This window comes from Rhinoderma darwinii, chromosome 1 (genome assembly GCF_050947455.1).
Source record: "Rhinoderma darwinii isolate aRhiDar2 chromosome 1, aRhiDar2.hap1, whole genome shotgun sequence".
Classification (NCBI taxonomy): Eukaryota; Metazoa; Chordata; class Amphibia; order Anura; family Rhinodermatidae; genus Rhinoderma; species Rhinoderma darwinii.
Window position 1 is genome coordinate 561120745 of NC_134687.1, and position 72089 is coordinate 561192833.

General features: G+C 42.2%; 1 protein-coding gene across 1 annotated transcript; it reads right to left on the reverse strand.

Moving 5' to 3' along the window:
• Positions 1 to 260: 260 nt before the first annotated feature.
• WDR41 (WD repeat domain 41) lies at positions 261 to 50703 on the reverse strand. Its single transcript, XM_075838660.1, has 13 exons — positions 50515 to 50703; positions 37163 to 37278; positions 19805 to 19853; positions 16345 to 16476; positions 15931 to 15993; positions 13935 to 14046; positions 11649 to 11711; positions 10736 to 10846; positions 5803 to 5987; positions 3955 to 4076; positions 3120 to 3208; positions 2313 to 2446; positions 261 to 1254 (listed from the first exon to the last, which is right to left on the reverse strand). The coding sequence occupies exons 1-13, from the start codon at positions 50560 to 50562 to the stop codon at positions 1093 to 1095; spliced, it is 1386 nt and encodes a 461-aa protein (XP_075694775.1). The 5' UTR covers positions 50563 to 50703; the 3' UTR covers positions 261 to 1092.
• Positions 50704 to 72089: the final 21386 nt, after the last annotated feature.

Consider the following 72089-nt stretch of genomic DNA (forward strand, 5'->3'; position numbering starts at 1 on the left):
AACATAAGGATCTAGCAGGATCCCTATGCGCTGAGTAAATGAATGGAGAGGAGTGCATGACGCTGATTGGTCAGCGTCATACACTCCCCTGTACAACGCCCACTTGGTCTAAAGTAAAAACACGCCCAGTTGGGCATTAAGCAATGCATTAGCATAAATCTAAAATCTCTAATAAAGTGGTAAAAATAGATCGTTTTATTAAATAAAAAGCACTGCAGTCACCTATATTATAGCGCCGATCTCCTTATGTAGGAGATAGGGCACTTATAATGTGGGGACAGAGACTCTTTAAGCAAATATCTGTTCTACAACCCAGGTACAGCTGAAGAAGTCCTTCTTTGTAAGGAAATGACTGGTGTGTAGGGTAGCTGGTGTTAACTGTAGTCACATCTAATTGCCCTTTCACGTTATTACGGTCTTACAGGAAGCCTACACCATCAGACGACTTTATTATATTTTCCCCTTTAGATTTTCTGTGTTTCTCAACTACAAAACATCTACATAAGCCCCTGTTTACACTAGTGGTTTTCTCTATGTAATTCTGTCCATGTTTATAGAAAAATATACGGAAATGCTTGGATCAATTAGCCTTTGTTCCGTCAATTTAGTTGTTTTTAGTTGGCAGATAGTATAACCTGCTGTGATATACTACCTAGTTACAAGAATAATATAATAGGGACTTCCACTAGGGTCTATTGTGCCTTCCGTCTCCATCCATTAGAAGTTTTTACTCTACTGTGGACAGAGCCTTAGTACATGTTATATTGTGTCATTTATGCTGACTTAATGCCGGGTCTTCATGGTCTTGCCTTGAGCGCCATTTTGCCCTTTTTCTACATCGACCACCAATGTTGAAGCTATAATGGCATCATACAACCAAAATCAAAAGTTTAAGAGAAAAGGTAAAAAATAAAACGCTTTTAGCTAAATAAAAAGATTAAGAAAGCTGCACCCATCCTTCATTGGCACGATCGTCTGTTGATCTTTAGGATTTTTTTTTTTTTTTTTAAATAAATTAATTTGAAAAATAAAAACAAGTTTTGCTCTTTGTTCCCCACAATGTAACCCCCCACTTCCACCTAGATACATGGTTCAGTGTAGAGAGAACCTTGCTTGTAAGTCTCCATTTTCTTCTAGTTTTTGAAAGAGCATCAGGCTGCGCAGTCTGGACTCTCGCTTTCCTTCCTTCCAAAGGATGATTAGGTGATCGGCCGAACACGTCACCAGGCCGTGATCTTGAAAATGCAGAAACATCTGGATAAAAGAGTACAAGAAGGCGGAAACAATAAGAAAGATGAACAGCGGAAACAGTAGTAAATCTAGGCCGGAAAACATGAGAGCGGGAAGAAATACACAAAATCTAGTGGAAAAAATAACGGAACCCATGAACAGAAAACCAACGCTGATGTGAACACGGCCTTAAGCAAACGTCTCCTGATCACAGCACAGAGCCAGATGGCTAAGCCCATTATTGTGGAAAGAAAATACAAGAAAAAAAATACAGTATTCATGATTGTCATTATAACATAGTGAATGATTTTCAAAAATGTCTTCATTACAATGTGAGAACATGAGCTGTATACACTGATAGCAGAAATCGCCTGAACATTGACATTAGGCGGATCACCGTGTGTTCAGTTCTGATGGAAAAATTTGATCATCAGCACTTGGGCTCATTTCAACGGATTTATTTCTAACCCCACAAAGCTTTATTAGGTAGAGTTGACAATCAGAGGGATAAGCCCATAAAATGGTAAGATAATGCGGCAAAAGTCATTTTTCCATGGTTTAGAACAAAAAAAGAGAGAATGTTGGTTTTCACCTCTCTAGGGGTCAATGATGGGCAGATGACTCACCAATATGAGCCCACGTTTGATGCTAGATGTAGGTGTCATGTTTATTTTGTAAGTGACAACTATGAGGGTGGAATGTTGGTTCTAGTTCACACAACCTTTTTGTGCAGCACTTGTAAAACTGTAGCCTCCAGACAGCGTCACCTATAAGTCACATTTTTTCCTTCTGGATTTTAATGATGAAAATAGATCATCATCAGTATGTGAGATGTGCGGAGAGGTGCATGTGGTCGCTATTCATATACATACAGCGCACACTGTGAAAGTCTACGATGGTACCTGCGGATATGAACAAGAAACAGTATCTAATTGGTGCTCTTACTTAAATGGGTCTGCCTGGTGACCGATTTCCTTTAACTACAATTAATAAAAATGAGGACATTATATCTTGGATTTTTTTCTGAAAGTCTAACATTCCATATGGCGACATTTCCCCGAATTGGCAACATCGGCCTTCACCTGTACAGAAGAAGAATGCCCGATGAGATCCCCAAGCGGCTCCAGCGAAGCTATAATTCCAGTATCTACAGGTCTCTTCACTGTATGATTAGATTGTTTACCCGATTTCCCAAATCCCCACATACTGAAGAAGCCTAATGTGAGGAAAACATTAAAAGACAAGTTCAATTGTTACTTATCAAACTCTGGGTCTATGGGAGATATGTATTTCAGTAATCAACTATTTCAGACTTTTAAGAGAAATTCTGGCCAGATATTTCAACACATCGGATAATCTAATTTGGCAACTATATGAAAGCTGTGCACGGATTAACTGCTCTACAGATTTAGCCAATTAATACACAGCTACAATCACTGCATTCATACGATTTTCAGATTCTCAATAGGAACATTCATTGTTTACTTCCAGCAAATATAGATCAGTCCTGGTCATGTGATGGACACACAGGTGCACGGCTCGTTACAGTACAGTTATCAGAGCTCTGTCTTATAAAGAGACTAGCACCTGTGTGACCATCACATGACCAGGATCACATGACCAGGACAAATATTTATCCAAAAGGAAGCAAATAAAATGTGGTTCAGATTGAATAACAACAAGCAGAGATCTTGAAAACTGTGGAATTGATAAAGTATATGGGAAAATTTTATAACTTTTCATTATGCAAAGAATAAAGTTTAGTTACTAAAACCCGAATACTCCTTTATTACATTTAACCAAATTCTTTCTCTACCGGATAACTATAGCTTGCCCTGTGGTTAGATGCAGACGATAGTGAAGCGATCCATATGCTGTGCATAATTTACCTGCGGGAACAGACTCAGCCTGAAATTGTGGTTTAGACCTTAATTCCCAAATGCGAACGCTGCCATCTTCTGAGCAAGACACCAACTGTCTGCAAGACATAAAACGTCCACAACATTAAGGTAATTGATAAATTGAATGTTCGTGAATACAAAGCCCAACATTCTCTTTAAATCGCTCGTCATTCATCATGCTATGTAAGTCACATTTACAAAGACGCTTAGAAAAGTTAAACCCAGGACTTAAAGTTAATTTTGTCTATTAGAAAGACTGCCACCTTTCTAAATGTTCTATATGAGAAAACTCCATTCGGCAAATTCTCACAAACGGAATATCTTATATTCACAATTCTGGGCAAGACAAATGGTCTAGAGCTTCTTTCCAGTTCTTGATGAAGTCGACCATGCCTCCTGAGCATCCCATATTCAATGAGGTAGTCCCAGAGATGCAGTGCTTCTGTCTCAGCATAATAGATCTATCACAGACTGGATCAGTCAGGAAAACTGATAGATACAAGTCAAGAAGAAACAAGCGCGGAGGAGCGAATTTGTAACTACCTACTTGTGGCAGAAGTGTGGAAACGGTAAATGTTCCGCTGACTGGGGGAAGGGAGGCGTTGTAGTTCACACTGTGGCATGCGATGTGTGCCAAGGAGGCATTTACTGGTGAATTTCCGGCATTACCATGGTTTGGGCGTTGAGGTCCAGAAGGTAAGGTTTGAGAAGCCCTGGCCTAAAGTTCACGTTGTTCAATCAAAGGTAACACTATCGTATCACACAATAGATGTATAACCCATTACCACACTGTGAAAACAAAGTCACAAACTAGAATTGCTACCTGTTTGGAAGAGTCGCCATGTGTTGAATATCAGAGTCATGGGCATTCTTCAGATAAGCAATGACTCGCTTTGTCTGCAGGTTGTACACGTAAATACTTCTACACACGGCCACAAAGACACACTGGGAAAAAAAAAGAATAATGAGGAGGAAAATACCTCCATTCGTGGCAGAATATAAAATACAGATAATCCCAATGAGCTATTTTTATAACTATCTTTTTTATAACAGCAATGAATGTTCAGCGATGTATAGAAATGTTGCTTACTGGGAAGGTCAGACATGACATATCAGAAGATCACTTTCTAGAAAAACCATTAGTTACTAGAAGTATTCCTCAATAACCCCTTGGTGCGCCATGACTAACTCCCGCACCCTGAAGTTCATTTTTATCACAGTGTATGCACAGGCACTGCCACTGTGCCCACTCAATCATTGTGGGAGGGCCCCTCATGCCCGCCGGTAAAGCCTTATATGTGTCAATCAAAAATGTCCACATATTTAACCACATCACAGTGAATACATAGATAGAAGACAAAGGAAGCCCTGAAGAACCCCCATTACTTATTTTCCTTGTTTTTCCAAAAATGTAAGAACTGGCAGACTTAAGCAAGATGTTAAAGGGGTTTTCAAAAGATTAAATGTTATCACCTATCCTGTGGTTAGGGGTTAACTGACGCTCCATTTATTCGGAGGAATGGGACCCCCGTTCTCGTGATCGGTGGGGGTCCCAGAAGTCAGACCTCAACCGATTATCATGTTATCACATATCCTGTGGTTAGGGGTTAACATTTCACCCCTTTAAAGAGCACTGCTTTTCCTGTAAACTATAAGGCTATGTTCAAACAGATTCCGTACTGAAAATCCACAGCAAACAGCAAAGCAATGCAAGAGAGCGGGGTTATCAATGCAAGGGAGCGGGGTTATCAATGCAAGGGAGCGGGGTTATCAATGCAAGAGAGCGGGGTTATCAATTCAAGAGAGCGGGGTTATCAATGCAAGAGAGCGGGGTTATCAATGCAAGAGAGCGGGGTTATCAATGCAAGAGAGCGGGGTTATCAATGCAAGAGAGCGGGGTTATCAATGTAAGAGAGCGGGGTTATCAATGCAAGAGAGCGGGGTTATCAATGCAAGAGAGCGGGGTCATCAATGCAAGAGAGCGGGGTCATCAATGCAAGAGAGCGGGGTCATCAATGCAAGAGAGCGGGGTTATCAATGCAAGAGAGCGGGGTTATCAATGCAAGAGAGCGGGGTTATCAATGCAAGAGTGCGGGGTTATCAATGCAAGAGTGCGGGGTTATCAATGCAAGAGTGCGGGGTTATCAATGCAAGAGAGCGGGGTTATCAATGCAAGAGAGCGGGGTTATCAATGCAAGAGAGCGGGGTTATCAATGCAAGAGAGCGGGGTTATCAATGCAAGAGAGCGGGGTTATCAATGCAAGAGAGCGGGGTTATCAATGCAAGAGAGCGGGGTTATCAATGCAAGAGAGCGGGGTTATCAATGCAAGAGAGCGGGGTTATCAATGCAAGAGAGTGGGGTTATCAATGCAAGAGAGCGGGGTTATCAATGCAAGAGAGCGGGGTTATCAATGCGAGAGAGTGGGGTTATCAACGCAAGAGAGCGGGGTTATCAAATCTGCAGCATGCTCTATTCTGCTGCAGCGACGTGGCCGATTTAGGTGCTGTTTTTACCCTTGGCATTAAAAAGGGTGAAATTTGCAATCTAATCCGTGTCAAATTCCACATGGGTATGATGCAGTTTTTTGTGCTGCAAACCGCTCCATGTGAACATAGCCTAAAAGGAAGAGTGTACAATACAGTGTAGAAACATTGTCTGTAGGTTACTCACCTCCCGATCTGATGCAATGCACTGGATTGAGATCTCATCTTGCAGTGGTAGTAATTTATTCTCTGGAGAAACATCTTGTGGTGAAGCAGCGTGAGAAAGATTCTTTTCAAAAGCTTGAAGTGACCAGTCTAATGCGTCCCACACGATTAATTCCCCGGCATGGGAGCCGCTAACAAACGTTAACTCTAAAATGTGCGGGAAACACATCCATTATATTCATCAGAATGTTCAGAAGAAGGGGCAACAAACCATCCATAATTATATATACAGGAGCATCACACAAAGGACGAGCAGCAATCCCTACTAATCTTGGCTTCTTTTTTAAAGCTTAGAAACACTAAAAAATACAAAAATTCAGCATCCTGCTAAGAGTCTTTACAGACCAAAATATTCTTACTACGGTCACAATTGACACAATTGTCAATTTCTATTCAGCTCATTCAAAACAGTTAAAGCTTATTAGTGCAGATATTAAAATGTACTGAATTTAATATAGTTTATTAAGTGTTATCTGCCATTGACTGCCTTGAGACACCTCAATAGTGCTGATCTTGACACATGAGATCGTGCACTTCATAGCAATTATAGGAGATGGACAATAACTTCAACAGCTCTCCCATTCTGCTCCATGTCGGCTGTCTACAATCTTCTTTTTGCTATAGTCAATGGGAAAGTGGCTTATCTTGTTTCAGGCAGTATGTTAAGGCCCTTGTACACTGACCAATTTTGGGGCACACGAGCGTTCACAGAACGCTTGTTCCCGATCATTGCTCTGTGTAAACAGGGCAGCGATCACCCGATGAATGAGCAAACACTCGTTCATCGGCTGATTGTTTAGTTTATGCAGCATTAAAAAAAGATTATCATTGTCGGCAGCAGATCAGAGCTTAATTGTGAGATCTGAGGTCTTTTTTTTTATCTTCAATTAGAGAGTTTGGTGACCAATCTCTCTAACCCTCAGTATTTGGAAATTGTGGATTTTAGATTCCTTGAGTTTGTCCGTGCTGATATGGCGGTCAAAGGTCGTCTTTCTGGATTATACAGAATTTGAATGGGAATAATCATATGTGTCAATGGGGTTCCTGGGTAGATCCAAATGCAACTGTGAATTACCACTGGTATTTCAATAGACTGGGGTCAGTTTTCTAGAATATAAAAGTTTGTGCTTATAATTGTTCTAACAGAACCACTCAATGGTTAATATTAAACAGACTACACTATTGACCTAGCAGATTGGCACTAATGGGTCTTAGATCTACCTCGGAATGCCCAAAGTGCTTTTCTAGAATTGCAAATCTTAACACTTGTATTGGAGGTGCCCAAAGCGGTGGCGCTACTGGGTAAAGATCATGAATGAGATTAACCGTATATATGGGTAAAAAAATCTCTATGGACTTCAAATTGTTTATTCTTGGTGATACAAGCGGTATCAAGGTTTGTGGCAATGACAAAATAGCGGCTCTTAAATTGGTAATTCTAACTGGGGTGGTGTTAATCCAATATTGTATGTCTGCAAATCCCTCCCATGCTTTGTTGGGAGAATCGGGGATCTGGCAATATGGGATTTGAAAGGAATATTTAGCTTTGAGGAACCAACTAGTTAAATGTTATCAGATATGGGATAAATAGAGGTGGGCATGGGCGTCTCAATGCCGAGAGAAGTTATAAACTGCCCAAGTTAAACTGATTGATTGAGGTTTATTTTGCCTTTTATTTTCTCCTCTCCCAGTCTACTGGAGGATAGGAATTGCTTTGCTTATACTTTGCTGGAATTTTTAAAGATGTAGGTTATATGTTTTTATAAAAATTATTAATTTATTATATGTAAAAAAAAAGTAAACAGGGAGACGTGCTGTTGATATGATAGAAATGTATGACGACACGCGATCGTAGTAACCGGCCGGCCATGCCCGTAATTATGGGTCGTAATTACGGGCACGGTCGTGTGCATGAAGCCTTAGCCCTATCGTTCCAGTATTTAGCCCGCCGCATGTCCAGTATTGAAGCTTATTCCCTATTCAAGCAAGAAAAAAAAAAAAAAAGTATTTTTTACCTTGAGCGTAGCCTGTTCTGCCGACATCTAGTGGTGAAAGTGAAAACTACCATATTCTTTTAATTTACTTTTACACGAATAGACACCACAAAACAAATTTAAATACCGCATAAAAATTGTTTTCACAAAAAATATTTGAAAAATTTAACATTTATTTGATAAAGATGTCCCGTTAATTGCATCTAATCTAGGTCTCCTTGTGATATAAAGTATACATTTAACTGAAGCGGATACTTTGAGACTTTGGAAATGCCAGGCAAAACTTTACTATTAGTCACTAATCACAATAATATCCTGTCACGGTTACTCTATATTACCTGAAAGATTTTACAATGTAAATGCTCTCGTACGTTAATGGTTCTTGCATAAAATTGATGTTTTATTAGCGCATAAATGTTTGCATAATATATTAATGTACTGTACTTGAACAGATAAATATTATTCCACGCCGGCTCTAGCTGATGAAGTCATTATTGCACAAATAGATTTTGGTTGACTATAAGTCAGTTCACACAGAGTTTTTTTGAGGCCTCCCTAAAACGGGTAAATATCCCATATCTTTGCTGAATGTGGATCTTAAAATATACTCTATGAGCCTGTCGAAAAGACTGAATCAGCACCGTCCATCTTTGATTCATCCTGACCAAGTGGGCTTTGTCTCGGTATACATCACGCACAAACCCACCATATCCCGCTTATGATACTTTCTCTAGTTGCCGAAAAGGCGTTTGGCAGAAATGCTTGGCTCTTCCTCTTCTCCACTTTACAGCAAACAGGCATTGGCCCTTCCTTCACAGTAAAAATGGCAGCACTTTACCACATTCTTACTGATAAATTAAAGATCATCTGGGGAATCACCATTGAAGATCAAGAATATAAATGCTCATCTTTTACCAATGACCTCCTGGTGTAGATCACAAATCCACATCTCTCGCTTCCCTCCTTGATGTCGGAGCTATCTCAGTTTGGATGGAGGTCCAATTTTAAAATGAATTTTTAGTAAGCCCTTAACGTTTCCCTCCTTCTGTACTCATTCCCATTTGTATGGCCACACACACGCATCACTTATCGAAGCATCAACATATTATGTGATCTCTCCCAGCTCTTCTCCCCTTAATCTTCCGCTTCATAAGACAGACTCCTTGCTCAGAATAATCAATATCATCAAAATGACTGTGCTCCCCGGGTTGTAGTACACCGTCCCCATCTGTATCTCATCTTACTGCGGACTCCGGATCCAGCGCCGCTTCAGCACATGCATTTGGTCCTCCGGTTGCCCTAGAATGCATATAGTTCCTTTTTCAAATCACTGATAACCCCTCTTTCCCAAAAGGGGTGCTTCCAATCCTCCCTCTTAGGGGACCTAAAGCCAAGCACTCTGCCATTCATCATGTCATCACGGTCATGGCCATGCACCCACATTTAAACCTTCTTTCAGTCCGACTCCCTACTGCTCGTGACCAATTTACATGCACCCACCTTCAACAGTTTTATTGGCCAATCAAATGCTCCACCAATCTCCACCACACCCTAATGATTTTTGAGCACATGTGCCCTTTGTCGACATGTCCCTCACACATGATCTCTAGGATTTATGGTCGACTCCTATCAAACTGTTCCAAACAATTCCCTTCTCTCCAAGGGGCCTAGGAATCTATTTTGGGAAAACATTTTTCAGAGGCCCAATGGGCAAAATGTTTTGGTCTATCGCACAAAGCGGCTATTCCCACTAAAGCCCGAAAGTCTAGTTATAAAGTTTTAAACAAGATGGTCCCGAGTCCCAGCACTTCTTCCTAGATAGTTTCCTGACGTCCGTGACGTATTTTGACACCGTGGCACCATGACGCACATGTAGTGCAGCTGCCCTACCCTTCGCAACTTTAGGTCTTTGGTCCTTAAAAATATTTTTTAACAGACTGGTACTTATATTCCGAACACCACAGAGGCCCCTCTTATTTAAATTCCCTATGGCCCAATTCACATACGCAACACTCTGTCACTCACCACCTTCTACAGGCTACTAAAACGATCATCCCTCGCCGCTGAAAATCAACGGGCCTCCCGACTCTGAAGGAACGGCATGGACAGGTTGCTCTAAAACATTGCTTGAGGCCTCTAAATGATGCATCAACGTATGGTCTCCATGGATCTGTTTCCAGTCATCTTCCACATACCCACTTTACCAAGTTCATTATTACCCTGCTTGCCAGGTCACTTCCTTGGCTCACCCCGTGCTTCTCAGCTCGTTCTGGATATCCCAGGGAACGTCATTACCAATCTCCTAGCTAGAGCCGGTCCGGTCCCTCCATGGTACCCTTCCTCCTGTCCCTCTTTTTTTTCACCCCCCCCCCCACTTCTTTTTTTCCTTTCTCTCTAAATAGTTTTATTCCCACAAGTGGATCCTTTCTCGGCTTCATCACTACGAAACGGATTTGGAGGTCGTCCCTAGACATTTATCAATAGCTTCTGGAAAACTCTCAAGACTATAGATAACAGACTTTATAAAAAATTGCACTACAAAAAAAGTTGCCATTTGGATCTACCGGGGAGGAGACTCTGATAGTCAATTTTGCTTCTCCATTGTACATGATATGATTTATCTTCTTTAAATGGTTAAAATGAATAAATCTTTAAATACAAATTAAAAAAAAAACTACCAGAAAGGATATAAAATACATTTTAGTGTACATGATAAATGTTTTCTCAGCCGCTTACTTAGCTTAATAGTAACAGTTATGCCTGTATATTTCTGGGCAACTAAAGCTGAAGTTTACAAGTCAAATAAATCTAAATCTTTAGAAACGCATACAGCAAATATACCAGTTTCTTCAATTAGAAAGTCCAAAGCAGTTACCCTTCAATAGGACACAACATTCTTACCATTCACATTTGCAAGTGTCCGAATAATATCCTGGTGCGTAGAAAGGCATCGAACTTCAGAAATGTTCCACTTGTCAGACCCTGCAACTCCAGCGCCAAGATTAAAGATACCTTCAAGAGCAAAACAAGTATTAAAGAAGATACACCCAAAAAATGACAAATAATGGATTAACGGGGTGGTCTTATGAGGACAATCCCTGTCCACATATCTCTGCTCGGGACCCCCCATTACGAGTCGGTACAGGGAGCCGCTATAACGTGAATGGCCACTATGTCATACTATATTACTGGCTATATGAAGCTTTCCAGGCAAAATCAGAAATTTGCTGGTGGGGGGTGTCAGGAGCCGAACCTGCAGCAATCACCGTCTCCCAAATAAAAGGGGTTGCCTGTGATGAGACAACCCCTTTAAAGGAATAAGAAACATCAATTAAAACTGACGTACATTTAAAAACATAATACATAGTATTATGAAAGTTTACTCTGACACCTATGCATCAACCAAAACCTCACCATTGACAAATAGACTTACTCCTCCGTTGCCGCACTCTGATTTCCTGTCTAGTGAGGATTTTAAATGAGTGAATCAATCCAAAAAGGTTCTAAAAATGCTGTAACACAGCACAATGGCTCAGTGGTTAGCATGGTTGCAGCGCTGGGGTCCTGGGTTCAAATCCAACCAAAGATAACATCTGCATGGAGTTTGTATGTTCTCCCTGTGTTTGCGTGGGTTTCCTCCCACACCCCAAAAACATACCAATAGGGAACTTAGATTGTGTGCCCCAATGGGGACAGTAAGTGTGGACCTCTGTACAGCGCTGCGTAATATGTTGGCGCTATATAAGTAACTGAAATAAATAATAAATAAGTAAAACTCTTACAAGTTACTTAGTACTAAGAAGTAGGGACTCACGCAAATCTCTCCCGATTGCAGCAGCCACACAGTTCTTAGGCAGTTCAAGCAATGTTGTGATGCCTTAAAAAATAAACAGATCCATCTAAGAATTCTATTACAATATAAGAAAACAATGCAATACGTTTTCCAGCGGGTATTTCAGCCAACAACAGTATACCGGATTTTTCGGACTAGAAGACGCAGTTTTTAGCAAGAATAAATCTTGCTAAAAAGTCCCTGCGTCTTATAGTCCGCAGTCAAGGGACCCGGCGCCATGACCGCTTCATTACTTAACCACCCCTTCCGGACCCATGATGTGCCGGCACATCATGGAGCTGGAGGGGGTTGATGTATGGAGTGGGCTCACGCACTGAGCCCGCTCCATACACTGCAGCTGTCAGCTTCTGACACGCTGCTATAACGGCCAGGAACAGCAATTTCACTGTTCCTGGCAGTTTAAAGGGGTTGTGCCATAAAACACGTTTCCCCTATCCACAGGATGGGGATACATGTGTGATCGATAAGGAGAACGGGGACCGAAAGTTACCAAGAGCGCTGCATGAGAAGCTGTGACTTCCGCGCTCTGTGTCCGGCAGCTTCATAGAGATCAATGGGATTCTTCTGCGCATGCGTGAGCAGCTCTCTATTAATCTCTATGGAGCTGCGGAACAGATAAGCCGGACACAGAACCCGGAAGTCCAGGCTTCCCATGTAGCACTCTGGGTGACTTTCGCTCCCCTGTTCTCCTTACTGTGGGTCCCACATGTAGCCCCTATCCTGTGGATAGAGGATACATGTGTTCTATGGCAAACCCCTTTAACTAGTTAAATGCCGTGGTCAATAGCGACCGTGGCATTTATAGGAGTTTTTCTATGAAGGACATTTATGACATATCCACAGGATATGTGATAAATGTCAGGTAGATGCGGGTCCCACCTCTAGGACCCACACCTATCTCTAGAACGGGGCCCCCTAAACACCGTTCTAGCTTTCTGTGCTCTCCCGGCCTCTTGATTACATGTGGAGTTGCTGAAACAGCGTAACTCGCGGAGCTACGCTGTTTCCGTAACTCCCATAGAACTGAACAGTAGTTACGGAAAAAGCAGTTCTCGCATGCTACGCTGCTTCCGTAACTGCCATTCACTTCTATGGGAGTTAGGTAAACAGCGTAGCTCAGCGAGTTACGCTGTTTCAGTAACTCCACATGTAACCAAGTGGCCGCTGGTTCAAGTCCCCTAGGGGAACTAATAAAATGTGTAAAAAAAATAAAAAAAATATGTTAGATACATTTTTAGGAGTGTAAAAAAAAATACCGTTTCCCATTTTTCCCTAAGCACAATGTAAAAAAAAAATAATAATTTCGTCCCGCAACAAAATAGGCCCTCACACCGCTCAATCGATAAAAAAATATAAAAAAGTTTTGGCTCTCAGAATGTGGTGAAAGAGAATAAATTATTTTTTAACAAATAATTTTTTTCCTATGTTCTGTTGTCTAAAACCTGGGTGCGTCTTATGGTCAGGTGCGCCGTATAGTCCGAAAAATACGGTAAAGAAAAATTAAAAAAAACACCAACAAAAATACAGAGATTCATATATCAGGTCACTGTAAGATTAGGAAAATATATGATGCAGTAAAGCGGTTTGATAAAACAATCGCCATCATTTTAACCCTGCATTTACAGAGAAAATCAATGTATTCACTAATAAGTTGCTATTTATTTCCACACACATTAGAACTGTGTCTATTCTTATTGCACAAATCTTTGTTCATGTGGCGTCATTTGGAGGCTGAAAAAAAAAACAAGACATAATACACACCAAAAACAACGGCGTGTTTACCCATTGAAGTGAATAGAAAGCTATAGGCAGACATTTTTTAGTGCATATTTTGGCGCCTAAAACGCACCAAAACACATGTAAAAATAATGCAGTGTAAACAGGGCCTTAAGCCACATTTACACATGGGATAATTTGATGCGGAAAATCGACATCAAAATAACGGATGGAATCAGGTAAAATCCACACTTAATATGGAGTGTTTTTTTTACTGCGTATTAAAATGCGGTTTTACATTTTGATGCTAAACAGGTGAGTATTTTATGCTGCCTACTTTGGTGCAGTCTTTTTTGTATAAAAATTCTGCAATGTGTAGATGACATTACATGAAGCCTCATTTACTTTGTTAGCACTGTATTATTCTACAGATTTGGCGTAGAAAACCAGCATGGCAAATCCGCAGAAAATATGCATGGTGTACATGTGGCCTTAGGATTATGAAGGCCAACAGCCATTTGTCTGACTCACCTCCATCAGAAAAGGAGCCAGTCTCCCCCAGGACCTTAAAATCACGACTCCATACACGGAGCTCTCCCCCTCCGGAGAGCCAGACATCTAAACTCTGAAGGACTGTTAATTTCTGAGGTAAATATTGCAAAGACCAATAAGAAAACCAATGGAAAGAAGACTTTTTATTTGCTCAGACATTTAGTGTACATGAGAGATGTGAATGTTATTTCTAATGTCTTATTTCTGCTGTACTCTATGGAGCACATTTCAAAACTAGTGCAAAGGAAAAGTGGAGTAGTTGCCCATAGCAACCAATCCGATCCCACCTTTTATTATGCAGAGGTGGCAAATTAAAAGCAGAAACCTGATTAGTTGCCATGGGCAACTACTCCACGTTTCCTTTTCACCGGTTTTGATAAATCTCCCCCCTTCATGACTTTACCGCCCACACTAACTTCAGCCTGATCTTAAAGACGTTGGCAGAGATTTAAAATGGAGCAAACTGCGTCAAATTTACCAAAATGGCACACAAAGCATGATAAATTTGATGCAACTTACTATTTATGTAAACACTTTCTCTTATGCCTGCTGTACATACACGAATATTTAGCGCATAAAATAGGCGCAATTTTTATATGACTCCTGTTAACCTTGTCCCTTTTTTCTAGACACTTTAAACCTTGTGAGGGAAACGTAAAAAGTATCTAACACACTTAAAGTGTAGCTAAACGTATGACAAACTTCTAACATTTCATAGTGACATGTCCGAAATTTGTATTGGTGGGGTCCGAGCACGGAGACCCCCACCAATCTCTAGAACGAAGCAGCTGAAGCCCTCTTGTGAGCGCTCAGACGCTTCGTGTGTGTTCGGCTTTTTCCGGAAATAAATGTATCGTGTACGGACTCAATAGAAAGTCTATGAGCCCGTACTCCGATACATCGGCTTTCCGGAAAAAGCCGAACAGACACGAAGCGGCTGAACGCTCACACGAGTGCTTCAGCTGCTTCATTCTAGAGATTGGTGGGGGTCTCAGTGCTCGGATCCCCACCAACCCAAACTTCTGACAGGTCACTATGACATGTCAGAAGTTTGTCAAACGTTTAGCTCCACTTTAACACATTTGGTGTAGTCTTGTAAGGGCCATTAATAGGACTTCTGATAGTTCTCCTTTAACATAGTGTCAGTTTGCGGTCTCTGTTGCTAAGGAGGGTTTGACAGAATTTAAAATGCCCATACAATAAACCACAATAAACAGCGATTTACCCTTTAAACATATTTGTAAAGGAGAATCGTACTTTTAATAGATTATACATTAAAAAAATGACTTTATAATACCCATCATGTTTTGTTTCTCTTCTTTTTCCTCATGTCCAAACTGCAGCATGGAGGTAAATATTAGTGCGGTTTCTATGCTAGAATCAGACTCATTTTACATGGACGTCCCATCATGCGACCTAAACTTATAAAAACACGTTTACAATAGTGGAGGCCACATGACGTGATTTCCATGCAGAGTTACCCTATCTATGCTACCATGGCAACCCCAGAGCAAGCGGAAATGTTAAGAAATGAAAGAGGGGGGGGGGGGGGACAAAAGAAGCTGAACAGTATATTAGAGTCATTTTTTATAATCTCTTGGGTTACATTTTAAATTATCAGGTTATTTTTTAAGCCGGTGTGAGAACTACTAAACAAAGAGATAGACATGGGAGACCAATGTATATTATACAAATGCAGCAGCGCAGGATTTCATGTGCATTACGAGGGTAAAGATGTCGTAACTCCATAGATTTAACTACAGGTTAGTCCATGGATTAACAGCCACGATATCACCATGAATTATGTGAACTAAAAAAAATAAAAAATCTATAACCGATGACAAACTCTACTCTGCTATCCCTATGTAACTACTGTTCTTATCAAGGAGTATATGAAACATCTTCCAATATCATCTCTATGACATCCTGCGCATAGACTGGTGTGTATAGAAAACATATATGTTCTTGTACTTACCTTCACAGTAGACAGGAAGTCTGAGGCTTTATGCACTTCCTGTCCGCTTTCACAATCCCAAGCCTGACTTGCGCTATTAAGGAAGAATTACGTAGATATTTCTGGATTTAAAATACATGAAAATGTTTGCATTAATACTAAACAATAGTCAAAATATTAACCATGCAGGCTAGAATGGGTCCAGTGGGAATAAACTGCTGCCAGACACCTCCGACAGTTCTTATCTCCCCCGGGCAGACAAAGGATCGGTAAGTGCCCTCATACACATTAGCCGATTCCGCTGAAATAGCCAGGTTCGGCCAACATTAATCCAATGAGCATGATCCGCAACACTCATTGTTGCAACGTAGTCTGTAGGTGATGGATTGACTTTCTATGGTTTCATTCCAGTATGAAGACATAACCTAAGGATACAATGGCGGTCCTATCAGACGATGCGGTCAGCATTAGGTCAACCCTTTCACGGTGTGTTTCATTGCTTGGAAATACAACAATAGCTGTGATCTTCTGCGTGTGTCCATGGAGCTCGAAAATAACGTCACCAGTCTGGAGGGAAGATGTTTGATAGAAGAGTGCAAAGACATAATAATTTAGAGCAGGGCTTCTTAAACTTTTTCTGCTGGGCCCACCAGCCCGAACAAAGCACTTGCCAAAATTAGAAAGGTTTCTCAATTTATCTCTAATTTCACCCCTGAAACCAGTACAATATAAAATAAGTCAATTATTTTGGCAATTCAGAAATGGCTGCTGCCAGGAGCGTCCACTATATTGTAATTCCAGCCAAAACTGCCTTCCCAGCTACACTTTATTAACAAATGGGGGACAAAAAACAGCAATACAGTAAAATTCCTTCAATTTAGTATCAATGGGACCTGATATGTGCTGGATTATCAGATAGATAGATATATATATATATATATATATATATATATATATATATATATATACACACATTATATATATATACACACACACATATCTTAGTTGTCAGGGTAGAGAAACGTCAGGAAGAAAGAACAAAATAAAATGCCAACACAAAATACTATAACATGCAAAATACTATAACCTCCTTCTCTCTGCTTAGTCTTCTAATCCTGGTTTTGTGAAATTCCAGTATCCAACTGCAATATCAGACTTTCTGGATTATCAAATGGCAGATTAACCCCTTCACGACCAGCCCACGTAGATTAACGGGCTGCCGTGCTGGGCTTTTCTCCTGCAGCCCGTTAATTCACGTGGTGCCAGAACAGCGTGCACAGCGCTCTCCCTGTGCTCTGAATCTCTCAGCACACGCTGCTACTAGCAGCCTAAGTGCTGAGAGAAGACATCAGGACCGGATTGGTGTCGGTCCTGATGACGTGATCACCATGATAAACTTATCATGGTGTTCACAGCAAAGTTTGTTGCAGCAACAAATTTTCTGTGCTGTTTGTTACACTGTTTCTCCTCCCTCCCTGTCAGATCGTTCTGAGACAGTGGGGGAGAAGAAGCTGTGCCGAGCAGCTGCTGTGTGTCTCCTATAAAGACACACCGACTGTAAAAACACACAAAAACACCTCCACATAGATAGTTTAGTGTAGGCAGCTAGTTATAGTTCAGGTAGATAGTACTCAGACTAGGACAATTAATTAGTTAGTAATCAATTAGGGCTTATAATGTGTGTGTGTGTATAAATATATATATATATATATATATATATATATATATACACACACACACACACGTCTATATTATAAATATATATATATACACACACACACACACGTCTATATTATAAATATATATATATACACGCACACACGTAATATATATATTATATATAGACATATATTTAAAATTTGTTAATACTAAAAATTAATAATTAGGGATGTTATATATCTATATCATCATATAGATATATACGTACATGTAATATATACGTATACACACATATACTTATATAAATCTCTTCATATATTTTACACGTCTGTAAATTCTAAATACATTGATTCATTGTTAGGCTGTGTTCACACAGAATTTTTTGCAGGAGGAAAATTCCTCCTGCAAAAACTGCTCCGGACGTTTTTTGCACAGTGGTTTGCCAAAAACTTGTCAAAACACTCGTCGAGGTGTATTTTTTACCCTTCTGACTGATTGAAATGGGGTTTTGGAGGCGGAAACCGCCTCAAGATAGGTCATGTCGCTTCTTTTTACCGCAATGCGTTTTTTTTGCTCACGGTAAAAAAGCTCATCCAACTCCCATTGAAATCAATGGGAGACATTTTCGGGCGGTTTTTGACGAGTTTTGTGGAGCGGTTTCCGCGCCAAAAAACTTGTAAAAAAAAAAACTGTGTGAACAGGGCCTTAGGGTTGTTCATAAATTTATTGATCAATGGATTAGTGGACTTTTTCTTTGTTACTTTTTTTAAAAAAATACGTAAAAAATGGCACGCAAGTTATATACCACTTAAGAGGCATTTGCTCTCTTGGATTCTGATAGTGAATGGGGTCACTTTTGGGGGGTTTCTGCTGTTTTTTTCCCTTGAGGGCGTTGCAAATGGGACATGGCACCAAAAACCATTATAGCAAAATTTGAGCTCCAAAACCCAAATGGCGCTCCTTCCCTTCTGAGGGCTGTAATGTGTTCAGATATAAGTTTATGACCACATATGGGGTATTGCCGTAATCAGGATAAATTTCTTTACAAATGTTGGGGTGCTTTTTCTCCTTTATTCCTTGCAAAAATTAAAAAATGTCTATGTTTCTTCAGAAGAAATGTAGATTTTCATTTTCACAGACTAACGCCAATAAATTCAGCAAAAAACCTGTGGGGTTAAAATGCTCACTATACAACTAGATAAATTCCTTGAGGGGTCTAGTTTCCAAAATGGGGTCACTTTTTGGGGGTTTCCACTGTTTAGGCACCACAAGACCTCTTCAAACCAGACATGGAGCCTAAAATATATTGTAATAAAAAGGAGGCCTCAAAATCCTCTAGGTGCTCCTTTGCTTCTGAGGCCGGTGCTTCAGTCCTTTAGGACACTAGGGCCACATGTGGAATATTTCTAAAAACTGCAGAATCTGGACAATAAATATTGAGTTGCGTTTCTCTGGTAAAACCTTCTGTGTTACACAATTTTTTCTATTACAAATGAATTTCTGCAAAAAAAATTACATTTGTAAATCACACCTCTACTTTGCTTTAGTTCCTGTGAAATGTCTAAAGGGTTAAGAAACTTCCTGAATGCTGTTTTGAATACTTTGAGGGGTTCAGTTTTTAAAATGGGGTGAATTATGGGGAGTTTCTAATATATAAGGCCCTCAAAGCCACTTCAGAACTGAACTGGTCCCTGAAAAAATAGGTTTTGGAAATTTCTTGAAAATGTGAGAAATTGCTGCTAAAGTTCTAAGCCTTGTAATGTCCTAGAAAAATAAAAGGATGTTCAAAAAACGATGCAAACATAAAGTAGACATATGGGAAATGGTAACTAGTGACTATTTTGTGTGGTATTACTATCTGTTTTGCAAGCAGATACATTCAAATTTAGAAAAATGCAATTTTTTGCAAATTTTCTTTACATTTTGGTGTTTTTCACAAATAAATATTGAATTTATCGACCAAATTTTTTTACAGACGGAAAGTACAATATGTCACGAGAAAACAATCTCAGAATCGCTTGGATAGGTAAAAGCATTCCGGAGTTATTACCACATAAAGTGACACATGTCAGACTTGAAAAAATCGCCTGCGTCCACAAGGCCAAAACAGGCTGTGTCCTGAAGGGGTTAAAGGAATTTCACTGTACATACTACATAATCAATAAAGAAATCCTAAGGAGATCGTATAGCTTTACTACTGTTTAATATTGAAAAACATCATATAGAGATCTCATACCTGAACATCCCATACAATGATTGATCCATCATCACAGGCTGAAGCAAACCTAGAGGAAAAGGAGAGCGAATGTCAACAAGAATGGTCTGTACATACAGAGTAGAGTAATGCCTGGGCTCCACGCAGATCTCCGTGCCACATTGTGTGTTCTCGCCACTAGTGTTCCCCTAAGGAGAGAAACCCTTTAGTGACCAACCCATTTTGGGCCCTATTGAGGGAGCGATTTTTTTCAGTTTATTGGTCGTCGCATTTCAAAAGCCGTAACGTTTTTAAAAATTCATAGACATAACTGTATAAGGACTATTTTTTATGAGACAAGTTTTATTTTTTGTTTTTTTTTTTCACTGACAGCGTTTTTTGGGGTACAAGTAATTTATTGATGAACTTTTATTAACTTTTTGGGGGTATAATGGAAATATAAATTTTGCTATTCTTCTTTGCATCTTACTTTTACATCATGTGCTATAAATGACATAACTTTATTCTGCGTGTTGTTACGATTACAGCGATCCAAAATTAATATAATTTTTTTTATGTTTTTCTACTTTTGCACAATAAAAATACTTTTTTTTTTTAGGAAGTATATGTGTGGCAATATTCTAGAAGCCATAACTTTTTTATTTTTCCACTAACGTAGCTGTATGAGGGCCTGCTTTTTGGCAGACTACTTGTGTTTTTTTATTGGTTTTTGGGGTACGTACGACTTTTTGATCGCTTTTTATTGCATTTCTTGCAACTTTATGGAACTATGTTTTACTTTTTTTATCCCCAATATGGGACTTTACTATGCGATCATTTGATCGCTTTTATAATAAACTGCAATACTTCTGTTTTGAAGTGTATTATGCCTGTCAGCGTATGGGTAAGTTCACACGGCTTATTTTCGGCCGTTTTTCGGCCCGTAAACGGGCGAAAAATCGGAAGCAGAACGTCTCCAAACATCTGCCTATTGATTTCAATAGAAAAACGGCGTTCTGTTCTGACGGGGCGTTTTTTTACGTGGCCGTTTTGAAAAAATGCCCGCGAAAAAGAAGTGCATGTCACTTCTTGAGCAGTTTTTCAGAAAAACAGCTCCAAAAACGGCCGTAAAAAACGCTGCGAAAACCGCGAGTTTGCTAAAAAAAAAAAAACTGATAAAAATCAAGAGCCGTTTTCCCTTGAAAACCGATCCGTATATTAAGAAGTTTTTTGCTAAGCGTGTGAACATACCCCAAAACTGACAAGCATTCTAGAGGCAGGGCCTAAGAGCCACACACTGAAGGCAGACATGGGTGCCTTTGTTAGGCCACAGGCTGCCATGGAAACCATCGGCACCCCGCGAACGTGTTCCATGAAGTGCTGATGAGATGACAGAGGGAGCCCTCTCCCTTTGAAACGACTAAGATGCCGCGGTCGCTATCGGCATCTAAGGGGTTAAACAAGGCGTTAGAGCAGGAGCCCAGCGGTCTTTAGAAAGCCCGACACCCACGGGACACCTTTGCCAGTATTATGTCACAGTGCGGCCTTTTCACGGCGCTGTGGCATGAGTACCCTTAATGACTGCCGTGAAAAGGCATATTGGCGGTTATTAAGGAGTTAGGTATGTTGTAACAAGACCTAATATAGTTAGACAGGTCTGCGGTCCTTCAAATAACCAATAGCTTTCTGCCCATATATGTAAGATGTGGGCACTAATGCCTCACAGGAATTAAAAGGATGCCCTTCCCTCGCCCCTTTATCTATGCCCATGTGTGCCTTGGGCCGGATTAACAGGAGCGTGTGCGTTTCGCGCGCAAAAAACGCTGCATTATCAGAGCTTCTGAATCTTTTCTGTGAGATTCCAGCAAGCCACGCATAATCTCGCGAGATTACGAGGTAAACGAGATTTCGTTTTCCTTGATGGAAATCTCACAGAAAAGATTCAGAAGTGTCAGGATTCTGAACACACATGACGTCCAGGCTGGAGGTCATGGGTATTCATTATCAGGACAGTTGTGTATGTGGCTGCCCATCGTTCTAGTAAGAACATGATGCTGCTGTTTAAATGAATGGAGAGTAGTGCGTGATGCCGTCAGCATCATACACTTCTATTCACAACGCCCAGTTAGTAAAACAAGTAAACACGCCCAGTTAAAAACACAATACACGCCCAGTTGGACATACGAAAAAAGAACACGCCCAGTTGTCCATTTAAAACCTCATTTGCATATATATAAATTAGCTCATAACTTGGCCAAAAATTAACGTTTTTAAAAAAAAAACAACGTCACTGTTCTCTACATTGCAGCGCCGATCACATGCAATAGGAGATAGGGATTTGAGAATCTGGTGACAGAGCCTCTTTAAGGGGTTTTACACAGGACGATTAACGGGCAGACGAGGGGAACGATCAGCAGATGACAGAGTAAACGCTGGATCATCTGCTGGTCGTATCGTTTTAAAAAAGTAAAATATTATCGTTATCAGCAGCACATCTCTCTGTGTAAACAGGGAGACGCGCTGCCGACATGATAATAATGGATGGGGACGAGAGATCGGTGTAACGACCACTCGTCCCCATCCATAGCTCCGTGTGACAGGAGCAAGCGAGCGCCGATCATCGATGTCTCCTTGATAGGCGCTCGCTGTATTGGCCGCTTATCAGCGGTGTAAAAGGGCCTTAAGTATAATGTATTAGCATACAAGTGTACATTACTTACAACTTTATCTTTAACTTGTAAAAGTTCTCCCTTAATGGGATTTTAAAAAAAAGTCCCAAAAAGGCATTCTTTTTCATAAAATACATTTTATTGCCCATAAATTACATAAAAGCAAAAAACCTACACATTTTAAATATCTACACAACCATAATAACCTGAAGAATTAATTTAATAGGTTATGTAGCGTGAAATGTGAACGGGATAAAAAAAAAACACGAAAAACGACGCAGGGAATCGCTTTTTCCTATATTCACGCTGTAAAAAAAATATAAATAAAAATTTTCCTGCATAAAACAAGGCCTCAACAACCTAACCAAAAACCTTGCACCAAAGAAATGGCATGTAGTGGGGTCCCCTATAGCAATAAAACCTAAAAACGAACCAATTGGGACATATCCCTAAAAAGAATATTGTACTCAAAATAAAAAGCACAAAAAATATCTTTATTAAATATAATGACAAAATAACACAATGATAGAAAAAGAGAAATAATACAGCATATACGGAGACATATACAGCAGGGTCAGATGAAAAAGACCATGACCGACAGAATCAACCATTCATATACTAATGATCACTAACACGCTCAAATAATATCCAATAATAACACAAGCCCAGGGGTGTGTAATATAAATCCCACATATAGCAATAGCAATGCAAAAGTGGCCTATATACCATCAAGGCCTATACAAAGTGTGATAATACGTGGGAAGGGCAGGATAACATATGGCAGCATACATATGGCAGCATACATATGATGATACTACGTCAAAGCCAGCACAATGTATAAAAAGGTGCAGCTAAATAGATATGCATATAATAATGCGTAAAAGGTCAGCACAGTATAGCTAAATAGATATACGTATACTGCTAGTTTAGAGTCAGCACAAGTAAAGAGTGCAGCTATTGACGTGTGTCAAGAAATATTGTAGCTCAAATAGCCATAGAAAAGTACAGCTGCCATAGTTAAACAGAATAGCCCAAAAGTAAGTACAGGTTTAGCAAAAGCACATACACATACCCTGAGACATGTTGAGAGAGCGTGGAGGATCAGAAGATCTGGGTGAACAAACGCCTCGACGCGCGTTTCGCCCGATAGACCGGCTTCGTCAGGAGGCTCTGAAGGAAAAAAACTTCCACAAATGCCCTCCTCCATGCTACGTCTGCCCACTACCCGAAGGTTACAACATCCATACCCGTGGGCCAGTTTTTGAGGGCAAAGCGTATCTGCTCCAGTGACAGCAACTTTGAGCGTCAAGCATTGGATCTTACAGCAAGATTCAAGAGTCGTGGGTATAGTCAGAGGGTCATAAAGAAAGGCTATCTAAGAGCCAAAAACTCAACTCGCGATGAACTTCTGGTGAGTAGACCCAAGAGACATAAAACAGATCAGAATGTCAGATTTATCACTACTTTCAACCCTCATTGGACTGAGATTCGTGATATTTTGCAAAAGCACTGGCGGGTCCTTCTCACTGATCGCGACTTGGCAGGGGTCTTACCCAGTTATCCCTCCATTACTTGGAGGCGGTCTAAAAATCTTAAGGACCTTCTGACTGCGAGTCACTATATTCCTAGTGCTCCCCCCAACCCGTTTGGGAGTAGAGGCCCTACTTGGGGCTCGTATAACTGAGGTCATTGTTCTGCCTGTAAATACATTCTACGTACCTCTAACTTTCATAGCTCAAGTGGAAGGAAAGATTATAAAATTGTCTACCACATTACGTGTAATACCGTATCTGTGGTGTACTTTGCTACCTGTCCGTGTGGGCTTATCTATGTTGGCATGACCACCAGGCAATTGAAGGTGCGGGTGCTGGAACACGTGAGTAAGATCAAATCGGCACTTAATGTCGTGGATATCGACAAACTCCAGCCTGTTGCACGGCATTTTCGCGAGTTCCACTCCTGTAATCCTAAGGGTTTTGAGGTACGTGGAATTGACAAGATCTCTCTGGGCTGTAGAGGTGGGGATGTACGTGTGGCGTTATTGAGAAAAGAGATGAAGTGGATCACGTTACTTAATACTGTAGCTCCATCTGGCTTAAACGAAGCCACTAGTTTTAGGCCTTTCTTGTAATTTTTTAACCTTGCGTGAATTTTATTTTCTCTAGGGTTTTTTTCTTGTGTTTTATATCTGCTTTTGTATATTGCAGTTTATCTTGTCCAGCGAGTGGGTCTACTTCTCTATATATCTACGAGGATCGCATATGGCCTTTATTGCAAACCAGAAGCGGAGAAGTTATACACATGTTGCGAATATAATTTTGATGTATTATGTATTTTTTATATGATTATTTCTGTCAATAAGTGTATTTTTCTAAATTTTTGGAGCGATTGCTGCGTTTTTCAACTAATTATATAGGAATATATTTCTATTTATATATATATATGTATTTTATTAATATACACTATGTAGTATTTTATATCTTTTTCTTGTATATTTGATTTTGCAGCATTTTGTACATCCACCAATATATCTATTCGTGTGTATTTATTGCCGATACTATGGATTCCATTTTATTATTGTATTTTGGGTTTCACATTATCGGCTTTCCATTTGTTCTATATAATGGGATATATGGGATGGAGTATATTGATTCATTTTAAACATATATCTTGATGTATTTCACTTTTTTGTTTCATGTATATTTATTTATATATATATATATGCATTCACTTGTCACTATTTTATTTTTATATATATTTTTCTGTATTATATATATTTATTTTTATAGGGTGTTTAGGTATTGCCCATTCACATTAATGTATATTTATTATTATTCTCAGTTTACCAATAATTCACTCTTCACATTATGTACTATATTTATTATTATATAAACATGCCCCCTTTCTTCACCTGTTTCACATATCTACTGGATTACAGTTTATTTTTTTTATTCACTTTTTCCTATTGTGCACAGTCCTGTCTTGTGTGCACTTCCCCCCGTTTTTCTCATTATATCCTATTATTTTTATATTTTTTATAAACATCCTGCTTTATCTGCATTTATCCTTTATCACTAGATTCCGTTGGATGTATTCCATTCTCGTAGCTACTTCCCACTCATAACTGCCATTGTGTTAGTCCTGTCTTCTGTTGTCTCCCCTGTGGTGTCCGCACAGACGCTCGGTTGCGCATGCGCAGTGTGGCCTACATCCGGGAGTGCCGCTTAGCGTCCTACGTCGCCATGGTGATTTTTCATCATGCGGCGTCTCTCCATCTGACGCGCTGCGTGTCCCGTGATGTGGGCGTCACTGGGCGTGTGTTCCGAGCGCCGATTTGCGCTCATCACAGGTGAGCCTAACTTTATGTTCACTAATTATAACCCTGGAGTACCATTTTAAATTAGCCTCCTGACGAAGCCGGTCTATCGGGCGAAACGCGCGTCGAGGCGTTTGTTCACCCAGATCTTCTGATCCTCCACGCTCTCTCAACATGTCTCAGGGTATGTGTATGTGCTTTTGCTAAACCTGTACTTACTTTTGGGCTATTCTGTTTAACTATGGCAGCTGTACTTTTCTATGGCTATTTGAGCTACAATATTTCTTGACACACGTCAATAGCTGCACTCTTTACTTGTGCTGACTCTAAACTAGCAGTATACGTATATCTATTTAGCTATACTGTGCTGACCTTTTACGCATTATTATATGCATATCTATTTAGCTGCACCTTTTTATACATTGTGCTGGCTTTGACGTAGTATCATCATATGTATGCTGCCATATGTTATCCTGCCCTTCCCACGTATTATCACACTTTGTATAGGCCTTGATGGTATATAGGCCACTTTTGCATTGCTATTGCTATATGTGGGATTTATATTACACACCCCTGGGCTTGTGTTATTATTGGATATTATTTGAGCGTGTTAGTGATCATTAGTATATGAATGGTTGATTCTGTCGGTCATGGTCTTTTTCATCTGACCCTGCTGTATATGTCTCCGTATATGCTGTATTATTTCTCTTTTTCTATCATTGTGTTATTTTGTCATTATATTTAATAAAGATATTTTTTGTGCTTTTTATTTTGAGTACAATATTCTTTTTGGGGATATGTCCCAATTGGTTCGTTTTTAGGTTTTAAAACAAGGCCTCATACAGACACGTCGATGAAAAAATAAAAAAGTTATGGCTGCTGAAAGGCAGAGAGGAAAAAACAAAAAAATTTAGTAGGTCATTAAGGCCTTTTCAGGCCCGGTCATGGACCATGCTCCCATACTTTATAATGGGAGCACGGCCCGCACATGCGGACGGCTGTCCACGGCCGGCTGTGTCCGTAATTATGGACCATGATTACGGGTACGGTCGTGTGTATGGGGCCTTAAGGTGCAAGACCCCTGAAATAAAAGCAGCTCCAAAACGGGGAGCTTTATTTTAAACACATAAAGGGTTGAACTAGGGCTGGGGGCGATTTTGCCAATTTTCTTATTGTTTTCTGTTTATTTAACAGTAATACCAAGAGATAATTTAATAAATTTTCTTCATATAAATAACTTTTTAACATATATTGCTATAATTATTGTACGTAGCGTAACAACTTTTAACCTCTGCAAATACTTTTTTTTATCATAAATACAATTGGAAAAATATCTATCCAATTATAATTTCTGTGTTCCCCGGCAGAGAACAGGTTAACAATATCTATAATGAATGATGCGCTGCGTGCAGTAACATCCCTCTCTGCCCGTCACCACCTCAGCCGGTGTCTGACATTGCAGGCGAGAGCAGTGTAAATTGCAGCAGGGCCGGGCGGATAGCGCCGAGCGGGCACATTGGAGAGATTACATTATAGTGTCTGAAGTCTGAGCAGAACCCTGTGCCCCACCATGGAGGGTTAAATAAATGATATTAAGGCCTGATTCACACGACTGTAATAAACGGTCCATGTGTCAGCCGGATTTCCCAGCCCGACCACGGTACATGTGAATGGGACTCCTGGCATCATAGTAATTTAGGTTACAATCACACGACAGTGAAAGAGATGGCCATTAAAAACTCATCAATTGTCAGTTTTTCATGTCCATTTTGCATCAGTGTCCCCAAATTCTCATCCATTTCCAGTCTGTGTGTCATGGGCGTTAAAAAATAAATAAAAAAAATGTGGAGTGACGCAATGTCCCTGTAGATAGTGCCGCAGTGCCCACATATAGTGGCGTAGTGCTACATTGCCCATATAGATAGTGCTGCAATGTCCCTGTAGATTGACATTGTGCCCACATCAGTGCTACAGTGCCGGCACCCACATGTAATGAAAGTGCTAGTGCCCACATGCAATGACAGTGCTAGTGCCCACATAGTGCCATCCCTCCCAATACAGTGCCACAGTGCCCATGTAGATAGTGCCACACCCTCCCTAATAGATCACATTACCTCATCCCTTGTAGATCGCACCCCCCCTCTCTTGTGGATCGCAACACCCCCTCCCTTGTGGATCGCAACACCCCCTCCCTTGTGGATCTCAACATCCCCTCCCTTGTGGATCGCAACGCCCCCTCCCTTGTGGATCGCAACGCCCCCTCCCTCGTGGATCGCAACGCCCCCTCCCTCGTGGATCGCAACACCCCCTCCCTCGTGGATCGCAACACCCCCTCCCTTGTGGATCGCAACACCCCCTCCCTTGTGGATTGCACCACCCCAGCCTCTCTTGTATATCACGCCGCTGTAGCTGAATCCCCGATCAGAGCTTTGGACGGGGATTTAGTTCCTAGTGGGAGCTACAGCGGCGCAAGCTACAAGGTAGGGAGGGTTGGGATCTACAAGGGAGGGGGGTTGCGACGTACAAGAAGTGGGTGGTGGGATATGCAAGCGGGGGATGGTGGGATATGCAAGCGGGGTGCTATCTACAGCGGGGCGGTGTGGCTATATACTAGGAGTCTCTGTTCCCTCCACTGAACTGCTGTTCCGCACTGTATTATTTTGTTCAGTACAGAACAGCAGTTCCATGTGGAAGCAGAGACAGGACGGGGGCGGACCAGGCCGAGACAGGACGGGGGCGGACCAGGCCGAGACAGGACGGGGGCGGACCAGGCCGAGACAGGACGGGGGCGGACCAGGCCGAGACAGGACGGGGGCGGACCAGGCCGAGACAGGACGGGGGCGGACCAGGCCGAGACAGGACGGGGGCGGACCAGGCCGAGACAGGACGGGGGCGGACCAGGCCGAGACAGGACGGGGGCGGACCAGGCCGAGACAGGACGGGGGCGGACCAGGCCGAGACAGGACGGGGGCGGACCAGGCCGAGACAGGACGGGGGCGGACCAGGCCGAGACAGGACGGGGGCGGACCAGGCCGAGACAGGACGGGGGCGGACCAGGCCGAGACAGGACGGGGGCGGACCAGGCCGAGACAGGACGGGGGCGGACCAGGCCGAGACAGGACGGGGGCGGACCAGGCCGAGACAGGACGGGGGCGGACCAGGCCGAGACAGGACGGGGGCGGACCAGGCCGAGACAGGACGGGGGCGGACCAGGCCGAGACAGGACGGGGGCGGACCAGGCCGAGACAGGACGGGGGCGGACCAGGCCGAGACAGGACGGGGGCGGACCAGGCAGAGACAGGACGGGGGCGGACCAGGCAGAGACAGGACGGGGGCGGACCAGGCAGAGACAGGACGGGGGCGGACCAGGCAGAGACAGGACGGGGGCGGACCAGGCAGAGACAGGACGGGGGCGGACCAGGCAGAGACAGGACGGGGGCGGACCAGGCAGAGACAGGACGGGGGCGGACCAGGCAGAGACAGGACGGGGGCGGACCAGGCAGAGACAGGACGGGGGCGGACCAGGCAGAGACAGGACGGGGGCGGACCAGGCAGAGACAGGACGGGGGCGGACCAGGCAGAGACAGGACGGGGGCGGACCAGGCAGAGACAGGACGGGGGCGGACCAGGCAGAGACAGGACGGGGGCGGACCAGGCAGAGACAGGACGGGGGCGGACCAGGCAGAGACAGGACGGGGGCGGACCAGGCAGAGACAGGACGGGGGCGGACCAGGCAGAGACAGGACGGGGGCGGACCAGGCAGAGACAGGACGGGGGCGGACCAGGCAGAGACAGGACGGGGGCGGACCAGGCAGAGACAGGACGGGGGCGGACCAGGCAGAGACAGGACGGGGCGGACCAGGCAGTCACGTTGCGGCGGAGCTTCCTCCTGCAGCACAGCACCGCTACAGAATCTATTCAACTATTCTGTTAAAAAACAAATTCATTTGATTAATCGCCCAGCCCTAGGTTGAACACAGTGAAACCCACTGAAAGTTGCTTTGCTTTCACATCTGTGTATAGTTTTTGAAGTTCTTGAGCCCCAGTAAAGCGATCCTCTGAATCTATTATCAGTGACCCCTATTCCAGGTCATTTATCGGATTAGAGAAAGATTGGGTGCAGTGGTTAAGGATCAGTAAGGCATTCCATTTTCTTTCCATTCTAGCCTGGGTCGTCCTGAGGGAATAGGATTGTTTTTATTATATCCCCTTTCTGCTCCTATTAAAAGCAGGACCCGTGCTGATGATGTACGTTGCTTGCTGTAACTACACCGCCTAATGCCTGCTCTCCTGGCTATTGATTTCCTAGTTTACCGCTGGATTGACAGGTGAGAGTTGCAAGAATGCAAGTCTCAATATTTTGCATTTTCTTCTGGACACCCGCATCATTTCTATTGATCTTTTAAGCCTTTGTAATTGCTTTTTCTTTTGAAAAACAGCAATTCTCAACACTAAATCTGCAGTTGTCACAAAACTAAAAAAAAAAGAAAAAAAGCCTATTTTTGTTTGTCAAAGTCCACATTTGTCAAGGTTACAGCAGTAACCTAGTGTAGTGAATTGCCTCTTATTGGATTTGCTGCTTAGAAAGATGGATATGTTTCCTAAAATCCATTGCCAAGCATATTACGATGTGGTCTACAAGTAGGTTACGGTCATACAGTGTTGTGTATCTGTCTCCGGTTTCTATAATCACTATATATTCTGAAACAATAAAACGTATCAACACTACAATGATAAAAGAACATCCAAGAATCCTACTCAGTCCCGTTCACATTACTTCTGTGATGTACGTTTAGCGTGTACGCCGGGAAAGCTGCTATCATAGACATGCTAAACGTGTCCAAAGGGCTCAGTTAGCCTGACAGAGGCCAAAGAGTGTCCATTTAGCCTCGTCGGGCTGGTATAGACATCGGTATACCTCTTTTTTTTTTTTTTTTAACGTATGGAATAGCGTAGTCTATCTAGCTCATATCTATCTATCTCATATCTATCGCGCTCATATCTATCTCTCATATCTATCCATCTACCTCATATCTATCCATCTACCTCATATCTATCCATCTATCTCATATCTATCGCTCTCATATCTATCCATCTACCTCATATCTATCTATCTATCTATCTCTCTCATATCTATCCATCTACCTCATATCTATCTGTATCTATCCATCTACCTCATATCTATCTGTATCTATCCATCTACCTCATATCTATGTGTATCTATCCATCTACCTCATATCTATCTGTGTATCTATCTATCTATCTGTGCATCTATCTGTGTATCTATCTGTGCATCTATCTATCTATCTCATATCTATCTATCTATCTATCTATCTATCTATCTCTCATATCTGTCTGTCTGTCTATCTATCTGTCTATCTGTCTGTATAGAAGAGCAGCTGTACCTCAAAAAAAACAAATACATTTTTATTTGAGTTAAAAGGCATATCGTAAAGTAAAACTTATGAGGAACCAAATAGAATCTCTATAATGAATGGGGCAGATGGTGACCACACAGGAATACGTACAAGAATAGGAATGGATATTCCTGTGAGCATTAATATCCCCAGGGGACAAAAAAAGCAAAAGTACCAGATCTGCCTAAACACCACAAGTAAAATAAGTTCATGAGTTTTTCCTTCCTGTTAAAATGGAGTTTCTATTATGTAAATGATTCATTGTACGATGAAGTGCAACTTTCTAATGTACACTAACAATTTCATTTCCACACCATTTTCAAAATCAACGCTAGCTGTCAGCAAATGGAAACCCTAAACCCAGAGGCTAAAAGCAGTTTAAGATTGTAAAGAAATTAGGTTACAAATGAGCTGAAATAAAAAACCAACTGTCATATATATGCGGATTAGCGTCCCACATGGTGGACTGGATCATGTGGCACCATCCATGGCACCTGAAAGTTATGGCAGTGACTCTTCAAGTGACTCTTCAGTTTTAAATGTGACCTGAAAACACATCTTTTTAGACAGGCCTATAACATTCCCTAATCTCACTCCTTTCCTTGGCCCCCCTTTTACATTAGTCATAAGAATTTTACCCCCTCAGTCAGCAGTATCCCCTACACTCCTTGCACCCTAATACTTTTCATGTCTGTCATACACTGATACTAGCTGGTGACCGGCTCATGCAGCTTTATGTGTACTACTCCATATGTATAAAAGATGGCTGGACCATTGTACAGAACAAGCACTTTCCACATTTTGTGTCTCCCTTACTTCCTCATAGATTGTAAGCTCTTGCGAGCAGGGTCCTCACTCCTCTTCTTTGAATTAGTTTTGTCATTATGTAACGTCTGATATTGTCTGTACAATGTACCCCCTTAACTGTAAAATGCTGCGTAATATGTTGGCGCTATATAAATAAAAATTATTATTAAAAGTGTGTCACATTGCTACTCAGATCCGTGCTGGCCTCAAAGTGTCTGCTACTACAACAGTGTCCATAACCGGGGCCTGAGAGCCACATGTGGTCCTCCTCAGCTCCAGTGCATGTGGCTCCCCCTGCTGTCGTCAGATACTATACACTAGTGTCACCAAGGATGTGATAGCATTGCTAGAACTTGGTAAAGTTCCAATAGTCTGCATCCGATGGAAACCTGAGAGGCCAGATTGTCAGATCAAAAAAGTTCTCCCCCAAAAACATTTTTAGAGCATATCAATACTGAAAAAGCAGGTTTACTTGGCTGCAGCGCTTCTAGAGCATAATGTTGAGTGCTTGCGCATGCACAGCCTCCTCTCCTCTGCAAACGTGGAGCACAGGTCTTCAGTTCTTGGGATCCATATGCCATATAGGTTTATAGTGGGTAGTTGTCGAATGGAACTAGTTCAGCCAGCTTCAGATGGTGCCACACCAGTGGCATTGTGGATGACCAGGGGCAAATACAGCTTAATGAGGCACTGTCACCAGATTTTCAAATCCCTATCTCCTATTGCATGTGATCGGCGCTGCAATGTAGAGAACAGTAACGTTTTGTTTTTTTTAAAAACATTCATTTTTGGCCAAATTATGAGCTATTTTATATATATGCAAATGAGCTTTGAAATGGACAATTGGGCGTTTTTTTTTCGTTATGTCCAACTGGGCGTGTATTGTGTTTTTAACTGGGCGTGTTTACGTTTATGACGCTGACCAATCAGTGACCAGTCAGCATCATACACTCCTCTCCATTGATTTACACAGCAGCGATGTAAGAAAAGAGTCAGAAGTGTCAGGATTCTGAATACACGTGAAATCCAGCCTGGACGTCATGTGTATTCAGAATCCTGACACTTCTGAATCTTTTCTTTGAGATTTCCAGCAAGTGAAACGAAATCTCGTTTACCTCCGTAATCTCGCGAGATTTAGTTTCCCTTGCTAGAAATCTCAAAGAAAAGAGTCAGAAGTGTCAGGATTCTGAATACACATGACGTCCAGGCTGGATTTCATGTGTATTCATTATCAGGACACTTGATTAACGTTAATCTCTGTTTATCTGGCTGCACATCGCTGCTGTGTAAATGAATGGAGAGGAGTTTATGACGCGGACTGGTCACTGATTGGTCAGCGTCATACACGTAAACACGCCCAGTTAAAAACACAATACACGCCCAGTTGGACATAACGGGAAAAAAACGCCCAGTTGTCCATTAGAAAGGCTAATTTGCATATATATAAAATAGCTCATAACTTGGCCAAAAATGAACGTTTTAAAAAAAAAACAAAAAAAACTTTACTGTTCTCTACATTGCAGCGCCGATCACATGCAATAGGAGATAGGGATTTGAGAATCTGGTGACAGAGCCTCTTTAAGAAAGATAGTGACACTCGATGGCAGTTCTCTTTAAGAATAATAAGGGACAATGTTTTGGTACCATTAGAAACCACTTTTAATCCAGCAATTTATTCGGTTTGCGGTATAATTCTATCCACCATCCCGCAGGGTTATTCTGACCTTTTTAATGCTCTTTGACAGTAAAGTAGTAACACAAAGAGATGTCATTTTAAAGTTTTGCACAGGATTCATTTAGTATCTTGAAAACCAATCAAAGTAAATGTTCCAATCACTGACTTTTTTTACCCATCTACAATGAGAACATGAAAATCCCTTTTCAGAGCTCGCAATAAGATATTATCGAAGCACTTGAAGCATGAAACCATTTACAGAGGCGGACGAAAACACGCCAGTGTACATATTGAGCAGGCTTGACTCATTCATCACCGCAGCCGCATAAGGCACAGTATACAAGTCAGAATTGGAAATGTGACTACATCTAAATCACGCGCGGTTATCCGTAACCTCAGTACCATATACATTTAAGGGTCAGGAGCTGGTGTGGACTTGTGACAAGCTGAATTCAAATCATGACAGTGGTGATGGCTATAGAACTACATGGTATAATGTGTGCTACCCATTGTAGCCTACACAACCAAGGCCACGATCACACTCATAGTTTTGATGCAGTTTTTTTTTAGCCAAAGCCAGAAGCGGATCCAAAAGGAAGGAAAGTTATAAAGAAAAGATTGATGCATCTCCTTTTTTTTGTGTCCACTTCTAAATTTGGCTCATAAAACTGCCACAAAAAAATATGTGTGTGATCCTGCCCTCACAAAAGTCACAGATGGTAGCACTATACCCACTGTGGGGTTTAAACGGATGCCCATTAACCCATTCCTGCTTCATGATTTACATTTACATAATGGGAACGATTTAGTTCCTGCGAAATGACATAAATGTACAGTATAGTGATGGCGCTGATACGGAAGCGGTGCCCATTCCATCACTTGCCGTATTATACAGTCACCCCGCTCTAATGGATGGTATTGGAGAGAACATCAATCCTGCCCATTTAAACAATTCGATGCTGTGGTCAATGCGGACTGCAGCATCTCAGTGATTAGCCAGAAGAAGGGGCTCCCTCAGTCACCGCATTGGCCCCCTGCAAAGCAATTGCGGGGTGCCAACGGATTGTTATGGCAGCTAGAGACTTAAAAGGCTTGTTCAGGATGAGAAAAAAATGTTTGGTTTATTCCAAAAACAGTGCCACCCTCGTCCATAGGTTGTGCGTTGTATTACAGCTCAGCCACATCCACTTAAATTGAGCTGATCTGCAATACTAGACACAACCCATTGACAGGTTTGGTGATGTTTTTCTAATCCTGGATAACCTCTTTGATGAAAACTCCCAGGTACGCCCAAAAATAAATTATTAAAAGTTACACATTATATGCTCTCCAAAATTGTGTAACTAAAAAATACAACTCATCCCGCAAAAAAACCTCAGGCGGCTACATCAACAGAAAAATTTATAAAGTTATGGCTCTCGGAATGCGAAAAGACAGAGTGTCCTCAAGCCGAAATAAGGGGTGAAAGTACGACTTGAAAAACCGCAAAATCACAAGAAAGTCACATTGTGTAACTAGAATCATTAGATACAGGTCACCATTTAGAACATCGATGATGCAGTTCAAGAGGGAAATTCACACACAGACCAGGACAAATATGGAGAAGACCATTTAAATATAATAATTCTGACCATGAAATGGCCGATAACCGCTACGTCAGAGTCTGTCACTTTTTTATTTATTTTTGTTGCACTTTTAGCTTGTTTCTTTTGTTTACGCATGATCAGCAGAATGAAGGTTTTCTCTTTTCTGCTGACCGGAGGAGGTCCCGGGGATAGGCCATCAATGTGTATTCCTAGAAAACCACTTTAAAGAGGCTCTGTCACCAGATTATAAGTGGCCTATCTTGTACATAATGTGATCGGCGCTGTAATGTAGATTACAGCAGTGTTTTTTATTTAGAAAACCGATCATTTTTTACGGAGTTATGACCTATTTTAGCTTTATGCTAATTAGTTTCTTAATAGACAACTGGGCATATCTTACTTTTTGACCAAGTGGGCGTTGTGGAGAGAAGTGTATGACGCTGACCAATCAGTGACCAATCAGTGTCATGCACTTCTCCACATTCATTTACACAGCACATAGTGTTCTTACTAGATCATTATGTGCAGTCACATACTCACACATTAACGTTACTCAAGTGTCCTGAGAGTGAATAGACATTACCTCCAGCCAGGACGCGATGTCTATTCAGAATCCTGACACTTCGGTAACGTTTCTGTGAGATTTACAGCAAGGCAAGTGTAATCTCGTTTTAAATGACAGTTTACAGATTACGCTTGCCTTGCTGTAAATCTCACACGAAAATTACCAAAGTGTCAGGATTCTGAATAGACATCACGTCCTGGCTGGTAGTGATGTCTATTCACTGTCAGGACACTTGAGTAACGTTAATGTGTGTACATGGCTGCACATATTGATCTAGTAAGAAACTATGTGCTGTGTAAATGAATGGAGAGAAGTGTATGACGCTGATTGGTCACTGATTGGTCAGCGTCATACACTTCTCTCCACAACGCTCACTTGGTCAAAAAGTAAAACACGCCCAGTTGTCTATTAAGAAACTCATTAGAATAAAGCTAAAATCGTTCATAACTCCGTCAAAAATGATATTTTTTTCTAAATAAAAACCACTGCTGTAATCTACATTACAGCGCCGATCACATTATGTAGGAGATAGGCCACTTATAATGTGGTGACAGAGCCCCTTTAAGGTATGTTCCGAGACCAAGGATGTTTTCCGCCACAGAAAGTCTTCAGCAACATCTGTATGTGTTACATGTGGATTTTGCTGCAGATTTCTTTTTGTAAAACTCCATTTACTAGATTCGTACTGGAACATTGTAAATGTGTCTGCGACAAATACACAATGTCTGAACATACAATGCTGGATCAGGATTGCTGGAACGCCGGACACCAAACTATTGGAACTGTTTTACTACACAAGGAAGCTGCAAGCAGTGCGTTGAAAATGACAAAATCTGCCTTAGTACATGTGTGTAAATTAGGCCAGGATCACACACACAGTTTTGATGCAGTTTTTGAGCCAAGGCCAGAAGTGGAGCTGAATAGAAGGAAATGTATAAACAAAAGACTGATCATCTCCTTTATTTTGTGTCCACTCCTATGTTTGGCTAGAAAAAAAACAATGCACTAAAAACTGCCTTATGGATCCATGTGGTAAGGATTCTATGGGCCCATACAATACCTCGGATTTTACACACAAATTCATATTATTTTATTTAATGGGTGCAATAAAAGTCTGTAAGATCTGAACTGATGTCTTCTGCGACTTATCTAAATAAAAGAGTAACGAGAAAACCCTGATAAATGTGAGTGTGACGCTCACAAGCGCCCATCTTGGAAAAACGGCACAGGGGTTCATAAACATGATGTTCGGGGAAAAGACCACAGTTTTCAATGCATTTACGTCAGGAAACGGTCATAAATACATTGATGAATCTTCCCCAGTATAGAAATATTGAACTTGTACAATTCTAGAAACCATCTCACCTGTTGTCATCTATTTGTACTAGGAATCGCACAATGTCATGGTGGAGTTTTAAGGCTGTCAGCTCGGTGTATGGATTCTGGGCCTGCTCCTCCCCAATGTTTAATATGGCAGTCTTCTACAAGAAAAATCAGACACTTTTTAATTCATACAAAGGCAAATAATACAATCATAATGATACAATAAGTCATATGTAGTTTCCACAATGACAGAGCTGTAATGATAAGGGAGGCCAGGCCGGTCGTCCGTGTAATATAAAGTGATGAACAGAATAGGAGGTGTTTCTTTTCCAGCTTTTTCATGTATTCTGGCAATCTCAGTGGTGGCCCCTGGCATATCATGACTATTATTACTATGGGCACCGTTCACAGAATACAGGCTGCTGTAAATGGCCCCTGTGTATTACAGACAGAGCCTGCAGGGAAGCCGGATTTCACACAACACCCCTGGTCTATTACCAGATTTATTATTACCAGTAAAGGGAGTCATTCCAATTATATATTTATTGAGGGGGAATTGCTCACAATTCAACTCCCTGATATAGTAGTTAAAGAGGACCTGTCACCTCTTCTGACATGTCTGTTTTAGTAAATACTTGTATTCCCCATGCTATAACAATGCTGTTGCGTTGTGTCTTAGAACTCTGCATTGTGCCATTCCTCTGTTATACCTCCTGGAAATGTATGAATAAATTGACAAATGGGCGTTCTCGTTCCTCTTTCAATATGGTATGTCACTACAAAGTCTGACACTCCCAGCACGGATTGGACTTAGTGTATAGGGACACCTCCCATGACAAGGGTGATGATAACATACAGTTTTTAATGAATTCATATATTTCCAGGAGAAATAACGAAGTAACGGCACAGCGCAGAGTTGTTCTTTTATGGGGAATACAGGAATTTACTGAAAACTGCATGTCAGGAGAGCAGACAAGTCCTACTTAAAGAGAACATTTCACCTGCTCATACATGTGCAGCGGAGTGCAGCATGTAATAGGAGGGGGTTCACAAATACGGTCTCGGAGTCTGTGTGTGTTCTCGCGGGAGGGAACACAGCGCAAGCCACCCTGACACTGTCCGTAGCTGATTGGAAAGTGTCAGAGCCAAGAGATCACGCCCCCTTGCCATTTAGTTAGATAGAAACGCCCCATTCAGTTCAGGGGCTTATTTACATATCTGGCGCCAAATATAACGGCATTTTTGTAGAAAAATATTTAATATAACTTGTAATCTATTCATTTAAACCTCTATTTACTGATAGACAGCTATTTCTGTATTCACACTCTTACTTAGGGCCGCCCACTGGACTCTAAGCCTAGAAAGAGCAGAGATTGACATAAATAGATTACACTACCGTTCAAAAGTTTAGGGTCACTTAGAAATGTCCTTATTTTTGAAAGAAAAGCACAGTTTTTTTCAATGACGATAACATTAATCAGAAATACACTCTATACATTGTTAATGTGCTAAATGACTATTCTAGCTGCAAACATCTGGTTTTTAATGCAATATCTACATAGGTGTATAGAGGCCCATTTCCAGCAACCATCACTCCAGTGTTCTAATGGTACATTGTGTTTGCTAACTGTGTTAGAAGGCTAATGGAGGATTAGAAAACACTTGAAAACCCTTGTGCAATTATGTTAGCACCGCTGTAAAGAGTTTTGCTGTTTAGAGGAGCTATAAAACTGACCTTCCTTTGAGCTAGTTGAGAATCTGGAGCATTACGTTTGTGGGTTCGATTAAACTCTCAAAATGGCTAGAAAAAGAGAGCTTTCATGTGAAACTCGACAGTCTATTCTTGTTCTTAGAAATGAAGGCTATTCCATGCGAGAAATTGCCAAGAAACTGAAGATTTCCTACAACGGTGTGTACTACTCCCTTCAGTGGACAGCACAAACAGGCTCTAACCAGAGTAGAAAGAGAAGTGGGAGGCCCCGCTGCACAACTGAGCAACAAGACAAGTACATTAGAGTCTCTAGTTTGAGAAATAGACGCCTCACAGGTCCTCAACTGGCAGCTTCATTAAATAGTACCCTCAAAACGCCAGTGTCAACGTCTACAGTGAAGAGGCGACTCCGGGATGCTGGCCTTCAGGGCAGAGTGGCAAAGAAAAAGCCATATCTGAGACTGGCTAATAAAAGGAAAAGATTAATATGGGAAAAAGCACACAGACATTGGACAGAGGAAGATTGGAAAAAAGTGTTATTGACAGACGAATCGAAGTTTGAGGTGTTTGGATCACACAGAAGAACATTTGTGAGACGCAGAACTGAAAAGATGCTGGAAGAGTGCCTGACGCCATCTGTCAAGCATGGTGGAGGTAATGTGATGGTCTGGGGTTGCTTTAGTGCTGGTAAAGTGGGAGATTTGTACAAGGTAAAAGGGATTTTGAATAAGGAAGGCTATCACTCCATTTTGCAACACCAAGCCATACCCTGTGGACAGCGCTTGATTGGAGCCAATTTCATCCTACCACAGGACAATGACCCAAAGCACACCTCCAAATTATGCAAGAACTATTTAGGGAAGAAGCAGGCAGCTGGTATTCTATCTGTAATTGAGTGGCCAGTGCAGTCACCAGATCTCAACCCCATAGAGCTGTTGTGGGAGCAGCTTGACCGTATGGTACGCAAGAAGTGCCCATCAAGCCAATCCAACTTGTGGGAGGGGCTTCTGGAAGCATGGGGTGAAATTTCTCCCGATTACCTCAGCAAATTAACAGTTAGAATGCCAAAGGTCTGCAATGCTGTAATTGCTGCAAATGGAGCATTCTTTGACGAAAGCAAAGTTTGAAGGAGAAAATTATTATTTCAAATAAAAATCATTATTTCTAACCTTGTCAATGTATTGACTATATTTTCTAGTCATTTTGCAACTCATTTGATAAATATAAGGGTGAGTTTTCATGGAAAACACGAAAATGTCTGGGTGACCCCAAACTTTTGAACGGTAGTGTACATTGGAGGGTAATTCAACTTTTGACATGTCATAGTGACATGTCAGAAGTTTTGATAGGTGGAGGTTCGAGCACTAAGAACCCCACCGATCACTAAAACTAAGCGGAAGAAGCACTCGTCTGAGCGATGTGCCACTACGTTTATGATCGGCTTTCCTCGGAGCGGTGTACGGGCTCAATAGATAGCCCGTATCAGTTTTCCGAGAAAAGCCGATCAGAAACGAAGCGGCACATTGCTTACCCAAGCGCTTCTGCCACTTGTCACTATGACAAAAAAGTTTAATCACCCTTTATATTTTTTTCTACAAAAATATATATCAATCTGCTCTGCTCCTCCTGCTCTATAACACCTGAGCGCTTCTGCCACTTTGTTTCAGCGATCGGTGGAGGTCCTAGTGATCAGACCCACACCAAATCAAAACTTCTGAAATGTCACCATTTTTAAAAAAGTTTAGTTAAAGAGGCTCTGTCACCAGATTTTGCAACCCCTATCTGCTATTGCAGCAGATAGGCGCTGCAATGTAGATTACAGTAACGTTTTTATTTTTAAAAAACGAGCATTTTTGGCCAAGTTATGACCATTTTTGTATTTATGCAAATGAGGCTTGCAAAAGTACAACTGGGCGTGTTGAAAAGTAAAAGTACAACTGGGCGTGTATTATGTGCGTACATCGGGGCGTGTTTACTACTTTTACTAGCTGGGCTTTCTGAAGAGAAGTATCATCCACTTCTCTTCAGAACGCCCAGCTTCTGGCAGTGCAGATCTGTGACGTCACTCACAGGTCCTGCATCGTGTCGGCACCAGAGGCTACAGATGATTCTGCAGCAGCATCGGCGTTTGCAGGTAAGTCTATGTAGCTACTTACCTGCAAACGCTGATGCTGCTGCAGAATCAACTGTAGCCTCTGGTGCCGACACGATGCAGGACCTGTGAGTGACGTCACAGATCTGCACTGCCAGAAGCTGGGCGTTCTGAAGAGAAGTGGATGATACTTCTATACACAACGCCCAGCTAGTAATAGTAGTAAACACACCCCGATGTACGCACATAATACACGCCCAGTTGTACTTTTACTTTTCAACACGCCCAGTTGTACTTTTGCAAGCCTCATTTGCATAAATACGAAAATGGTCATAACTTGGCCAAAAATGCTCGTTTTTTTAAAATAAAAACGTTACTGTAATCTACATTGCAGCGCCGATCTGCTGCAATAGCAGATAGGGGTTGCACAATCTGGTGACAGAGCCTCTTTAAACTTTAAGGGTAGGAACACACACAACGTATTCAGCACAATGCGTTAAGCTGCACCGAAGGGAATGCCGTCCGGAAAATGGCACCACATTCCATACTTACCCCCTCCCTCTTCTCGGCTCGTAGTCCGGCCTCCTGGCTGCAGCGGTCACATGGCCTGCAATGTCATCCAGGGAGGCCGGACTGGAGAAGAAGCAGGGAACTCTGGGTAAGTATAACTTTATTGATTTTTTTTTCTTACTTGCGATTTTTGCGGCGAATCGCTATGATTCCGCCGCAAATATCGCAACGCACACTGCTTTGTTGCGGATTTAAGCACCCCATTGAATTCAATGGTAAAACCCGCAACAGAAGAGTTGCATATCCGCAGAGTTAATGGATATACTGCGGTTAAAGAAACCGCATTGCAGGTCAATTTAAAGGGGTATTCCGGAACTAAAAAATTACATTTATTTAAATAAAACAATGAAAATGATATAACTTTACAATGTACTTACGTTTCATCAGATGGCTGTAGCGTCGTATATCCTCCTCCGTCACCGCCCCCTTAGTGAAGCAAAATCTGCACTTCCTGTGCAGACCCGTCCATTTAGTCTTCTGCCTTGCTTCCGGTTTCCGGCTTTCACACTGTACGGTTACGTCACAAATGACGTAACCGTACCACGTGCTTCTTTATCTCAGAGCATGCGTGGTTAACACACTCCACCGCGCATGCTCTGTGAAATTATAACCCCTTATAAATTACCGACGGAATACGAAGTTGCGGGAATAACGGCCGTTTCGGCCGTCTTCCCGACAGGTGCAGGAGCTGTGACAGCTGCTGTCTCGTACAGCAGCTGCCGCAGCTCCTACAGCGGGGACCGATCGCTGTGTCCCCGCTGTCTAACCCCTTAAAAGCCGCGTTCTATAGAGATCGCGGCTTTTTAGGGGTTAAGTTACCATCGCCGGCCTGCTACACGATAGCGGCCGGCGATGGTTACTATGGCAACCGGACACCAAACAATGGCGTCCGGCTATGCCATCGACGGAAGCCTAATGGGTCCTGACAAAGTCAGGACCCACTATGCTTGCTGTCAGTGAATAGCTGACAGTTCTAATACACTGCACTACGCATGTAGTGCATTGTATTAGAATAGCGATCAGGGCCTCCTGCCCTCAAGTCCCCTTGTGGGACAAAGTAATAAAGTTAAAAAAAAAGATGTGTAAAAATAAGAAAATAAAAGTTAAAAAAAATCCCCTTTTTTTCCCTTATCAGTCCTTTTTTATTAATAAAAATATATAAATAAATAAAATATACATAATTGGTATCGCCGCGTCCGTAACGGCCTGAACTACAAAATTATTTCGTTATTTATCCCGCGCGGTGAACGCCGTAAAAGAAAATAATAATAAACCGTACCAAAATCACAATTGTTTGGTCACTTCACCTCCCAAAAAATTTATTAAAAATAGATCAAAAAGTCGCATGTACCGAAAAATGGTCCTGATCGAAACTACAGTTCGTTACGCAAAAAATAAGTCCTCGCACGGCTTTATTGATGGAAAAATAATAAAGTTCTTGCTCTTAGAATAAGGTAATACAAAAAGTGAATTATTTTTTACAAAACGTATTTTATTGCGCAAACGCCATAAGACATAAAAGAACTATAAACATCTGGTGTCACCGTAAGGCCGAGTTTACACGAGCGTGTGCATTTTGTGCAAGCAAAAAGCGCGGCGTTTTGCGTGCGCAAAAGGCAATTAACAGCTCCGTGTGTCAGCCCTTTATGATGCGCGGCTGCCTGGTTTTCGCGCAGCCGCCATCATTATGACTCTCCGTTTGGATGTTTGTAAACAGAAAAGAACGTGGTGCTTTTCTGTTTTCATTCATCCTTTACAGTGCTGTTGCGCGAATCACGCGCGTCCCACGGAATTGCTTCCGTGCTTCCGTGCCACATGCGTGGTTTTCACGCACCCATTGACTTCAATGGGTGCGTGATGTGCGAACAGCGCACAAATATAGGACGTCGTGCCATAGGACCGGGCCATTTTGCACGTTAATGACCAAGGATTATTTTTGTTTTTTTCACGGTCGCATTCCAAGAGTCGTAACTTTTTTTTTATTCCGTCGACATAGCCGTATAAGGGCTTGTTTTTTGCGGGACGAGTTGTATTTTGTAATTGTACCATTTTTAGATGCATATAATATATTGATTAACTTTTATTAACTTTATTTTAGGAGAGAATTGAAAATAAGCCGCTATTCCAGTATTGATTTTCACGTTATAAATTTACGCCGTTTACTATGCAGCGTAAATAACATGTTAACTTTATTCTATGGGTTGGCACGATTACGGGGATACCAAATATGTAAAGGTTTTATAGGTTTTCCTACGTTTGCACAATAAAAACCCTTTTAGAAAAAAATTACTCGTTTTTGCATCACCGCATTCCAAGAGCCGTAACGGTTTTATTTTTCCGTCGATGTGGCCGTACGTGGGCTTGATTTTTGCGGGACAATGTGTAGTTTTCATTAGTACTATTTTGGGGTACATAGGACTTAGATTAATTTTTATTTAATTTTTTATGGTGGGAATGGGAGAAAAGAGCGAATTTTGCCGTTGTTTTTTTGGACGCCGTTCATCCAGCGGTTTAATTAATGTGTTAATTTTATTGTTCAAGTGGTTACGATCGCGGGGATACCATATATGTGTATGTGTGATTTGTTTTGACACTTTTACTTTAAAAAAGTATTTCACTGTAATTTTTTTGGGGTTTTTTCACCAACTTTATTTAACGGATTGACATTTTTTTTTTAGTCCCACCATGGGACTTCACTATGCGATGTGCCGATCGCATATATAATGCTTTGGTATACTTCGTATACCAAAGCATTATTGCCTGTCAGTATAAAACAGAGGGAGCTCCCTCCCTCTGTCAAACACATTAGATGCCGCTGTCACTATTGACAGCGGCATTTAATGGGTTAAACTGCCGGAATCGGAGCGCGCTTCGATTCCCGCAGTTGCAGCAGGAGCCAGGCTGTGTATAACAGCCGTGCTCCTGCCGCTGATCGTGTGGGTACACTGGCAGTACCCGCGCGATCACAGGACGGATATATCCCTCCTCCTGCGCGAACTAGCAGCTGCAGAGGACTGATATATCCGCCCTTCGGCGTTAAGAGGTTAAAAACGCAGATATCCAGTGATTTCAGCTTGTGCTATCAGTAATAGAATGAGAGCACCAAAATGAAGACTGAGATTGCAGAAGTTAGTAGAGCTGGGTGTAGTAGGCGGAGCAAGTGCACTGCTGCATGCACATTGCATGCTGGGACTAGAGCAGTGCATGCAGGGAGGAGAAACACAGGAAGAGAAGAGGAATGAACTTACTGAGCAAAACAAACCTCTCAAGGTAAACAATAGGGAGTTATGTTACTAAAACCATTTATTATCAAGAAAAAGATAGTCAGAGTGCACTAATATATTAATAGAGGAACATTGCATTGATTTAAAAAAAAAAAAAAAGGATTGGAAAACCCCTTTAAGGCCTCCCACACAGGAGCGTGTTCGGTGCGTGATATACGGTCCGTACGTCGGCCACATTTCCCGGACCGAACACACTGCAGGGAGCCGGGCTCCTAGCATCATAGTTATCTAGGACGCTAGGTGTCACTGCCTTGCTGCGGGAAATCTGTCCCGTACTGTAATCATGTTTTCAGTACAGGACAGTAGTTCCGCGGAGAGGAAGTGACACCTAGTGTCATTGATAACTATGATGCTGGGAGCCCGGCTCCCTGCAGTGTGTTCGGTCCGGGAAATGTGGCCGACGTACGGACCGTATATCATGGACCGAACACGCACGTGTGAATCAGGCCTAAGTGCGTTTTTTTGGGTGGATATTTACCACAGTGTGGGGACGAGATTTGTTGAAATCTCACCCACACTGCTGCCACTGTAATACGCTGCGTATTTTCCTCAATTAATCCGTTGCGGAAAATCTGCAGTGTTTACTCTGTGTGTGTTCCTACCCTAAAGGGATTTTCCCAAGATCAATGTTTATCCCTTATTTGCAGGATAGGTGACAAACATCTAATTTGTGGGCGCCCTACTATCTCAAACCCCCTGTTCCTCCTCACTGCATGTCCGCAGTGATGAAAACTTTAAATGGAGTGGCAGTCGAGCATGTGCCCTGCCGCTCTATTCAAAGTCCATGGGACTGACGGAGACAGCGGAGTACATCGCTTGGCTGTTTCTGTCATTCCCATAGACAATGAATGGAGCAGCAGGCACATGGTCAACCGTGGCTCCATTCAAGCTCCTCCTCACTGTGGAGGGTGCAGTGAAGTAGAAAGGGGGGCTCAGGACCACCGCTCTAGTGATCAGTTGGGGTCTCAGCGGTAAGGCCCCCAGCGATCAGACATTTATTACCTATCCTGTGAATAGGTGGTACATGTTGATCTTTGGATAACTCCTTCACAGCAGATCCTTGTGATCTGCCATAAATGTGTGTAGCTAGAAAACGGCCACACTGCAGTGTACACAGATGGAAGAGCAGAGCGTAGGGCCGCAGGCTGAGCACCTGAAGATTGCACGTGGCTCCTGGGCCGACAGTCCCCACTATTCACCAATCACAAGATCAATCTGACTAGATTTCTCAGACAGTAGAATTAATGATGTATCTAGATGCAGACGCAGCAACACAATAGTCACATCAAACAAAATGCAGCAGAATAGTGGTGTAATGTGCGTTACAAAAATGGCGCAAGTGAAGTGACCCTATTTATGGAGGACATACAATTTACAATGGTTGATCCAAACTTATTATTTAAAAATTTTTATGCAAAATCCAGAAGTATATATACTGAACACACACACATATATATATATATATATATATATATATATATATAATGGCGCTTGTATCTCATGTCATGTGCTCTGTATATTTTGTAGTGCGCCAGTTTAACCTTCCCGCACCTTGACGTAACTGCATGTCTAGATGAGCAGTAACTGCACGTCCAGATGCGCTAAGTTACGTCTGTACTTTGACAGTTAACCACCGCACGGCGCTACACCACAGCGGCGGTTAACTGAGCAGGGTGTCTGCCCTGCATTCCCTGTCACCGATCAGCGGCCCATCGCCGCTGATTTCGGCAGTTAACCTTTTCGATGTGGCGGTCGATTGCGATCACCGCAATTAAGGAGTTTAGCGGTGATCAGCAGCCCCCACGGGAAATCACGGGGGCTGGCGATGGTACACATGGCAACCGGACGCCAGACAAAGGCTTCTGGGCTGCCAATTACAGAAGCCAATGAGGACCGGCCGGAGGCTTGTCCTCGTAGGCTTCCCGTCAGTGTGACTGTCACGTCACAATGACAGTTGGAATGCATTACACTACGTGTGTAGTGTAATGTATTCCAGCAGCGATCAGAGCTGCAAGTCTAATTCTCCCCTAGTGGGACAAGTGAAAAAAAGATAATAAAAATGTTTTATAACTTTTATAAGTTACATCAACAAAAAAATGCTTTTTTCCCCTATAATAAGTCTTTTATTATAGGAAAAAATTGAACACGTTAAAAGTACACATATTTGGTATCACCGCGTTCGTAATGACCCCAACTATAAAACTATAATATTATATTTCCCGCACAGTGAACAGCGCAAAAAAAATAAGTAAAAAACTAAGCCAGAATCACTATTTTTTGGTCACCACCCCTCCCAAAATATACAATAAAATCAAAAAGTCGCATGTACGCCAAAATAGTACCGACAAAAACTACAACCCGTCGCGCAAAAATCAAGCCCTTAGGCCTCATGCACACAAACCTATTTTTTTCCTCCCGTAAATACGGGTCCTTGGTCACACGTATTCGACCCGTATTGCACCAGTATTTACGGACCCATGCCCGTAAATACGGGTCCGGTGTCAGCAGTATTTACGGGCACGTTTTTGCTGCAAAATTGCACTGCACTAATCGTCAGCCCCTTCCCTCTATCCGTGCAGGATAGAGAGAAGGGGCAGCCCTTTCCGAGGTAAAAGTAAAAGAAATTCATACTTACCCGGCCGTTGCCTTGGTGACGCGTCCCTCTCTTGACATCCAGTCCGACCTCCCTGGATGACGCGGCAGTCCATGTGACCGCTGCAGCCTGTGATTGGCTGCAGCTGTCACATGGGCTGAAACGTCATCCCGAGAGGCCGGACCGGAGGAAGAAGCAGGGAGTTCTGGGTAAGTATGAACATCTATTTTTCTTACACGTTGAGTTATATTGTGATCGGTAGTCACTGTCCCTGGTGCTGAAATAGTTACTGCCGATCAGTTAACTCTTTCAGCACCCTGGACAGTGACTATCCACAGACGTCGCCTAGCAACGCTCCCGGAATTACGGGTGCACACACGTAGTGACCCGTAATTACGGGAGCCCCATAGACTTCTCTGGGCCTGCCCGTGCCGTAATTACGGCCTAAAATAGGACATGTTCTATATTTTTCAACGGCACGGGCACCTTTCCATAAGCATACAGTGAGGTACCCATGGCCAAAAGAAGTTATGGGCCCGTGATTATGGGCGTTTTTACGTTTGTGTGCATGGGGCCTAACACAGCTTTTTTGACTGAAAAATACAAAAGTTCTAGCTCTCAGAATATGGTGACACAAAAAATAAATTATTTTATAAAATAGTGATTTTATCTCACAAACGCTGCAAAACTTTAAAAAATGATAAACATTTAGTATCGCCGTAATCGAATCGACCTGCAGCATAAAGTTAAATTGTCATTTATAGCCCAGGGTGAACGCCATAAAAAAAAAAAAAAATGAATAAAGACCATTGTCAGAATTGTTGGTTTTTGGTCACCTTGCTTGTCAAAAAAAATGGAATAAAAAATAATTTAAAAAAACTGCATGTACCCCAAAATGGTACTAGTGAAAACTACAGATTGTCCTGCAACAGATAAGCCCTCACACGGCTCCAGGGGGAAAAAAATAAAGAAGTTCTGGCTCTCAGAATATGGCGATGCAAAATGTACAGCGTTCCAAAAGAGGATAAGATTGGGCACCATTTATCAGTGCGACACCGGCCACATCTATGAATTATTATTTATTTACCCCATTATTATACCCTCTTATTATGCCCTGATGTTCTCCGCACAGATTACATTTGCCCCCACATTATAAACTGAAATACCAGCAAAACGCCAAACAGAACAACTACCAAGCAAAATCTGCGCTCCAAAAGCCGCTGCCTCCCTCCTCAGCCCTAACTCGTGCTCAAACAGCAGTTCACGCCCACAGATCTGGCATCGCCATACCCAGGAGAACCCGCTTAATATTTTATGAGGTATTTGTCTTCAGTGACACCAACTGGGCACAACATATTGTGAATTCAAATGGCATATCAGTGGAAAATGTTAATTTTCACTCTGCACCACCCGTTGCGCATTAACCTCTTTCTGCACCACGACTTAATAGCATGTCATGGTGTGGGGAGGTGAAGTATGGAGCGGGCTCACGCACTGAGCCCGTGCCATATGTTGCGGGTGTCAGCTGTGTATTACAGCTGACACCCAGGACTAACGGACAGGAACAGCGATCACGCTGTTACAGGAGCCTGTAAAAATGACAATATACTGCAATACATTAGTACTGCAGTGTATTGTACCAGTGATCTAACGATCGCTGGTTCAAGTCCCCTAGGGGGTCTAATAAAATGTGTAAAAAAAAAAAAAGTTAATAAAGTTATTTGTGAAAAAAAATGTATAAATATTTTAAGTCCAAAAGAAAACCTTTTCTCAATTTTTTCACTAAAGCAATGTAAAAAATACACAAAATAGGTATCGCTGCTTCCGTAAAAGTCTGAACTATTACAATATACCATTATTCAACTCACACGGTGAACGCTGTAAATAATAAAGAATTTAAAACGCCAAAATTGCTGTTTTTTGTTCACCTCAGCTCTAAAAAAAAGGTTAATAAAAAGTGCTCAAAAAGTTGTACGTAACAAAAAATGTTAGCAATAAAAACTACAGTAGGTCCTGCAAGAAATGAGTCCTCACACCACTTTATTGACGGAAAAATAAAAACTTTATGGCTCTTGGAATGCAGGAAGTGTAAAACGGAAATAAAAAAGCAAAAAAATGGATCAGTCCAGAAAGAGTTCATTAATTTCTAATAAAAAACATTTATGACCACATGTGGGGTATAGCCGTACTCGGGAGAAATTGCTTTACAAATGTTGGGCGGCTTTTTTATCCTTTATCCTTTGTGAAAATTCAACATTTTAGTGGGAATAATGTTGATATTCATTTTCACGGCCTAATTGTAATAAATTCTGAAAAAGACCTGTGGTGTCGTTTCCCAAATAGGGTAACTTTTGGGGTATTTTTACTGTTTTGGTCTCTCAGGGGCTTTGCAAATGCGACACGAAACCCAAAAACGATTCCAGCTAAATCTGAGCTCCAAAAGCCAAATAGCGCTCCTTCCCTTCTAAGCCCCGTTGTGGGTTCAAACAGCAGTTTATTACCACATATGGGGTATTTCCGTAACCGGGAGAAATTGCTTTACAAAATGCTGGGGTGTTTTTTCTCCTTTATTCCTTGTAAAAATTAAAAATTTCTACACGCCCAGTTGTCCATTGAGAAACTCATTAGCATAAAGCTAAAATCGCTAACATTAATAACGTGGTGAAAATAGATTGTTTTTTTTAATAAAAAGCACTGCTGTCACCTACATTATAGCGCCGATCTCCTTATGTAGGAGACAGGACACTTATAATGTGGGGACAGAGACTCTTTAAGGTCTTATAGAACTACATAGACACATTTGACAGATAAGCTGTGCATAGACATTACACAGATACCAGTGGATCCCAATATTTTATTTGAAGAAAATCTAATGTCTATGTTCAGCCAGATCCTCACCCCATGTCTGATGCTGTTGGAAAAAAAAAAAGTCATAATTATATATATATATATATATATATATATATATATATATATACACACACACACACACACACACACACACACACACATTCAGATGTAGTGCAGGTATGTTATAGTATGAGACGTCATTGACGCAGAACATGACAGTATATAATAATCTTCCCCCATCATACACTATTGACTGTGCTGAGAATAATCACTGATTCATCGCGGCTATATTACCTCTGCCCCGGCCTGCGGCTCTCTGCTGCCTAACAACCACCGGAGCATAGTTGCTGGTATCCCCTGCTGGCTCCCCTGTCTCCGGGTTAGTTACTATCAGCACACTCCAGAACCAACAAGGCTGATCGTACTTCCCGACAGGCCTAACAAAAACACGCAGGCCGGAGTCAGCAGTGGGTGTTACCTAGCAACCTGTCACAGGGCGCTACAGAGAGCAGCAGGGAACAAAATACGTCCCGACACCTAAAAAGCGAAATGTCCTCTCATAGCATGATAAATCTATTTATTTCTTCATCTTAACTAGAAAATAAGGACTGAAGTGGAAAAATCGTAATTAAATGTGCTACCAGATAGTTACTAAATCAACTAAGTTGATGACAGTTTAATGCAATTAAATAATTTGGGAGGCTGGATTCTAGTGCATTCTATAAGCCTGGCTTCACATTGTGCGTTTTTGTTGTGTTTTAAAACACTGCCAATAAAAATGCATGCGGTCTGTCATTACCTGTGTGTTTTTACAAAGCGTTTTAAATGTTTTCTTATATTTTATTTTAAGTTGAGGTGTGGTTATTGCCGCGTGGCTGGGAAACACAGGGGAAAAAGCACATGGGATTTTACTGCGAATTGCAGCGAATCAGCAGATAGCACAGGTGAAATTCATTAAAGCTGTAAAACCACTGCAATTCGTACTAAAACCACATCCGGTGTTTGCCATGCAGGTTATCGCACCTCAACTGTAACATCTGAACACAACCTAAAACAGTGTTCACCAATCTGTAAGGGTATGTTCACACGAGGGCGTCCGTAACGGCTGAAATTACGGGGATGTTTCCGCCTGAAAACATCCCCGTAATTTCAGCCGTAACGGCATGTGCAGGCGCTTGAACGCCGCGTCCATTACGGCCGTAATTGGCGCTGCTATTCATTGGAGTGAATGAATAACGGCTCCAATTACGGCCAAAGAAGTGACAGGTCACTTCTTTGACGCGGGCGTCTATTTACGCGCCGTCATTTGACAGCGGCGCGTAAATATACGCCTCGTGTGAACAGACAAACGTCAGCCCATTGCTTTCAATGGGCAGATGTTTGTCAACGCTATTGAGGCGCTATTTTTGGACGTAATTCGGGGCAAAAACACCCAAATTACGTCCGTAATTAGTGTGTGTGCACATACCCTAACTCTCCAGCCATGGCAAATCTACTACTCCCGTAAGGGCATTTCAAGGCATGATGGGAGTTGTAGTTTTGCAACAGCTGGAGAAACACAGGTTGGGGAACACTACTATAAGATGTGCATACCTGTATGTGCAGAATTGCCTTAGTTCATTTAAGCCTTAGGGTATGTTCACACACAAACGCAAAATACGTCTGAAATTACAGAGTTGTTTTCAGGCGAAAACAGCTGAATTTCAGAAGGTTTTGCAAGTACTCGCGTTTTTCGCGGCGTCTTTTACGGACGTAATTGGAGCTGGTTTTCATTGGAGTCAATGAAAAACGGCTCCAAAAACGTCCCAAGAAGTGTCCTGCACTTCTTTGACGCGGGCGTATTTTTATGCGCCGTGAGCGACGCGTAAAATTACACCTCGTCTGAACAGAACATCGTAAGACCCATTGCAAGCAATAGGCAGATGTTTGCAGGCGTAATGGAGCCGTCTTTTTAGGCGTAATTCGAGGCGTAAAACGCCTGAATTACGTCTGAAAATAGGTCGTGTGCACATACCCTTAAATGGTAACAAAACTTTTGACATGTCATAGTGGCATGTTAGAAGTTTTCATCACTGGGGTCCGAGCACTGAGACACTCCACCGATCGCTAAAACAAAGCGGCAGAAGTGCTTGGGTGAGCGATGTGCCGCTTAGTTTCTGATCAGCTTTCCTTCGGAAAACAGAACGAGCAGTGTACGGACCCATAGACTTTCTATTGAGCCCATGCACCGCTTGCTCGGCTGATCAGAACCGAAGCGGCTTGGCTCACCCAAGCGCTTCTGCCTATTCATTTCAGCAACCGGTAGGGGTCTTGGTGCTCGGACTCACACCAATCAAAATTTCGGACATGTCACTATAGGGGGGTGGGGCGGTAGATCAGAAAATGATTACTGGAGCCGAGTGTCTGCTGGGTTCCGCCATCTGCATGGAGAAAGTGAAAGACCTTTGCACAGCTGCTAATGTTAGTATCTACTTGTCAACCAAATGGCTGAAATATATCGTAAGGCCTTATTCTCACGAACGTGTGTCAAATCGGCAGTGAAAAACATCAGTTTTTCACGGTTAAGTTGCATCTGTGCGGGACCGGTTTTCACAGATTCCTCATAGACTTGAGTCTATTGAGGGATCCGTAGAAACTAGCAAAAATAGGACATGTCCTATTTTTTCATGGGCCTTTCACACGGTCCGTCAAAACAACGGCCGTACGAATAGCCTTATAGAAAGAAGTACATTGATTTTTATGCAGCCGTTGAAAAAAAGTCTGTCACGTAGCCGATTTCTGCGTCCTTGTGAATAGGGCTAGTTGTTAGTGGACTCTCCGATAAAGAACAATAAATCCATCTTTCCAGCAGGTGGTGCTATATAACAATATTGTAAAATTCAAATAGCTAATTTTTTAATAATTCTTCTTTGTTGGAAGACCATTAGTTATGACATAGTTAACCCAGACCATTCACATTATTTTTACATTACAAAATCCACCAGGTACCTGAATGTCTGTCCTGCAGTATCTAATAGTTAGTTCTACAAAGAGAATAAATGACGGTCATGGATTGCTAAACCAGACACAGTGTTGTAAAATTAAATTAGTCTAACATTAAGTATTCCCATTAATATTGCATTTGTTGTATTTCTAGTGTATTGGTTTGTTAGTTAGTTAGTTAGTTCTAAAAAGGTTTATATTGGAGGTAAACCTGCGCCCGGCACAGTTACCGTGTGAACATACCCTTAGGCAGGGTACCTTGCCCCATTCAACTTGGTAGTACAATTAGGACCTAACAATAGTATATGTGTGAGGGGATTTCTATATATCATAGGAAACACATGGATGTCTCTTGCTAGTTTTTCTATTCCTGCTATCTTTCTATATGTTTGCTATAAATAGTAGGGCCATGTTTACGCGGCCAAGATTTTGTTAAGGAAATCTGCGGCAGATATCCACAGATGAAACACAAATTTCTGTTGCAGATTGACCACTGATCTGTACGTGGATTACCTAAAGGGCTTGTTTACACAGTGCAGATGTGCTGCAGATTTTGCATGTATTTTTTAAGCCAAAACCTGGAACAGAACCTAAACTAAAGATCTGTCACTAGTTTAGTAATGGCCAATCTCCTAGCTCATCTTATCGGCACTGTCACACTGACAATTCCAGTGCAATTTGTGTCCCAAAACATTTTTCATTTTAAAAGTTACCGTATTTTTCGGACTATAAGATGCAGTTTTTAGCAAGAATAAATCTTGCTAAAAAGTCTCTGCGTCTTATAGTCCACATTCAAGGGACCCGGCATCGCCGGGCTCCCTGACCGCTTCATTTCGTAACCACTTCCCGACCCATGACGTGCCGGTACATCATGGAGCGGGGTGGCTGATGATGTATGGAGCGGGGTGGGGGATGATGTATGGAGCAGGCTCACGCGATGAGCCCACTCCATACACTGCAGGTGTCAGCTGTGTTTTACAGCTGTGTTTTAGCCCCAGCGATAAGGAGAACGGGTACCGAAAGCCACCAAGAGCGCTGCATGAGAAGCTTTGACTTTCGCGTTCTGTGTCCGGCAGCTCTATAAAGATGAATCGGATTCTTCTGCGCATGAGTGAGCAGCTCTCCATTGATCTCTATGGAGCTGCGGAACAGATAAGCCGGACACAGAACCCGGAAGTCCAGGCTTCTCATGTAGCGCTTTGGGTGACTTTCGGTCCCCTGTTCTCCTTATCGCTGGGGGGTCCCAGCGGTCGGACCCCCAGCGATCCCACATGTAGCCCCTATCCTGTGGGTAGGGGATACATGTGTTTTACAGCAAACACCTTTAACTAGTTTAACTAGTTAAATGCCGCGACCGGGTTTTTCTATGAAGGACATTTATGACATATCCACAGGATATGTGATAAATGTCAGATAGATGCGGGTCCCACCTCTGGGACCCGCACCTATCTCTAGAACGGGGCCCCCTAAACCCTGTTCTAGCTTTCTGTGCTCTCCCTGCCACTTGATTACATGTGGAGTTACTGAAAAAGCGTAACTCGCTGAGCTACGCTGTTTTCGTAACTCCTATAGAACTGAATAGTGGTTACGGAAACAGCGTAGCTCGCATGCTACGCTGCTCCGTAACTGCCATTCACTATTATGGGAGTTAGGGAAACAGCGTAGCTCAGCGAGTTACGCTGTTTCAGTAACTCCACATGCAACCAAGTGGACGCTGGTTCAAGTCCCCTAGGGGAACTAATCAAATGTGTAAAAAAAAAACGTTAGATACATTTTCAGGAGTGTAAAAAAAAAAAAAAAATATTAAAAGTTCAAAAAACAAAACAAAACCGTTTCCCATTTTTTCCCAAGCACAATGTAAAAAATAAAATAACTTGGTATCGCTGCATCCATAAAAGTTAGATCTATTACAATATACCATTATTTAACTCGCACGGTGAGTTTAAAAATGTAAAATATCAAAATCGTTTTTTGGTCACCTTAGCGCTTAAGAAATGAAATAAAAAAAGTAATCAAAAAAATCGTATGTACCAAAAAATGGTGCCAATAAAACTATAGCTCGTCCCGCAAAAAATAAGCCCTCACACCGCTCAATCGATGAAAAAAATATAAAAAAGTTATGGCTCTCAGAATGTGTTCAAACAGAATAAATTATTTTTCAACAAATGATTTTTTTTCCTATTTTCTGTTCTCTAAAACCTGGGTGCGTCTTATAGTCCGAAAAATATGGTATGTGCTTTTTCTCTTATATGCAAATGAGGCTATACTAGCCAAAGGGGCCATTCATTAGTTTGCTATGGGGCCCAGTCTTTCCTAGCTACACCCCTGGTATGTAGCCATTATCCGTGAAGATCCATTGCCACCAAATTAAAATATATAGGACCCATACACTAAAACGGTAAGGAGGTTTTCTCCTACATCTCTCATCTGGCAACCCATTATATATATTAGGTGGATAACTGAGGTCAGATGTTTTGGGAAGGTGAATTTACATGGTCATTATGAAGCGTATATAGTTTGTGGGCCACTTTAACCCCTTGAGTACCCAGCTCATTTTGGCCTTGAGGACCAGACCCATTTTTTCAAATCTGACATGTATCACTTTATGTGGTAATAACTCCGGAATGCTTTTACCTATCCAATTGATTCTGAGATTGTTTTCTCGTGACATATTGTACTTTAGTTTAGTGCAAAAATTTGGTCGATAAATTCATTGCTTATTTGTGAAAAACACCAACATTTAGCGAAAATATGAAGAAATTATGATTTTTCCAATTTTAAATGTATCTGCTTGTAAAACAGATGGTAATACCACACAAAATAGTTACCATATAACATCTCCCATATGTCTACTTTATGTTTGCATCGTTTTTTGAACATCCTTTTATTTTTCTAGGACGTTACAAGGCTTAGAACTTTAGCAGCAATTTCTCATATTTTTAAGAAAATTTCAAAAAGCGATTTTTTCAGGGACGAGTTCAGTTCTGAAGTGGTTTTGAGTGCCCTATATATTAGAAACCCCCATAAAACACCCCATTTTGAAAACGGCATCCCTCAAAGTACCCAAAACAGCATTCAGAAAGTGTTTCAACCCTTTAGGCGTTTTACAGGAATTGAAGGAAAGTAGAGCTGAAATTTTAAAATTTCATTTTTTTTTACAAGATTCATATGGAATACATTTTCTTCTGTACCACAGAAGGTTTTACCTGAGAAACGCAACTCAATATTTATTGCCCAGATTCTGCAGTTTTTAGAAATATCCCACATGTGGCCCTAGTGCGCTAATGGACTGAAACACAGGCCTCAGAAGCAAAGGAGCACCTAGTGGATTTTGGGGCCTCCTTTTTTCAGAATATATTTTAGGCACCATGTCAGGTTTGAAGAGGTCTTGTGGTGCCAAAACAGTGGAAACCCCCAAAAGTGACCCCCATTTTTTAAACTACACCCCTCAGGGAATTTATCTAGGGGTATAGTTAGCATTTTGACCCCACAGGTATTTTGCTATATTTTCTGGAGTTAGTCTGTGAAAATGAAAATCTACTTTTTTCTGGAAAAACGTAAAAATTTCTAATTTTTTTAAGAAATAAAGGAGAGAAAGCACCCCAACATTTGTAAAGCAATTTCTCGCAATTACGGAAATACCCCATATGTGGTAATAAACTACTGTTTGGACCCACAGCAGGGCTCAGAAGGGAAGGACCCCCATTTGGATTTTGGAGCTCTGATTTTACTGGAATGGTTTTCAGTGCCGTGTCACGTTTGCAACGCCCTGGAGGGACCTAAACAGTGGAATCCCCCCAAAAGTGACCCCATTTTGGAAACTATACCCCTCAAGGAATTTTTCTAGTGGTATAGTTAGCATTTTGACCCCACAAGTTTTTTGCTGAATTTATTGGAATTAGTCTGTGAAGATGAAAAGAGACTTTTTTTTTGGAAAAAACACAGAATTTTCTAATTTTTATAAGGAATAAAGAAGAAAAAGCACCTCAACATTTGTAAAGCAATTTCTCCTGATTACGGAAATACCCCATTATGTGGTAATAAACTGCTGTTTGGACCCATGGCAGGGCTCAGAAGGGACGGAGCACCATTTGGATTTTGCAGCTCAGATTTTGCTGAATTGGTTTCTGGGGGCCATGTCGCATTTGCAGAGTCCCTGAAGTACCAGTACAGTAGAAATTCCCCAGATGTGATCCCAATTTGGAGACTATACCCCTGAAAGAATTAAATTAGAGGTGTAGTGAGCATTTTGAGCCCTCAGGTGTTTTATAGATTTTATTAGAATTGGTCCGTGAAAATGAAAACATTTTTTTTTTCCAATAACCTGTAGCTTTAGCTCAGAATTTTTCATTTCCACAAGGAATACAGGAGAAAAGACACCCCAAAATGTGTTACACAATTTCTCCTGATTACGGAAATACCCCATATGTGGTTGTAAACGGCTATTTGGACATACGGCAAGGGTCTAAACGGAAAAAGTGCAATTTCGTTTTTGGGGTGGAGATTTTACAAAATTTGTTTTTGACGCCATGTTGCATTGCGCTGAGGTACCAGTACAGTGAAAACTTCCGAGAAGTGACCCCATTTAGGAAACTACACCCCTCAAGGAATTCATCTAGAAGTGTAGTGAGCATTTTGACCCCCAAAGGTTTTGTAGAAATTAGTGCACAGTGGATGTTGCAGATTGAAAATTGACATTTTCCACATATATGCTATTTCAGTGCCCAATGCGTTGGGCCCAGCTTGTACCACTGGAGACATACACCCCATAAATTGTTAAGCGGTTCTCCAGAGTACGGTAATACCCCCATATGTGGTCATAAACCGCTGTTTGGGCACACTGCCAGGCCCAGAAGGAGCACCATTTGGCTTTTGGAGCGCAGATTTTGCTTGGTAGTAGTTTTGTTTAGTGTTTTACTGGTATTTCAGTTTATAATGTGGGGGCATATGTAATCTGTGCGGAGTACATCAGGGTATAATGTAAGTTGGGCAGAGTACATCAGGGTATAAGTAAGCTGGGCGGAGTGTATCAGGGTATATGTAAGCTGTGCGGAGTACATCAGGGTATATGTAAGCTGGGCGGAGTACATCAGGGTATATGTAAGATGCGCGGAGTACATCAGGGTATATGTAAGCTGGGCAGAGTACATCAGGGCATATGTAAGCTGGGTGGAGTACATCAGGGCATATGTAAGCTGGGCGGAGTACATCAGGGTATATGTAAGCTGGGCGGAGTACATCAGGGTATATGTAAGCTGGGCGGAGTTCATCAGGGTATATGTTTGCTGGGCGGAGTGTATCAGGGTATATGTAAACTGTGCGGAGTACATCAGGGTATATGTAAGCTGGTTAGACAAGATGTCTCACAGGACAAATGCATATAGAGGTGGGAAAAACACTCAACCACCCATATGAAAAATTAGAGATAAGGACTCTAACAATATATGATAAACCGGAGAAACAGAGTCCATATATATCAATGTATGAAACAACTAAATATCTTTATTGAGAAACAAGAATAAAATACATAAAATAACATAGACAGAGAATCCAAAAATAGTCCTTAAATGGATCACAAAAGTGTACATTGAGTCACTGTATATATTAGAGAACACAGATAGTATGCACAGTTACTATGACTCAATGTAACTCCAACATGGGGTGCATTGACATAGTATGAATTGTAAGAAAAACAGGCAAAGTGCCTAGCTCTGAAAAGGTCTATGATGACTGAAAAGTAAGTACTTATTGCCTAAAAAATGGCAAAAAAGCCCCCGATGTAAATCCAGAGTATGCACTTACCCATGTATGGGAGGTGGAGTGTGACCCAGCGGTATAGGATAGCGCCCCGACGTGCGTTTCGCCCGTAGCTTTCTCAAGGGGTCAATACATGGGTAAGTGCATACTCTGGATTTACATCGGGGGCTTTTTTGCCATTTTTTAGGCAATAAGTACTTACTTTTCAGTCATCATAGACCTTTTCAGAGCTAGGCACTTTGCCTGTTTTTCTTACAATTCATACTATGTCAATGCACCCCATGTTGGAGTTACATTGAGTCATAGTAACTGTGCATACTATCTGTGTTCTCTAATATATACAGTGACTCAATGTACACTTTTGTGATCCATTTAAGGACTATTTTTGGATTCTCTGTCTATGTTATTTTATGTATTTTATTCTTGTTTCTCAATAAAGATATATATGTAAGCTGGGCGGAGTGCAACAGGTCATAATAGGATGATGTAATAATGGGGAGAATGAATAATAAAATTAATTATCCCTGGATAGTGACGTACGCTTTGAACTAATCCTTCATGCACAGGCCGGATTATTGGGTGCAGGAGTCGCACTTCTAAAGGGTGTCCGTGGTGTTGTACAAAATATCCGCACTCCAGTATTGCCTAATCTTTGACTTCTTCACTAGCCCCATATGTAGCACAGACCCCAAAACGTCATCGTTTTCGCTGGATTTACAGGGTCTACCAATGGGGGCTGCAAATGATGACGTGGGGTTTTAGGTGAAGAACTGCTGCACATATAAATTAGTCTGGGCCGTCGTTTTGCATTATTGCGTTCCAAGAGTCATAACTTTTTATTTTTCCGTTGACGAGATATGTGAGTGCTTGATTTTCATGGGACGAGCTGTCGTTTTTATTAGTATCATTTTGGGGTACATGCGATAATTTGATCCATTTTTATTCCATTTTTTCTGAGGTGAGGAGACCAAATACCAGAAATTCTTTCACTATTTTTTTAATAATTTTTTACCGGCGTTCTCTGTGCAGTATAAACAACATGTTTACTTTATTCTGCGGTTCGATACGATTATGGCAATACCAAATTTATATAGTTTTTATATGTTTTACTACTTTTACCAAAAAAAAAACACTTTTTTCTAAATAAAATGTTTTAGTGTCACCATGTCCTGAGAGCCATAACTTTTTTATTTTTTTGTCGACGGAGCTTTGTGAGGGCTTGTTTTTTGCGTGACACACTGTAGTTTTTATTGGTACCATGTTTGGCTATGCGCGACTTTTTGATCACTTTTTATTCCATTTTTTTGGAAACAACGTGACCAAAAAAGGAAATTCTGCCATTGTTTTTTATGGTATTTTTTTTACGGTGTTCACCGTGCGGGATAAATAATATGATATTTTTTTTAGGTCAGGCCAATACGAACGCGGCGATACCTATTATGTCTAGCTTTTGTCTTTTTTTTCATTTTTTTTCTAATTATAAAGGGCTTGATCAGGGAAACAAGGCGATTATTGTTTTTATTACGTAAAACTTGTATTTATTTATCTAAAACTTTTTTTTAACTTTTTTTTCACTTTTTATTTTACACATACTAGGGGACTGGAAAATCTGATCTTCTGATCCCCTGTACAATACACTGCACTACTTCTGTATGTACTGATGTAGTGCAGTGTATTGTAACTGTCACTTTACAACTGACAGTTGAGCCTATTACGTCCTACCTTGGGCAGGACCTAATAGGCTCCCGTACCTGGCAACCAGGAAGCCGTTGCTAGGCTTCCTGGTTGCCATTGCAACCATCAGAACCCCGCGATTTTTCGCGGGGCGGGGGGGGGCAATGGGGTGCAGAGGGAGCCCCCTCCCTCTGTATCAATCACTTAAATGCCGCTGTCGCTATTGACAGCGGCATTTAAGGGGTTAAACTACAGCGATCGGAGAGGACAGTGATCTCTGTAGTTGCAGTGGGATGTCGGCTGTATATTACAGCCGACATCCGATGAAGATGGAGCGAGCACAGCTCCTGTGCCCGCTTCATCCTCAGGGCGTTACTAAACACCCATTTTCGGGAAGGGGTTAATAAAAATAGTGGGTTTTTTTTTTACACCGCTTTCTCTGATCTCCTCACGTATCTCACAGAAGTGAGGAGATCAGAGAAAGTGACAGGAGCTTTCTCCTGCAGACGACGTCACAGACGGCTGTGATTGGTCAGTCTTCAGAGACTGACCAATCACAGCAATCGCCGACATTGGGGACTGCTAATTGGTCCCCAGGCCGGTAGCAGAGACGGTTAGCTGTCAATGACAGCTGCCGCCGCTGTTCTGTCACTATGTGATTTCACATAGTGACAGTTTATTCCTGCGCCGTAATAGTACGTCGAAGGTACGCTGGAATAAGCGGCCAGCGACGTACTATTACGGCGAAGGTACGCAAGGGGTTAAACACCTTTTCAGATCCATAACATACATTTGGTAAGTTCTTTGGGAGGGGATAGAAGACTATTGATGATGGCTCAATAGTGTTCACCGATCAGTCATAACATTAAAATTACCATATGGTGCCACCAAAAAAGCTCTGACCCGTCGAGGCATCGACGCAAGACCTCTAAAGAAGTCCGGTGGTACCTGGCCCCAAGACGTCAGCAGCAGATTCTTTAAGTTCTGTAAGTTGGGAGGTGGGGCCTTCATGGAATGGCCTTTTTTTCAGCACATCCCAAAGTTGCTCGATCAAATTGAGATCTGGGGAATTTCAAGGCCAAGTCAACATCTTGAACTCTTTGTAATTTTCCTCTAACTAATCCTGAACAATTTTTGTGTGTGGCAGGATGCATTATCTTGCTGAAAGAGGCCACTGTCATTAGGAAATACTGTTACCATGAAGGGGTGTACTTGGTCTGCAACAAAATTTAGGTAGGTGGTTTCAAAGTAACATCCACTTGAATGCTAGGACCCAAGGTTTCCCAGCAGAAGATTGCCTAGAGCATCACACTGTCTCTGCTGGCTTGGCTTCTTCCCATAGTACATCCTGGTGCCATCTCTTCCCCGGGTAAGGAAAAACATGGACCTGGCTGTCCACATGATGTAAAAGAAAACGTCATTCGTTAGACCAGGCCACTTCTTCCATTGCACCAAGACCCAGTTCTGATGCTAATGACCCATTATAGGAGTTTTCGGAAGTGGACAGAGGTCATCACAAGCACTCTGACAAGTCTTAACCCCTTAAGGACGCAGCCTAGTTTGGGCCTTAAGGCTCAGAGCCCATTTTTCAAATCTGACATATTTCACTTTATGTGGTAATAACGTCGGAATGCTTAAACCTATCCAAGCGATTCTGAGATTGTTTTCTCGTGACACTTTGGGCTTCATGTTCGTGGTAAAATTTGGTCGATATATTCAGTGTTTATTGGTGAAAAATTGCAAAATTTAGAGAAAATTTTGAAAAAATTGCATTTTTCAGAATTTAAATGCATCTGCTTGTAAAACAGACGGTTATACCACCCAAAATAGTTACTAGTTCACATTTCCCATATGTCTACTTTAGATTGGCATCGTTTTTTTAACATTCTTTTATTTTTCTTGGACGTTACAAGGCTTAGAACATAAACAGCAATTTCTCATATTTTTAAGAAAATTTCAAAAGCCTTTTTTTTAAGGTACCTCTTGAGTTCTGAAGTGGCTTTGAGGGGCCTATGTATTAGAAACCCCCATAAAACACCCCATTTTAAAAACTAGACCCCTCAAAGTATTCAAAACAGCATTTAGAAAGTTTTTTAACCCTTCAGGCATTTCACAGGAATTAAAGCAATGTGGAGGTGAAATTTGCAAATTTCATTTTTCTTGCTGAATTTCAATATTATTCCATTTTTTTCTGTAACACAGAAGATTTTACCAGAGAAATACTACTAAATATGTATTGTCCAGATTCTGCAGTTTTTAGAAATGTCCCACATGTGGCTCTAGTGCGCTCGTGGAATAAAACACAAGCCTCAGAAACAAAGGAGCACCTAGTGCATTTTGAGGCCTCTTTTTTATTAGAATATATTTTAGGCAGCATGCCAGGTTTGAAGAGGTGTTGAGGTATGAAAGCAATGGAAACCCACCAGAAGTGACCCCATTTTGGAAACTAGACCCCTCAAGGAATTCATTTATGGTTGTTGTTATCATTTTGACCACACCGTTTTTTCACAGCACCTATTTGAATTGGGCTGTGAAATTAAAAAAATGATATTTTTTCCATTAAGATGTAATTTTTGTTCAAAATTTCTTATTTTCACAAGGAATAAAACACCCCATTTTGTTGCCCAATTTGTCCTTAGTGCGGCAATACCCCATTTGTGGTGATAAACTGCCGTTTGGGCCCATGGGAGGACTCAGAAGGAAAGGAGCGCTATGTGTTTGTTGGAGTCCAGATTTTGCTGGATTGGTTTTCGGGTTCCATGTCGCATTTGCAGAGCCCCAGAGGTATGAAAGCAATGGAAACCCACCAGAAGTGACCCCATTTTGGAAACTAGACCCCTCAAGGAATTCATTTATGGTTGTTGTTATCATTTTGACCACACCGTTTTTTCACAGCACCTATTTGAATTGGGCTGTGAATTAAAAAAATGATATTTTTTTCCATTAAGATGTAATTTTTGTTCAAAATTTCTTATTTTCACAAGGAATAAAACACCCCATTTTGTTGCCCAATTTGTCCTGAGTGCGGCAATACCCCATTTGTGGTGATAAACTGATGTTTGGGCCCATGGCAGGACTCAGAAGGAAAGGACCACCATTTGGCCTACTGGAGCTTTTCTTGTGCTAAGTCATGTAGGCAGAAGCCCCTGAGGTACCAGTACAGTTAAAACCCCCGAGAAGTGACCCCATTTTAAAAACTACACCCCTTAAGACATTCATCTAGTGGTGTAGTGAGCATTTTGACCCCACAGTTATTGTGTAAAAGGTAATGCGCAGCAGATGGTGCAAAGTGAGATTTGCAATTTCCTATGCATATATGCCATTTCAGTGTCTGATATATTGTGCCCAGCATGTGCCACTGGAGACATACACCCCATAAATTGTAATGTGGGTTCTCCCGGGTACGGCAATACCCTACATGTGGCTGTTATTAGCTGCCTGGGCACACGACAGGGCTCAGAAGGGAAGGACCACCATTTAGCCTACTGGAGCTTTTCTGGTGCTAAGTCATGTAGGCAGAACCCCTGAGGTACCAGTACAGTTGAAACCCCCGAGAAGTGACCCCATTTTAAAAACTACACCCCTTAAGACATTCATCTAGTGGTGTAGTGAGCATTTTGACCCCACAGTTATTGTGTAAAAGGTAATGCGCAGCAGATGGTGCAAAGTGAGATTTGCAATTTCCTATGCATATATGCCATTTCAGTGTCTGATATATTGTGCCCAGCATGTGCCACTGGAGACATACACCCCATAAATTGTAATGTGGGTTCTCCCGGGTACGACAATACCCTACATGTGGCTGTTATTAGCTGCCTGGGCACACGACAGGGCTCAGAAGGGAAGGACCACCATTTAGCCTACTGGAGCTTTTCTGGTGCTAAGTCATGTAGGCAGAACCCCTGAGGTACCAGTACAGTTGAAACCCCCGAGAAGTGACCCCATTTTAAAAACTACACCCCTTAAGACATTCATCTAGTGGTGTAGTGAGCATTTTGACCCCACAGTTATTGTGTAAAAGGTAATGCGCAGCAGATGGTGCAAAGTGAGATTTGCAATTTCCTATGCATATATGCCATTTCAGTGTCTGATATATTGTGCCCAGCATGTGCCACTGGAGACATACACCCCATAAATTGTAATGTGGGTTCTCCCGGGTACGACAATACCCTACATGTGGCTGTTATTAGCTGCCTGGGCACACGACAGGGCTCAGAAGGGAAGGACCACCATTTAGCCTACTGGAGCTTTTCTGGTGCTAAGTCATGTAGGCAGAACCCCTGAGGTACCAGTACAGTTGAAACCCCCGAGAAGTGACCCCATTTTAAAAACTACACCCCTTAAGACATTCATCTAGTGGTGTAGTGAGCATTTTGACCCCACAGTTATTGTGTAAAAGGTAATGCGCAGCAGATGGTGCAAAGTGAGATTTGCAATTTCCTATGCATATATGCCATTTCAGTGTCTGATATATTGTGCCCAGCATGTGCCACTGGAGACATACACCCCATAAATTGTAATGTGGGTTCTCCCGGGTACGGCAATACCCTACATGTGGCTGTTATTAGCTGCCTGGGCACACGACAGGGCTCAGAAGGGAAGGACCACCATTTAGCCTACTGGAGCTTTTCTGGTGCTAAGTCATGTAGGCAGAACCCCTGAGGTACCAGTACAGTTGAAACCCCCGAGAAGTGACCCCATTTTAAAAACTACACCCCTTAAGACATTCATCTAGTGGTGTAGTGAGCATTTTGACCCCACAGTTATTGTGTAAAAGGTAATGCGCAGCAGATGGTGCAAAGTGAGATTTGCAATTTCCTATGCATATATGCCATTTCAGTGTCTGATATATTGTGCCCAGCATGTGCCACTGGAGACATACACCCCATAAATTGTAATGTGGGTTCTCCCGGGTACGGCAATACCCTACATGTGGCTGTTATTAGCTGCCTGGGCACACGACAGGGCTCAGAAGGGAAGGACCACCATTTAGCCTACTGGAGCTTTTCTGGTGCTAAGTCATGTAGGCAGAACCCCTGAGGTACCAGTACAGTTGAAACCCCCGAGAAGTGAACCCATTTTAAAAACTACACCCCTTAAGACATTCATCTAGTGGTGTAGTGAGCATTTTGACCCCACAGTTATTGTGTAAAAGGTAATGCGCAGCAGATGGTGCAAAGTGAGATTTGCAATTTCCTATGCATATATGCCATTTCAGTGTCTGATATATTGTGCCCAGCATGTGCCACTGGAGACATACACCCCATAAATTGTAATGTGGGTTCTCCCGGGTACGGCAATACCCTACATGTGGCTGTTATTAGCTGCCTGGGCACACGACAGGGCTCAGAAGGGAAGGACCACCATTTAGCCTACTGGAGCTTTTCTGGTGCTAAGTCATGTAGGCAGAACCCCTGAGGTACCAGTACAGTTGAAACCCCCGAGAAGTGAACCCATTTTAAAAACTACACCCCTTAAGACATTCATCTAGAGTGTAGTGAGCATTTTGACCCAACAGTTATTGTGTAAAAGGTAATGCGCAGTAGATGGTGCAAAGTGAGATTTGCAATTTCCTATACATATATGCCATTTCAGTGTCCGATATATTGTGCCCAGCATGTGCCACCGGAGACATACACCCCATAAATTGTAATGTGGGTTCTCCCGGGTACGGCAATACCCTACATGTGGCTGTTATTTGCTGCTTGGGCACATGGCAGGGCTCAAAAGGGAAAGATGAGGGGGATAAGCTGTGCGGAGTGCATCAGGGTAAATTAAAAATCAAGGGATGTATGGTACATTTTAAAACAATCTTTCATACAGAGCCCTGGTTTTTCGGGACACGTGTCGCATTGGTATGTTGTGTCCTTCCTTATCCCCCTCTTATAGCACACTTTGCACCTCTTTTGACTTTTTCCCTTCTTGCCAGTTTGGGGAACTTCTCCTGGAAAGTGTTGCCCTGGTACGATGCGTGTGGCCTCGCTTCCAGAAGTACTGGGTGCCCCTCCTTCCTGGTCGCCAAAAATTAGGTTCTTTATAACCACCTCTTGAAATTCCAGGAAAGTTCCCCTCTGGCCTGCACATCGACGTAGCACGTACGCATTGTACAATGCCATCTGTATGATGTGCACGGCCAGCTTCTTATACCACACCCTCGATTTCCGCGTAGCGCTGTAGGGCTTCAGGACTTGATCTGACAAGTCCACCCCTCCCATGTACCTATTGTAGTCCAGGATGCAATCTGGTTTGGGGGTCTCTGTACTGGTACCTCGTACAGGTACATGGGTACTGGTGTGGCCATGTATTGTTGTCAATACAAGGACATCTCTCTTGTCCTTGTACTTGACACACAATATGTTGCTACTAGAATGTGCCCTGCTCTCACCCCTTCTGAGTGTTTGCCCAAGCAGTGTTTTAGGGAGGCCTCTAAGATTTTTTCTAGCAGTGCCGCATGCCGCAGTCCTTCTGGAAGCGAGGCACTTGAAGAGCGGGACGCTGGTATAAAAATTATCCAGGTAGAGGTGGTAACCCTGGTCCAGCAGTGGGTGCACCAAATCCCACACAATTTTTGCGTTAATTCCCAGTAAGGGGGGGCATTCTGGGGGCTGAATACTGCTGTCCTTCCCTTCATATATCCTGAATTTATATGTATACCCTGATGCACTCTCGCACAGCTTATACAACTTCACGCCATACCTTGCCCTCTTACTTGGCAGGTATTGGCGGAATTGAAGCCTCCCTTTAAAATGTACCAGGGACTCATCAATGGAAATACACTTCTCGGGGGTGTATGCTTGGGCAAACCGGGCACTGAAATGGTCTAATAGGGGTCTCAGTTTATATAAACGGTCAAAACTGGGGTCATCTCGGGGTGGGCACTGCTCATTATCGGCATAATGTAGGAAGCGAAGTATTGCCTCATAACGCATCCTGGACATGGCCATACGGTACATCGGGGTGTGGTATAGGATGTCCGTGCTCCAGTAGGTCCTAATGGATGGCTTTTTTAGAAGCCCCATGTTCAAGAGCAGTCCCCAGAACTTGCCCAACTCTGCTGCGTTTACAGGAGTCCACCTCTGGGATTGGGCATAAAATGAGTTGGGGTTCTTGGTGATATACTGTTGGGCATATAAATTAGTCTGGGTGACCATTAGCTCTATAAAGTTATCAGTGAAGAAGAACTTGAAAAAGTCCATCTCACTGAACCCTGCCGTGTTAAATTTGATGCCTGGGCTGCCCGTGTACTCAGGGATTTGGGGTTCATAATGGTCTGGTGTGGGCGTCCAAATGGGGTCACTTCGCTCAGGGGTATCACTTGTTGTGGGGTCACTTCTCTCAGGGATTTCTACTATGGTGGTGGTCCTGGGGCGTCTCCTAGGGGGTCCCTCCTCTTCATCGCTGGATGAGGAGGTAGACAAATAAAATAGTGTATCGCCATCCGACGAGTCTGTGTCGGAGGCCAGAAATGCATACGCCTCTTCAGCAGTAAATGTCCGTTGGGACATGCTTGTTGTGCGAAGACAAAATTTATATACTGCAAAAAAATAAATCCCTAACTGGGAGCAATAGGATAGCACAACTAGCACAAATGTGTGTTTTGTTTTTAGAGAGCAAGTGGACTTCCCTGACACTAAAGCTAACTAGGGCGAGGGTTCCTAACACTAAACCTAACTAAATTTTATGTGGACTTCCCTAACGCTAAACCTAACTACGGCGACGATTCCCTGACACTAAACCTATCTAGATTATTTCAAGCTTCCCTGACACTAAACCTAACTACGGTGACGGGTGCCTGACACTAAACCTATCTAATTATTCCGAGCTTCCCTGACGCTAAACCTAACTACGGTGATGGATCCCTAACGCTAAGCCTATCTACGGTGACCGATTCCTGACGCTAAATTCCCTGACACTATACCTAACTACGCTTTTTGACGGTTCCCTGACACTAACTAACCCTAATACTAAACTAACCAGTTAAATTTTCAAAATTGGCTAAACTAACTATTTTTTTTTGTTTCTTTTTTTTCTTTTTATATTTTTTTTTTTGTTTTATGTTTTATATAGAAAAAAATGAAAAAAAAATCCCCAGGGACCAAGAAATGTGGTCCTGAAGACTGAAAAGTGGTCAGTGATAGGAGATCACTGACCAAAAAACGTGGGTAGAACTCAAAGAGGAAGGGAACAGGAGTGGGTAGTGGATGGGGTGGTGGGAAGCAAAAAAAACGTTGTTTTAGAAACTTTTTTTCACTTTTTTTCACTTCTTTTCTCTCTGACTCTCTGCTCACAACCGATCTCAACGCCTCGCTAACTCCAACAGGGCGTTCAGGGCGGTTGCAGCAGGATGTGAGGTCAGAGAGAGGAAGTGACGAGAATGATCGCTGCTATTGGCTAGTTACTCACTGACTAGCCAATAGCGGCGATCGGCGAGGCGGGACCATAGTAAATGGTCCCGGCCCATTATGCTGTGATAGCATGCTGTCAGAAACAGCAGCTATCACAGCTCAGGAACGCCGGGCTCGAGCACTGCTGTGCTGAATGAGACCGATCGCTGCTATTGGCTAGTTACTCACTGACTAGCCAATAGCGGCGATCGGCGAGGCGGGACCATAGTAAATGGTCCCGTCCCATTATGCCGTGATAGCCTGCTGTCAGAAACAGCAGCTATCACAGCGCATGAACGCGCCGGGCGCGCGCACCGCTGTTCTAACTGCAAGACGTACTATTACGGCATGGAGCGCGAACGATAGAGCTGCCATGACGTAATAGTACGTCAAGGAGCGGGAAGGGGCTAATACTAAACTAACCAGTTAAATTTTCAAAATTGGCTAAACTAACTATTTTTTTTTGTTTCTTTTTTTTCTTTTTATATTTTTTTTTTTGTTTTATGTTTTATATAGAAAAAAATGAAAAAAAAATCCCCAGGGACCAAGAAATGTGGTCCTGAAGACTGAAAAGTGGTCAGTGATAGGAGATCACTGACCAAAAAACGTGGGTAGAACTCAAAGAGGAAGGGAACAGGAGTGGGTAGTGGATGGGGTGGTGGGAAGCAAAAAAAACGTTGTTTTAGAAACTTTTTTTCACTTTTTTTCACTTCTTTTCTCTCTGACTCTCTGCTCACAACCGATCTCAACGCCTCGCTAACTCCAACAGGGCGTTCAGGGCGGTTGCAGCAGGATGTGAGGTCAGAGAGAGGAAGTGACGAGAATGATCGCTGCTATTGGCTAGTTACTCACTGACTAGCCAATAGCGGCGATCGGCGAGGCGGGACCATAGTAAATGGTCCCGGCCCATTATGCTGTGATAGCATGCTGTCAGAAACAGCAGCTATCACAGCTCAGGAACGCCGGGCTCGAGCACTGCTGTGCTGAATGAGACCGATCGCTGCTATTGGCTAGTTACTCACTGACTAGCCAATAGCGGCGATCGGCGAGGCGGGACCATAGTAAATGGTCCCGTCCCATTATGCCGTGATAGCCTGCTGTCAGAAACAGCAGCTATCACAGCGCATGAACGCGCCGGGCGCGCGCACCGCTGTTCTAACTGCAAGACGTACTATTACGGCATGGAGCGCGAACGATAGAGCTGCCATGACGTAATAGTACGTCAAGGAGCGGGAAGGGGCTAATACTAAACTAACCAGTTAAATTTTCAAAATTGGCTAAACTAACTATTTTTTTTTGTTTCTTTTTTTTCTTTTTATATTTTTTTTTTTGTTTTATGTTTTATATAGAAAAAAATGAAAAAAAAATCCCCAGGGACCAAGAAATGTGGTCCTGAAGACTGAAAAGTGGTCAGTGATAGGAGATCACTGACCAAAAAACGTGGGTAGAACTCAAAGAGGAAGGGAACAGGAGTGGGTAGTGGATGGGGTGGTGGGAAGCAAAAAAAACGTTGTTTTAGAAACTTTTTTTCACTTTTTTTCACTTCTTTTCTCTCTGACTCTCTGCTCACAACCGATCTCAACGCCTCGCTAACTCCAACAGGGCGTTCAGGGCGGTTGCAGCAGGATGTGAGGTCAGAGAGAGGAAGTGACGAGAATGATCGCTGCTATTGGCTAGTTACTCACTGACTAGCCAATAGCGGCGATCGGCGAGGCGGGACCATAGTAAATGGTCCCGGCCCATTATGCTGTGATAGCATGCTGTCAGAAACAGCAGCTATCACAGCTCAGGAACGCCGGGCTCGAGCACTGCTGTGCTGAATGAGACCGATCGCTGCTATTGGCTAGTTACTCACTGACTAGCCAATAGCGGCGATCGGCGAGGCGGGACCATAGTAAATGGTCCCGTCCCATTATGCCGTGATAGCCTGCTGTCAGAAACAGCAGCTATCACAGCGCATGAACGCGCCGGGCGCGCGCACCGCTGTTCTAACTGCAAGACGTACTATTACGGCATGGAGCGCGAACGATAGAGCTGCCATGACGTAATAGTACGTCAAGGAGCGTGAAGGGGTTAAGCTACATAATGCCAAAGGCAGCAAGTTGCGATGCACTGTGGTATCATAGCCAGCATTAACTTTTTTAGCAATTTGTGCTGCATTAGCTCTTCTGTGAGATCGGACCAGATGGTTAACTTTCACTCCCAACACGCGTCAATGATCCTCGGGCGCCTATAGCCCTGTCGCCGGTTCCCTGTTTCTCCTTTCTTGGACCACTTTTGGTAGGTACTAACCACTGCATAATGGGAACACCTCACAAGAGATTTGCGAGATTTTCTGAACCAGTCGCTCAGATGCTCACACTTGCCCATTTTTCCTGCATCCAACACATCAACTTCAAGAACTGACTGTTTATTTGTTGCCTAATATCCCACCTCCTGATAGGTGCCATTATAAGTAAATGTTATTCACTTCACCTGTCAGTGGTTTTAACCCCTTGCCTCTGCAGCCAGTTTTCACCTTCCTGACAGTGCCCTATTTTCCAAATCTCACTTTATGTGGCTATAACTTTGGAAGCAATTCTGAGATTGTTTTCTTGTGATACATTGTACTTTATGTTAGTGGTAAATTTTGGTTTATACATTCATTGTTTATTTGTGAAAAACACCAAAATGTATTGAAAATTTTAAAAAATTAACATTTTTCAAAACGTGATTTTCTTTGCCTACAAGGCATATAGTAAAGCCTCATGCACACGGCCGTAGCCGTGTGCACGGCCCGTAATTACGGCATGAACAGCCATGGAGTGTCATCTGTGGGCCGTCATTGATTTCAATGAGCCCGGACCGCAAATCCGGACAGTATGATAATTTTTTTGCGGTCCGGGCTCCTGGCCAATGCACGCACCGTGGAAACCACGGTCGTGTACATGGGCCATAGAAATGAATGGGTCCGCAATTCATCCATGAATTGGGGATGCAAAAACACGGTCGTGTGCATGAGGCCTTCTACCACACAAAATAGTTACTATTTAACATTTACCTTATGTCTACTTTATGATGATATCATTTTTG

Excerpts from the sequence above, each read along its gene's own strand:
- WDR41 (XM_075838660.1), bottom strand. The coding sequence starts at position 50,562 with ATGCTCCGGTGGTTGTTAGGCAGCAGAGAGCCGCAGGCCGGGGCAGAG. Across the intron at positions 19,854-37,162 it reads GTACAAATAGATGACAACAG|GTTTGCTTCAGCCTGTGATG; the intron begins GTGAGATGGTTT and ends CTTTTCCTCTAG. Across the intron at positions 16,477-19,804 it reads TCATTGTATGGGATGTTCAG|ACTGGTGACGTTATTTTCGA; the intron begins GTATGAGATCTC and ends TCTTCCCTCCAG.